General features: G+C 32.3%; 3 long non-coding RNA genes across 5 annotated transcripts; all 3 read left to right on the top strand.

Moving 5' to 3' along the window:
• Positions 1–18,784: 18,784 nt before the first annotated feature.
• LOC128173249 (uncharacterized) lies at positions 18,785–20,712 on the top strand. Its single transcript, XR_008242457.1, has 2 exons — positions 18,785–18,984; positions 20,406–20,712. It is a non-coding gene; the product is annotated as an uncharacterized LOC128173249 (long non-coding RNA).
• A 23,532-nt stretch (positions 20,713–44,244) lies between these two features.
• LOC128170690 (uncharacterized) lies at positions 44,245–47,726 on the top strand. Of its 3 annotated transcripts, none has more exons than XR_008241884.1 (3): positions 44,433–44,667; positions 44,810–46,841; positions 47,424–47,726. It is a non-coding gene; the product is annotated as an uncharacterized LOC128170690 (long non-coding RNA). The 3 variants fall into 3 exon arrangements; XR_008241883.1 differs by lacking the exon at positions 44,433–44,667 and having other exon boundaries at positions 46,228–46,242; positions 46,406–46,841; XR_008241882.1 differs by having other exon boundaries at positions 44,245–46,841.
• A 21,574-nt stretch (positions 47,727–69,300) lies between these two features.
• LOC128173395 (uncharacterized) lies at positions 69,301–70,724 on the top strand. The gene is made up of 2 exons (XR_008242496.1): positions 69,301–69,768; positions 70,353–70,724. It is a non-coding gene; the product is annotated as an uncharacterized LOC128173395 (long non-coding RNA).
• Positions 70,725–72,089: the final 1,365 nt, after the last annotated feature.

Raw genomic sequence — 72,089 nt, 5'->3', positions numbered from 1 at the left:
ACGGAATTTTCCGTTTTTTTTCCTCGATTACGACAAAGAGCACACGGTGGGTGTGACCGGTCAGCAGCGGATGCTCACTCCTCCATGGCACCTGATCCTACCTCTATGTTTTTAGCGGTCCGTGTTGCTCTGCTTTGAATTTGTATTTCGTTTTATAGATTTTCGAGATGGTTGACAATTTGTTATTGCCATTTTTTCATACATGCATTTGATATTGCATTCACTGATGTGGGTGTAAGTCACGCTTTGTATATTTTTATGCCTCTAACGATTTAATTGACAATAAACATATTTCCATTTGCAATTCGCAAATAAAGCATTTAGCAAATTAAAATTCATAAATACATGGACAGAATATTGAACCCTTTATCCTTCAATAATCATATTATCATGAATATTTCGTTACTGATAGAAGAATTACGGAGGCTGACTTTAGTTTTCATTGCTTATGTTTTTGTGCAGTTTAGTAAAATAAAGTGTATATATACTTTTAATGATTTTTTTTCCAATATCATTTATAAAATTGAACACAATAAATATAATACAGATAAAATATCAAGATTTTTACAGGAATATTTAATTCTTTAAATAATTTTCAACACGGTAGGTGAGCGTTGCCATTGTGCTTTGTTATACTTTCATGTTAAATACTGAAATCTGATTGGTTAAGACGCAGTTCATAATCCGTTCTGTTACCCTCAGCGTTAGCAACGCACTAAGCAACGGGTAACATTACAAATTGTTACATGCGCGAAAATTATGCGCGTATGGTTCGCTGTAGAATTCACGTTATTCCCATATAAAAGCAGTAAAATTTTCTTAAAAATTAAGACATTTAGTATAACAAAATAAATAGTGCCTGTTTGGGAGGATAACAGTTGAAATTGACACCCCTCGAAAACCAATGTCAATCTCCGCTTCGCGTCCGTTGACAATGGTTTTCTCGGGGTGTCAATTTCAACTGTTACCCTCCCAAACAGGCACTATTTATATATTTATGACGTTATGATAAAATTGACCTTTGCAGGAGTGCATTATAAGAAATAAAATAAAAAAAAAAGTAAGAATCGTATACTGTTAAAAATTTATACACAGAGTACTGCTCTCCCCGGGGATATTTCTCTTAATCTTTTAATGAATCCAATTATACCGAACTACATTCAAAATACTTTTTAAAACATAGCAAAATATGTTGCATTTTTAATATTTAAAATGACCATCACTAAAATCCAAATGGTAGAATTTATTTTTCTTTATAAATACATGGACAGAATATATATAAAAGGTAAAAATGATGTTTCTAATCACATATGACAATTTGAATCCAACACCAAAGGTTTGCTCAATCTGCTAGGTCGTTATTTTCCTTATCCAGTCTCTAAGAAGAACACGTTACTGGAATTATCAAAACGATAATAAATCATAATCATTTCCAATTCAAATCGCTCTGTCGGGGATGTTAATGTCTAGATTGAACTTTTCCGGTTTTAAATATTAGTTCTAATCAATAACGAGGCGAAGAGTACCATTCGTTACATAATAGAGTTGTCCTCCCTACGCATCGAATTCTAATTTTTCATTCTCTTTTCTATTACACCATTTACACTATTACATGTACATCAATAACAATTGCCTATGTTTAAAACGGTAATGGTGTGATATGATAACCTTAACAAGAATTATTTATCGATAAAAAGACATTTGATAAGGTTTACAAATGATATTACAATCATGATGCATTAACATGAACGAAAAATACATGTAAAAGCAAATTGGAAGCAAAAGTCTCATTAATATCATAAAAAGTACACTTACAATTTTAATTCTCATTATCTTATCCAATTACTTTTCGTATGTTTGTAACAACTTTAAGTAGGAATCAGACAAAGCAATGACAAAAGTATTTGCTATTGATTTGTTATTCAAAAGGGCGACTTTATCGATATATTTGTTTGGAAAAAGGACACGAAATTTGATACATATCATTAATTATTATTATTTTTTTTAGAAATATTTATACCATCTTTTGCTGGAAAAATCACTAATTAATACATTTATGCCGTCGACATTTCAAAGAAAAATGCTCATATATATCTGTTTTTCGCACACACCACATTTATAAATGAAATGTTTCTCGCGTTAAAAAAATTCAAAAGAAGCAAAACACAACCCCCCCCCCAAAAAAAAAAAAAACCAAACAAACAAACAACAAATACCACAGGCTTCTTTTTATATTACTTTGCACCATCAAAGCCGGTGTATGTTTACTTATTTTGTGTAAAAATAATTGGCATAGGTATAGAAATAGTTCATTAAAATTTTACCCATTTCTCTTATCTAACATTTGCAGATATAGTGTAAACAAACATGTTAATATAATAAAATGCCTATATTACACTATAAATTATTTTGTATTACGTATTTCTCAGTATATGAGATGTTTCCCAAAATCTTGTGTTTAAAATGCACATTAAAGTAATCAACTGTTATGAAATTTTCTAAATTGCTCTGACATTTTAACGATGATTAAATGAACCCTTCAACCACTTATATTCAATGACATCTCTTGTTTCTACTCCCAGTTAAAGGAAACCATGCAATTAACCGACTTGTAGTTTTACTCCACGTACTTGAATTAGACCATATCCTTGATGTATTGAAAACAATGTGCACGTGTTTCCAATCATGAAGATTGTTTTATACTAAAATGATGTGTTTCCCTCCATATGACATTATTTTTAATCATTATGAATGAACACTTTTTATATGCATAACTTACTAATAAATATGCGTTTGTTACATACATATGGACCTTCAATATTATGAGCATTTAATTCCGCACGTAATTTTTGGAACATAAATTATGTTATTAAAAAATGTTAAAATATTGTTTTTTTTTTTTTTTAGAAAAAAACAACTAAAGAAAGACGGAAAGAACAACGAAAAAGATAGGGACATTGAGAGGGGGCTATTGTTATCGATGTGCCCAAGTCATTCTACAATACGATATTTATTTGCAATCGTACCTTGAACAACATATTATTCCTTTTAAAACTATTTCAAATGCTCAATCTTTTTACCGGGCGGAAGAGACTTCGTAGGACTTAACCAATTAAAATAAGACGACCGAAATTTGCCGTAAGGCGTAGTATTATATTACAATTATTGAACTCTAAACTATTATGCGATGGTATACAAATATACCTATCATAATTGAATCATTATTTTTTTGAAAGTTATTGGCTGCAACGTTATGTGCACAAAATTGAGTGAAAATGTTTGTTTGCATATTACATACTATTTGCATAAATATAATATAGCAATTTCACTGTAATAAACTTATCGTTTGTATATTTTGATTGTAAAGTACCGTTTGATTAGCAAACCAAATTCATTTTTAACGTATAAAAATGCATTGGCTAAGTCTCAGTTTGACGCGCATACTAATCTTCTTAATTTTAATTTTGTAAACGAAATGTAACGGTTGTATTCATTAACATTATTTGTACTTTGTTATTAATTTTCTCGTTGAAGAGCAAGTTAAGTTTCGTTAGAGCGTTAAGCTATTTGTTTTGTTTTCTTCAATGACCGGCATTTGTACCCATGTTGCAGACCAGGACTCTCACGTCACCATTATTATTGAAGATAAAGTTGTAGGTAGTAGAACAATTTTAACAACAGCTTTGACTTTCGGTAGCATGTAACTATCTTTTTCTTGCGTCAAAACAATTGAAAAATGACGCTGGTTTGAAGCGAAATATACACCGATTGCGTAGTCTTAGCGCAAGAGCCAGACAAATCTTGTTGATTTCAATGAGCTATGACCGAGTGGTCAGCAATGAAATAGATTGGGTTACACCAATAACCAAAGTCCAAGCTACTGATAAAATGGTTCTAAACATTGTGGAAGTCAAGTTGTCTGAATCGTTCGTTTAATCTATAGTTATGAAAAGAAGACATCTCCATTCTGATTTGTGTCCCCTAAAACCCAATTTTTCAGTGTTTTATTTTTAGTAGGCTGACATATTCTGATCAGTTGTATTATGTAAATTATCCTAATTAAAAGTATCTAAGTTGAGGGAAATTTAACGTTTTTAATTCTTAAATGTAGATGTACAAAATTATAAGTGGTTGATAATAATAATCATAGATTTGTTCTTACTTACTATGATATCATTAATCCCTCATCAAGATATGCCATGTTAATCCATGGGTTTATAAGGTTCATCTCTGTATTATTTTAGATTCATATACGTTGTTTTGACATCATTAAATTATTTCCAAACAACAAAACGGACATATCAATGACATTTTAGGGGCATGCACATTCACACCAGTAAACCAATTTAAAATGATGTTCATAATTTTAAAACACAATGAACAAATGTCATTATATTCCCACCCTGGTAATAGAGATGATAATTTAGACTTCATCTGTAAAAAAGTTGATAATTCAATTTTATTTGTAATAAGCATTTTGATTGGCTAAACACACCGACAAAAATTAATTTGTTTTGTATAACCTTATTAACTTTGTAGCCATAACCCCTTGACAACCCCCAGCCGGAACTACTTTTTTGTGTGTGTATGTAAATAATACATATGCAAATACATGTTTGTTCAATATTTACAACTTGGATATCATGGATATCAAAGCAAATAAAATTCTGAAAAAGTAAAAAATTCTTCAACATCATTAATGATGTATTATTTTTTAGCATAATTACTTGTTCTATATCTGATATAATTAGGTTTAAAATTAAGGATTTATTTTGAGTAAGTGATCAGGCCACAGAACATCTGATTTGTTTACAAACACAATTCGGCAGCAAATTCTAATGTTGATAACGATTTTATTCAACACCTTGAACAAACAACTGACAACGGTCATGAGGATGAAAATGTAGACTTGGAAGCTATGGATTTATTCCTTGTTGTTGACTTTTCACCTGAAGAAATAGAGGTAGGCCCGGTTTATGTATCTACATCATCTTAGGATGCCATCCAAAAAACTGAGGGATGCATTTTCTGTTGAAAGAAAACACAAACTTTGCACCAGCGAAAATTCATAACTTATCAAGTGAAAGTAAAAGAAGACTCAAAACAGTAAGAAAGGAAGAACTCATTGATCTTCAAGAAAAAAGGCAGTCACTCTTTACCGAAAAAAACATCAAATGGGGTTTGAAATTATTTTAAAGTAGGAAAAAAAAATTAAAATATTTTTTTTTTATCATTGGATGGGTTATTTAAAGTTATTTTATCAATACACCAAAATCTTAACCCAGGTTGGGAATTGCACCCAAATCTCTTACGAAGTGATCGTAAGCGCTTTCTTTAAGCTAACCAGGTATTGCAGGTGTATTGACAATCTCCTCTAAACCCTTCCTCCCTTTATTTTTCTGGATTGAAGTACGTGATGCTTCGGATATCCTATAGATTTTGAAAACATTTCTGCCAATGAATTACAATCTCTTATAGGGAGGTTTTATGCTGAAGGAATCCCCAAACATTCAGAAATAAAACAAAAGCCTGGTCAAAATATCGAATACCACAAAAACTCATCTAAATCCATTAGATCAGCCATTTACAGATACCTACAAGACCTAGGACGTGATTGTTTTGATGAAGTTAGAAGAAGAGATTTTAGCAATAATAACAACATTTTAGATGAAAAACTAGAGGTACTGTGAGCAAGCTCACAATTGATACCCCCCGATAAGAAAAAATCATAACTCATGTATTTTTTCTATTATAGAAAATATTGGGTGAATCTATTTCACCGTCCACTTTCTATAAATAGCATTTGCTCTATTTTTCAAAAATGTAAATGTTAATATGAGTACACAAACCAATTTCTATTCTTTAAATTCCATTTTAGTTGAAGTTAACTGTTAATGCATGAGGACATTTGCATCCTTATGTTAACAACGACACGAATTTTGCACTTTTTCTGTCAGTGACCTTGACCTTGCCAAAATGGCCTTGGTTCAAGGTCATGACACATCCTTAGGTCATAAGAAAACTTTGTGTGAAGTAAGAAATTCCAATGTTCCTCCATAAGAAAGATATGGACCGGACACGAACTGAACAGACAGACGGACAGACGGACGGACGAACAAGGTGATTTCTATATACTTCGTTTGCGGTGTGTTTAGTGAAGCAAAAATCTGCAGGATGGCCTTTCAAAGCCCACACAACATTAAGAAAAAACCCCCCATCTGATTCACAAGGAAAAAAAAAATCTTACCTTTTTGATACCGAAACTCCAATCACACCTTGCTTCAAAACATGGTTCATAATTTCCATCCAATTTGTCACATGTGGATTAGAATTCAACCATCAGCTGAAACGGGAAAATGGCGATAAATATGTCACTTTATCCCACGAAACAAAACAAACAACCTGACAAGGTGGTATTGACTATACAGAAAATCCAAAAGAAAAGTGTATGTATGCTGTGCCTAGCGCCAAAGAAAAATGTCTATTAAAAACACGAAAACTTTTCATATCAAAACCGACCAAAAAGCCAAGCTCCTGTTGAACCTGTGCAATTAACTTGTGCTCTCTTCCCCGGAAACAGTAAAAATTTGATACAACGTTCCACTTATACCTTACCAATTTATCCATTTTATGGCTGACTTTTCAAAGCATTCTAATTGGTCTCGAAGATGTAGGACCCACTGTTTACGAGCTACTACATGTAACAGCTATTCAGGGCATGAATGATGTGGGTTATAAAATCAGAAATATAATGCTAATGAGCAGACATAATAGTGATACCTTTGTTAAAAGTTATAACAGAGAATGTTCCATCATCCATAAGAAAAATCAAAAAAACATGAGCGACACACTAACCCAACCTGCCGTTTCTACGTACACTTCTGGATCGAAGGCCCAGGTTCAAGGCCTGTATGTTGACCCCTTGCTATCTCTTGTTCCCATTTTTGCTTCATCATCCGATCCTGGTGTTTCCCTTCAATCCTCAAACATTTTTGCAGCAAAACTCCACATTCAATAGCTGTGTTTTTAACTTTAAAAAAAACCTCTCACAGTCACATGTTGTTGATAAACATCCAAGATGTCTGTCATCCCCTTCAGCTGTTCGTTGGCCGTTGCTAAGGATATTAATGCTCTTGGTACAGTTTTTCTGTAAATTCAAATTTTATGCACAAATAAATAATTTCTTTAATCATTAATCTTTAACAATCGATTTGTTTTTAATGTTTTAAATATATTATAAGGAATGTTTTTAATTTTTGCCCAGCTTATCCGGTATAACCTGGTTTCAGGCAGTGCACACTTTTTTTGTAATCCGCATGAAAGTCATTTGACTGGGCACTATTAGGCCATACATATTTCGTGTCACTAGATTGGCGTTCAAGATGAAAACTTCAGCAATTTACTTGAAAGTATTCTTCCTTGGAATGATACCAATTCTTCAACATGTAGAGGGAAATTTGGCTGATGAACCGGTCCAGACACAGCGTAAGAGACTTATTTTATTTTAAATTATAATCAAATTGTTGAAACCTAGACTAATATGTTTATTTGTTAAGGAAACTGGAAGGCAGTGAAAATTTTTAAGCTTTGTTGATGTCCTTGTGACAAATACCTTTGTTTATGTATAGGTTAAAATTTATAATTTGGCCCTAGACATATTTTTATTAGACAGTAAAGCTCGGCTCAAAATCATATTGAAAATGTAATCAAATCTAATGAATATCTATTCTTAATCACAAAAAAGGTTTAGTCCTGCATTCAGCCATATCTCAAGATAAAGCCAACCCCTTGTATGTCTTACAATTATACTTCAACAACTGCCTCCAAACTTTTTAATTACAAACAAACTCTACAAGACATTAACATCGAACATTTGAATGGTATTCCTCCAAAGTGTTCATGTTCTTCTTCCCCAAACAACTTTAGTCCTGCCGGACACGTTATTACTAGTGATATTAAATTAGCTAACAACGAAGGACTAAGATCACTTATTATGAAAGTACCAAAATCTATGGAGCCTTGACCCTTCATATGGCGTTGTAATTTTATACATATCATGAATTCTGTTGAAGATTTCGCCAAGCAATGGGCAAAATCTGAAAAAGAAGACCTTGATACCTTGATAGAATGGGTAAAAAGCATCAGATTTTTATTGAAATTTCGTTAATTAAACAACTGAGAGGTCAAATGAAGACCCGTCTGTCCTGTTTTCAATAGAGCAGAAGTTAGAAAGGAATTAGACAGACTGCACGATTAGTATGTATTGGTCCCTGCTGGTAAGGCAGGTAACAGCATTGTGTTTGTTTGTAAGGCATATTATATTAATTGCATTTTCAGAGAATTTGGTTTCAATTCTACACATTGTAATGCTACTTACACCCATAGCAGCCTTTTAAAGCAGGAAATACAACAAAATCATTCATCGGTTTTGGATATCTTCAATATCCCCTATAAACAAAATGAATTTGATTTACGTTATTTATACTGGATTCTAAAGCTTCACAAAATTCCTTAAAAATAGAGATAAAGCAGGGTCCAGTAAATGTTCTACAAAACCTTTCTCTTTACTCCTTACTAAAATTCTTACAGAGGTAAAGGATAAATTACAAGAATACTGTACAACAATAAAGAAGAGGTGTGAATCAGAAGAGGACAATACAAAATTCTAAAGAATCATCAGAAACTTTGAAGTCACAAAATCTTACCAAAATCAATTACATCAAAAGGTACAATTTTTCAACGCTTAATACAACCATTCCCCTTGACAAACTAAAATCTAGGCTTTTTGATATCATTGACAGTTGTTTCATCAATAAATATGGAGGTCGTAAAAATGCTTACCTTGTCATTTGACATCTTTAAAATTATTTTATTTAAAACCATTCTGATTGCACACACAAGTACTCTGAAATTTACATTAAAAAGATGCTTGAGTTTCTGATAGAAAACATCTTTGTAATTTTTGGATATCAAGTTTTCCAACATTCTGTTGGAATTCCCATGGGTAACAACTGTGCACCATTGTTAGCAGACCTATTTTTGTACTCTTATGAAGCAGATGTTTTCAAAAACTTGTACGTGAAAAAAATAAATCCCTCGCTATGACCTCAACATTCAGGTATATTGACGACGTATTATCAATTAACAATTTTTATTTCCATACTTACGTCGACTCGATATATACCACTGAACTTGAAATAAAAGATACCACAGAGTCTGCAACATCTGTTTCATACTTTGATATTTTACTGGGAATGGACATTGATGGTAACCTAACAACACAACTTTATGATAAACGCGATGACGCCATTATTTTTTTCTATAGTCAACTTTCCCTACTACTGTAGCAGTATACCTTCATCACCTGCATATGGTTTATTGTCTCTCAGTTAATTCGATACACAAGGACAGGCCCTTCGTATGGACAGTTTCTATGGTTGGGCAAACTACTGACAAAAAAGTTGATAAAACAGGACTATCAACAATCTCGTTTGAAGTCATCTGTTTGTAAGCTCTATGGTTGATACAACGAACTTGTCAGCAAATTCAAATCCACCGGGTTGCATGCATTCTAATCCAAAAAAAAAAAAAAAAATAACACTTCGTTATCTTTTATTTTTTCTAGGCATTTATTTAGTAAATTGTTTAAATGTCTATTGCGCTTTGGTTATAGATTTGGCTTTAAATGTTTTTATTTCATCTTGAACTTATTCAGATTCTCCTGTAAAAAGAAGACAGATATACGATTGTTCATGGGGGAGGAGTTGAAAGTGCGATGTATATTCCCGAGTTTACCTTTCGAAAACCATCACCACTATTAATACGGTACCTAAGACAATCACCACGATCGAGAGTGTGCCAAAGTCTCCGAAAAAATAGACAGATAAACATGTGACTTGGAGGGAATATGAATGAATACTCTGCAACAATAAGAAACTAATTCTGAGGTCGTGAAATATTAACTGTTCGGCTTCGTTCTAACATGCGCACGAACAACGCATATCTTAAAAGCTTTATTCATGTCAAGATAAACTTTGCGGAAATCGTGTTTATTTTTAATAGAATGAAATGCATATTGATGTGGTGACATTTTAATATGTTATGATACATGTCATTGAAGTTTTTAACTGTAAGTTTTTAACAGTAAAAATACTGCTGTATTCATCAAGTTTGGCTATTTTTAAATCATCATTTTGAAACAAAAAAAATCAATAAAATAAAAATAATATAATGATAATTGTCTTCCCTTGTCTAATTAGTCATATACATTCAGAATGCATTAAATCTCTCATAAATATGATTATTGATTACCTAAAATACTTCGAAATTTGTTTGGTATCATTGCATTATTTTATATAATCTTAAATCAAATATTGTTTAATCTGATCAGTTCTCTTAAGGCCATAATGCATCGATAGTTGAAGGGGAAAAATAACAACTCAATAATGACATCGCATTTTTGTACTGTTTTTGTTACTGTTTCTTTTTACGGTCATCCGTTTCCTAATACATACTTTGAGCTGATTCTGATGGCGTTCCTTACAAAGGTCTCCCGTTTCCAACAAAATATCTTAATGTTTTCGTTCAGTTTGTTTTTATGTATTCTTTTAATTTCTTACAAACATTGTTTACGCGATTTTTCAATAACAACTTGGCCGATTTACATAAAACTTTTGGATCTGAATAATAATGATCTGAAACTTTTTGCAATTTTTTTTAATGATGACGTTACATCCGGTTTTGAGACATAAACAATTTAACACTCTTAAGAATGTCGTCTTGTCCAGGGGTTTCCAACGAAGACCATATTGTTATCGCTTTGTTCCTTTTTTAAGGGTCTTCCGTTTCCGACGGAAGACCCTCTTGTTATTCTTTTGTTTCTTTTCTTTTTTCGAACGCTTTTTCACGTGAACTACTCGACCGATTGGCATGAAATTTACAAGACGTGTTGAGCATCAAAAGTACTGAATATTATAAAATTTCTGGCTGATGACGTCACTTCCGGTTCGAGATTTTGAGGATTAAGTGAATTTCTAAGGACCATTTTGTCCACGGAACTTCTCAAAGACTAGTTGCGATAGAAACGTGAAAATTTCAGGGATAGTAGATGAATGTCTGTAGATGATCCTATTTATTTGATAATTTGAAAAATGCACAAGGCGGCGAAGCTCGTCCGAGCTCAAAAATTGGCACCAATTTTTTTAGAAAATTTTCGCAGATTTTTGGCCCTAGCTTTTAATATGTAAATATTTTGTTAAGACATGTAATGCAAAAGTTGAAAAGATTAACTAGGACTTTCGTTTGATTTCAAGAAAAAGGGGCTGGCCCCTCAAATAAGGGGCCAAAAGGGCTCAAAAGTTTTTTTGCAATAACTCTTACCTGAAAAATAATTTGTTATCAATTATAGAACCAAAAGTGTTCATTGTACATCCGTTTATCTACACAGCACCATACCTAAGTCATATGTTACGTAATTAGGGGTTTCAAGGGGCCAGAAGTCCAAAATTTTGATCTTTGATATCTAAAAAAGGAGAAATATTTTGATAAGCATTGTAGAACAAAAAATGCTTAGAATAAAGTTTTTAACAATATGCTACCTAAATAATTTTTGTTGGTGGCCACAGTAAGGTTTTTAAGGTTCAGCCCCTAAAACACATTTGTTCAGATATCTTTAGAACGGTCAACAATTTCTGAACACTTGTTGAACAAAATGTATTTATATGTACAAGACCTTTTATTTGATATCAAGAAATAAGGGCTGGCCCCTCAAATTAGGGGCCAAGAGGGCTCTAAAGTCCTTTTAAAATAACTCTTTACTGAAAAATAACTTGTTATCAATTAAAGAAGCAAAAATGTTCATTGTACTGTTGTTTATCTAAACGGTACCATACCTAAGTCATATGATACGTAACTAGGGGTTTCAAGGGGCCAGATGTCCAAAACTTTTATCATAAATATCTAGAAGAGAAGATATATTTTGAAAGCATTGTAGAAGAAAAGTTGCTCAAAATAATTTTATTAAAGATATCAAATCTAAAAAAATTTTGTTGGTGGCCCCAGTAAAGAGTTAAAGGGTCGGCCCCTAAAACAGAGTTGTTCGGATATCTCTAGAACGGTTAGCAATTCGTGAATGCCTGTTGAAAAAAATGTTTGCTTTTTCGAGACCTTTCATTCAATATCAAGAAAAAGGGACTGGTCCCTCAAATTAGGAGCCAAAAGGGCTCCAAAGTCTTTTCATTATGACTTATTTTTTAGCAATAATTGGATATTAATCATATAACAAAAAAATGAGTTTTTTTTTTTATTTAAAACCGAAATCCGTTTTAAAATCGGACGATGCATTACAGAGATATAGGGGTTTAAAAATTGATTTTTCCGGAAATTTTGATTCCACATTCTTGGTTAAGCAAATACTTTTATGTTTAGAGTTGAATTAACTTAAACCCAAAATTAATCGATGATTGTGAAATAGTACTTTTACACATTGGGAATTGTATTTGCTAAGTCGTCCTTGAAATCGATAATGTTTGTTAATTCGTACTTAGAATCATTCGGATTTTGTGAACTCGTACCAAGAATGATTTGATTTGTTTTTCTTGTTGTCTTAGTTACTTATGTCTTATGGTTTAAGAATTCTTTTCTTACAGGAACGTCAAGCTTTACTTTCGACACTAACGGAAGACCCACTCGTTGCTTTGCAACGAGCTTTGCTCTAGTCCCTTTTATTATTATTTTTCTTAAGCTTTTTTGTACAAGCGATTCCTTGAAAACGACTCGACCGATTCTCGTGAACATTTGAGATCTTGTAGATATTGCAAAAAACCTGATACGTATATTTTAAGTTAAATGACGTCATTTCCGTTCGGGAGATATTGAAGTTTGAGCGATTTTTAGATTGTCTGTTTGTCCTGTTATCTCCTCCTAAACAAAAAAAAATATTGAATTGTAGACGATTGTAGACAAAAGATTGTAGATGTGTCTAAGGGCATTTATGATTGTCTGGCTTCAAAGGCATCGAAGCTCGCCTGGACCCGAAAATCGAGTTTGAAAAAATTACGTAATTTTGAATGGTTTTCTTTCTTTATCTCCTTTCTTAGAAATATTTTAACATAACATATAGAGCAAATAAAATGTATATTTACAAGAGCTTTCCTTTGATATCAAGACAAAGGGGCTGGTCTCTCAAATTAGGGACCAAAAGGGCTCTAAAATCTTACTTCATTAGCACTTTATTGAGCAATATTTTGTAATATGTTTAAGCAGCAAAAATGTTCATCTTTCACTTATAAAACTATACATTATAAAAATTGTTATCATGCATTACGTAATTAGGGGTTTTAAGGGACCAGAAGTCCAAGACTTTGATCAATTATATCTCAAAAAGGACAAATATAATTTGAAAGCAATATAGAATAAAAGATGCTTAGAATTTTTTTTTTAAACAATATTCAATCATGAAAGTTTCGTTATCTGGTCCCAATAAAGAGATAAGGGGTCGGCCCCTAAAACGTCCTATTCCAGAAAGCTCAAAAACGTTAAGGAATTTCTAAACACTTATTGAACAAAATATGTTTAATATCAAAAGACCGTTAATATGATATCAAGAAAAGGGGCTGGTCCTTCAATTTAGCGGCCAAAAGGGTTCTAAAGTCTTTCTTCAATAGCACATTACCGACAAATATTTTGTAATATGTTTAAGAAGCAAAAATGTTCATCTCACACATATTGAACTATACATTATAAAAACTTTATCATGCGTTACGTAGTTAGGGGTGAAGGGAACAGAAGTCCAAAACCTCGATCAATTATATCTCAAAAAGGACAAATATTTTGAAAAGCAATATAGAATAATGCGAAGAATGATGCTCTAGTCAATATTCAACCATCGAGATTTTGTCATATGGCCCCAATAAGGAGATAACGGGTCAGCCCCTTAAACAGTCTTTACCAAATAGCTCAAAATCGGTAACGAATTTCTAAACACTTGTTGAACAAAATATGTTTAATATGTAAAGACCTTTCATATGATGTGAAGAAAATGGGGCTGGTCCCTCAAATTAGGGCTCTAAAGGATTTATTCCATAAAACTTTTACCAGTAATATTTTGTTTAAACAGTCTTCACCAAATAGTTCAAGAATGGTAACAAATTTTTATACTCTTGTTGAACAAAATATGCTTAATATCAAAATACTTTTCTTTTGATATAAAGAAAATTTAGGGGCCATAAAGGCTCTGAAGTCTTTCTTTTATAGCACTTTACTGAAAAATATTTTCTTATATGTTTAGGAGCAAAAATGTTCATCTCACGATTATTTAAGAATAAATTATAATAATTTTATCATGCGTTACGTAATTAGGGTTTTTAAGGATCCAGAAGTCCAAAACTTTTAAAACTGATATCTCAAACAGAACAAATATTTTAAAAAGATTTATTTTCAAAATCAATATAGAATAAAAAAATGCTGAGAATGATGTTCCTAACAATATTCAACCATCAAAATTTTGTTTTGTTGCCCCGATAAGGAGATAAAGGGTCAGCTATCAAAGTCAATGTCATATTACCTTAAAAAAAAATCGCACGGAAGACCTCCTCGTTGCTCACAACGAGATCGTGTCTAGTTCTCACTATGTTTGTAGAACCATAAGCAAGAAACAATAGCGGCAATATCAAATTGTTTTGGGTTTTTCTTCAAATTGGCGTTATTATAGATATGCACCTGGTTTCTAAAACAGAGAGTAAGCTATGGACACAGATTATCTAATATTTTTTCTTATAAGAATTGTAATATCAAATGCTATAAAATGGCGAAATTTATACATTTCTGTCGTTTGTATTATGAAGAGGAATATTCATGTAAATATTTGCAAATACACCCTGTTTTATTCATGGAATAATTCTGATTTCTGAAAAACACCAAACAGAAACAACAAGACTCACTTTTCACCTCATCTCATTTTTCACAGCCAGAGATGGCCTTATATGGTTGCTATTTTATGTTAATGTGATTGGCTTAAGTATAATTAATTGTTAACGGAGAGTACTTCATCTTATAAAGCAATGCTGATCTTTGCTAATTTCTTTGATCTTATTATTTATATTCTTTATTTCATAATTTTTTCATAATTATTCGTTAATTAATCTATCTTATTATTTTATCTCGTTTGAAGTCACTTTTTCATAAGTTCTATGGTTGATACAACGACCTTGTCAGCAAAAGCAATCTTTGACTGGGTTGCATATTGACTGACGTTTTGCATACTAATTGTTAGACCATAACTAATCACCTAATTGTCAACGGACCTTTCTGTTTTTCCACAATTACGACTTAGAGCACACGGCTAGTGTGACCGGTCAGCAGAGGATGCTCACTCCTCCTCGGCACCTGATCCTACCTCTATCTACTTGGAGGTCTGTGTTGCTCTGCTTTGAATTTGTATTTTGTTTTATGGATTTTTGAGATGGTTCACGGTTTGTTATTGTCATTTTTTCATCTTTCTTTTAAATATGTAGAGATTAAATACACAGGTTTCTATTTAACAATACCAATTAAACACTTAAAATTTTTAATTAGTGATTTTGCGGTGTCGAAAATTAGGAATACAATTTTGTTGCAATTTACAAAATTCTGAAAACTTCTATAAGTACCGAGTGTTTTAAAAATAAGTGATACTTTAGTTTGTTGGTTTATTTCATCAAATCTTTAACCTACTTAAAAACAAAATAAACACATGTTTTGAACGGCTTTTCTTTAACGGTCCTTTTCTGATCAAAACATGTATATATAATTATGTGTGAAATTGTTTTATCAAAACAAAAATATCGTTTCTAATAAACATGCAGTTGTGCGATACATTTTATGTTGAAATTCGATTACATAGTTTTGTAAAAAGAAAATTGATATTTACCACTGTACTTTAAGTCTTGTTTCTTTTTCTTATTTGTTTTTTTTTCTTAATTGCAATAGGTTGCTTTGTTTTTGTTCAATTAATTATAAAAAGGAAGTTGCTCTAACACTACAATAATAACAAAATATAACGTTACAAATACTTAAACCCATAAACCTCACTATAAACTACTCGTTTTGCTTCTGTTTTATTAGTTAACAAACTTTTTATAAGTTGGTTTTAGATTTCAATGATAGGGAAATAATCCATACAACTTCTTTAACTCATCGACGCCACTTCTTGCATTTCTGAACAAAGGCAATTAACCGATTTGGAGTTCTATTACACTCAATTAGTTCTGACCGAACATTTTGACACATTACAAAAGTGTGTCAACGATGTACATGCACTTTCAAACTATGCAATGATATATACAAACGATTGTTTCCGCCCTCCATACTTAATTAAATGCATTTGAAATGTACAACAACTTTTAAACGTACAGAATATTTTTTAAATAATAATTGCAAAATGGTTATATAGCTAAAATATTATAATCATTATCATTCCCATTATTTTTGAACCAGTAATTTTGTTTCTAAATGCGTTTTCGTTTTGTAAGATTGGGTTCTGATAACATACTCTAACTGAGTTGCAATTTAACTCCGCGTCCTTGAATTAAACATAATCGTTGACGAGTTTAAAGCAACTTGCATGCAGTTCCAATTTAACTCATGTTCTTATGTGGACATTGTCTTTCCACCCATATGATATTAATTACATTATGATAAATGAACACAAATAACACTTTCCACATGCAATACTTAATAATAAATATGCATTGTACAAATATGTACAACTTTCTATCTTGAAAATTGTAGGAGGAATTTTCTGTACAATGAGGGTACTCTATTTTCAATATTTTGCCAAAATGACGAAGTTCAAAAGCTGGTGGATTTTTTTTTCATAAATTATCATAAATATGCATACTGCTAATATGTACAATTGATCTGCAAAAGAACAACCTCCTATCTTGAAAACTGTAGGAGAAGTTATCCGTATAATGAGGGTACCCTATTTGCAATATTTTGCCAAAAAAATGACCAAGATCAAAAGCTGGTATTTTTTTCATGAATAATCATAAATATGCATACCTCTAATATGTAAAATTGATCTGCAAAAGAACAACTACCTATCTTGAAAACTGTAGGGGGTGTTATCCGTACAATAAGGGTACCATTTTGGCAGCCGCCCACCATTTTCACCATTTTGATAACCGGATTTTTTCGTTGGAAAACCCGGTCGGTTAAAAATGATGACACGAATTCTATGTCCAATTAGACCGTAAACATTCATAACATTCAGACATTAATATCATTAAAACATAGCAAAAGTATTGATTACATAAGTACAAAGGTCAACAAATAAATCCCGATTTTTTCGTGACCTAGGTAAAATTGTTGTTGACATTTCGAGTAGTCTCCGCTTTTATTCAATACAAAACCTGTACATCGTTAAACCAAGAAAATGCTTAAATTATCTCATTTCCAATGATATATTACAAAGTAGCACATATGTCTACTAAGTAATTCTTACTTTGTTGTCCAAAATATTCAGGTGAGGACGAGACCTAAGTAAACGTATGCCATTTCGCAAACTCATTTGGGGCCAACTACTGTAGTTATCATGACAGTCATGATCATTATTTCGCTATAAGCTACATACTGCCCCTATGACATCGATGAAAACAACAAAATACAATAAAGAGAAAGTTAACGGTTTGGTCTTTTATAATGATTGATATAATCATAAATTATGTCCTCAATATATTTTGTTTTCAAATTAAAAAATAAATCCAAACAAACATAAAAAACAATATTTAGAAAAAAATGTGCAAGAGTTCGGATTTCCCCAGACGACAAGGAATTATAAATTTATATCCAAGTTTCGATAAGAGTTATACAAGAAACATTCATAATATAAAAAAATGCTTATGCAAATTAAAATTAAACCTTTTTTTGAAAGTCGATAAAAGACTTGCTTATACCCTATTCTTGTAAACAAGTATCAAAAACTTAACGAGGCCGAGTACAGAACGAGTACGCACGCTTTCACGCAGCGTTTCATTTGTATTGTTGTATTTTTGCTTTGTTGACGCCATGGCGTGATAGTTTCAACTGCAGATATTCAGCGAAAATTGTTGAAAATATCTCGTTTGATGCGTAAAAATAATGTTATATTGTGGAATAAACATAAATGTCTCAAAGTATAAGCTATATTTGGGCTCAGGTCGAAAACGTAAAGAGGGTTCAGCAAGCCTAGCCTTCTGTCACGTTTTCTTAACCCGCCTAAATATAGCTAAATTCATATATTTCAGACAGTAACCATGTATTTTATATCAATGACCCTTAATATGTGATGTTATATATTTTTTTATTACTTAAATATGTCTGAATGTTTTAATAATACTATTTAGATCACCTTTTCCGCTTTTGTCAAATAAAAAATAGCCATTATCTGACGAATCTGGGAAATTGGGCATACAAAAATCAACTTTGATAAGACCCCTGGAACAAACCAGGAGGTAAAAGGTTTTTTTTGTTTGACCATTAGATGCCTTTTAGCAATAACTTTAATATGTAGAACAGAAAAAGAAATCCCTAGGGCAGAAGTTTTGAAAAAATGTAAAAAAAATATGCAAAATTGATACATTTCAAGCAAAATCCCATAGGGTCCTATGTTAAAGATTAACACACTTTGAGATGACCCCCTAAACAAACGGTGTGGTAAATGTCTTATTTTTTAATCTTAAAATAATAATTATATCAGTAGAAATTCATGTAAAAAGTTTTATCCAAAAATCTAGGGCAGAACAAATTAGACCCGGCCTCGTTAACTTAACCAATCATGGCTTTGAAGCGAGCTCTACTGTTACGTTGGCATACATTAAACTATTTTGCACCGTTTTTCTCCGCATTCAAATGCTAGCAGTCCATGAACAATGGCATCTCGGAATTCGTTTTTCCTTCTGTTCGTTATAGGGATGATGTTTTTTCTACATCAAGTGGAAGGAAATTTGGAAGAAGACGAATTTGAAGGTAGGAACACACAAAGGAAATATTCGTTTTAAAATATTTAATTAACAACTTTTAAAGGTTTTTTCATGTGGATGTTTAGTCGGGCGGAATCCAAAAAATGAGTAAATGGAAGTGATTTCTAACAATGTTAAAACTCTATAAAAAAGGAGTGTGGCGCATGTGAGGCTATACAAAACACAACATTGTTACGTGAAAACGGGACTCTTAGCAAAATCGATCGTGCAAAGTGGAGTATTCAAAATAAGGTCTTTAAATACTTTAAAATGCTTTATACAGTGTGTATTTTGCAAACATACATGTATAGGTCCTTTGAATGAATTATAATAAATTTTATTTCCTGTCAAAGTTAGCCAATAATAGTTACGATGACGATTTCAAGAAAGGTGAATAATTTAATGTTTGTTCATAATTTAATAACGATTACATATTTATTTGTGTGCTAGGATGTGAAAAAAAATTATAACCGTTATATTTGTATCCCGTTTTTATTCACTACACCTTTCTGTTGATCATACGATGTTCGTTCGTTCGGCACTGTAACAAAACATGTATGCATAGTAATAAGTCGGATTCTATTTTTAAAGCATCATTCTTATTAAAAAGATAAGGACAGCATTTCAATTTTCATCTCCATAATCAAAATTTATTATATGTAATTTTGTCTTGTTGTTTTCCGAATTATTTCAACTTTTCTTTTAAAATATAAATTTTAAAATAAACCATATCTGTATCGTTTCTTTATTTTTCCACGCTTGTTTTTCTTTATTTTTAATCGTATTTTAACCGTAAAGGGAGGCATGTATTACATATTTACATTAGCTACAAAACAGAAGTTAAGAAAATCGCAACATGGCGGTTCCAAAGACTCTGTATTCGAAGTTACCCCATTTTCGGATCCGTCTAGATTGATTATTGGTGCTTTTTGTGGAAATAAAGATACTGAAATTACTTATCAGAACATATTTTTATGATATTGCTGGTCATATTCTTGTTAAAAATGTCAAATATCTTTAGTTTTTTGGTAACTATTTTTTTTTAATTTAACAAGACTCTTTATTCAAAGAATATTAATAGACACGACAAGGGTTTAAAAAAGTGCAATGACCATTCGGCCCTACCAAATTGGAAATATAAAGAGCCATTTTTTCTCTCGAGATCAAACGTTATAATACATATTATTTATCTGAGTTAAAACTGCGTTTAGATACTTATCTATGCCTCTGTGCATTGTCCAGACTCACTCACGCGAAATATCACTTTGAATATAATTTGATTGTAATTTAAAAATTTCAGAATGTTCTTAATGTTTTCTAGTTACCTGTATCTGAGTTAATCCTTTGTACACATGCATATTTCAAACCAACAACGAATCATATAGTTTCAATTTGTTTTCCTTTGAGTAAAGTTTATTTCTCTTACAGGTTTAGCTTTAGTTCGAGCACATGGTATCATGTTTATTCATTCCACTGTAAGTCCATGGTTTATGTCAAGGCCAAGGCAGCGACCAAGGCCAAGACCATGGTTTAGAGCAAGGCCAAGGTCAAGATCAAGGCCAAGACCAAGACCAAGACCCAGGGACCGCCATCGTTCATATTAAACAAACAAACGTCATCGCGTGAATATAAAATGTACTGGACTTAGTGACAAATACAACTTTCCTTTATTTTATGTTGGATAAATCATAAGTATTTGGGGTATACTTACAGAAATAAAATGTAAACAAACACATTATGATTTGAACTATGTACTGTGGTAAGTTGAATTAAACATATAAAATTGTTGGTTCAGGTGTGTATATCAATGAGATTGATTTCTGGAACTGTACATGTACATCAACTTTATTTTGAATGTACATCAACAAATAAATGAATAATTAATTATATCAAAATAATATAAATAGAAGACATTTAAACAAAGGCATACAATTAATTTGAATAATATGTCATTGTTTATGTTTTACTCTACGTAAAGGGCAATGTCTCTTACATAATTTTGTATTATTTTGAGTATACCTTTCATCCGTACATATCAATAAGTACATTAAACATATTTTATGTTTACAATCATGCGACCGTCAAACAATAAACACGAGTGGAAATCATTGGGACGTCATTCGAAGTTCACACGTTAAAATCTCAGTAAAAGTTCACATAATAGAACGTTTTTGCTATTCTATAGGTTCATACAAGGAAACATATTTGCAAATGTAAATATTCGTAATGAAACGTTTTTGCATTTCCATAGGTTCATATAGGGAACCATTCATATTTGCAAATGGTAATATATGAACATATACAGTATTCTAACTTAAAGATCAATGAATATCATTTTGTTATCTACAAAGAACTTCTAAAGAAAAATATATAGGTTAACTAGAGCAAAGTTCGTTGCAAAGCAACGAGTGGGTCTTTCATAAGTGTCAAAAGTTAAGCTAGTACCTGTAAGAAGCAGAGTTACTAAAAAATAACAGGAGTAACTTAAACAAAAAAAAGTCAAATATTTCTTGGTACTAGTTAACATAATCCGAATAGTTTTGAAAAAAGATGACGTCACAATACAAATTAAACGCTGCGCGAAAACGTGTGTACTCGATCTGTACTCGGCCTCGTCAATCAACACCTTAAACAAACAACTGGTAATGGTCATGAAGATGGCAATGTAGACTTGGTGGCAACAGAGTTCCTCCTTGTTGTTGAGTTTTCACTTTAAGAATTAGAGTTTATGTATCTACATCATATGAGGATGCCATCCAAACACTGGATGATGCATTTTCGATTGAAAGAAAAAAAAACATGTCACACATATATTTGAATTCCACCATCAGCTGAATATGTCACTTTATCTCACAAAACAAAACAACCAAACTGAAAAGGTGTTATTGACTATACAGAAAATCCAAAAGAAAAGTGTATTGGTGCTGTGCCTAGCGCCGGAAAAATGCCCATTTAAGACTTCTTAACTCTTTCCATCAAAACCGACCTAAATACAGAGTTCCTCTTTAACCAGTGCAAAAAACGTGCGCTCTCATTCCCGGAAACAGTAAAAATTTGATACAATAACGGTCCACTTATAACTTACCAATTTACTCGATTTATGGCTGACTTTTCAAAAGAATCTAATTGCTCCCGACCAGGCTTGAGGTAATGCTAAATGTAATGGTAATGCATTGCAATGCATTACATGTTTTCAAAGTAATGCTAGTAATGTGTAATGCCAAAAAATTAGCATTACAAGTAATGGTAATGTAATTCATTACTTTCCAAAATTTAGTGTAATGCTGGCATTAAATGGCATTACTTTGCATTACTATGCTTATTTATGCATGTTCACTTTAAAAAATGTGATGAATAAATGAATAGCTGAAATTGAATTTGATTAACCTTATTATAAAGAAGAAAGAAATAATTCTTAAAATAGAAATGTTTTAGTTGTATTAAACAAGATTTATAAAATTTCATTTTTAAATTGTTCATACTTCTAGACATAACAACACAGTTTCATAATATTTTTATGAGTGTGGTTTTTAATAGTTTTAAATCATTTAAAAAATTTACTCCAATTAGTTTGCACTTCAATAAAGATGTGTCAACAACACACTATGCCCCCAGGATAAACTAATCAAAACAATCTATTGTTATAAGGAGTGCTAAACACCCCAATCAACTTCCCTATGCGATGTCCCAATAGAATAGGGGACAGACATGCACCTTTAAGGGCAAAATGAATGCACTGTCCATCCATGATGAAAATCAAAATCACTTCCAATATTATAACCCATTGAAAATAATTTTACTCTCTCTCTCTCTCTCTCTCTCTCTCTCTCTCTCTCTCTCTCTCTCTCTCTCTCTCTCTCTCTCTGTTGTACATGTATATTAAGTACAATAGTTTGGACAGATAGACAATACAAGATTCATGTATTTTTTCTATTTTTTCACTTAATATCCTAAGATAAAGATTGTCAAACAATCTTTCAGTCCCAGCTTCCACTGCACCTGTAGAACATTTATTTAGTATAGCTGGGAAGATTTTCAAACAATAGGATGCAGTTAAAAGATGAAACCTTTGAAACTTTGCTCATAACTTGCAACAGCAATCCTTTGTCTTAAAGTGTGCTCAGCATAAAGAAATCCGATTAAAATATATTAAGAAATGTAACTGGGAAAAACCCTCTGTCTATAAATTAATACAATTGAGTGTCCAAAATTATAAAGATTTGTAGCATCTTGGCAAATATTTCTCTTTAGCTTTTTAATAACCGCAACATTATTCCATAAATTGATTTCTGTGATGCACAAATTCTGTGTCTCTATATCATATCTGACATTGTATCATGCCAAATGTCTATAAACATCTTTTTACTTCTGGAATATGTTGTTCATAATGTCACAAGATTATAATATATTGAGCAAATAAGGAATTACTCTTGTATATATAGTCATTGAATTTGAACCTGATACTGAACATGAACCTGTAGATATGTTAAATAGTGTTTTATATTTGAAACATTTGCAAAAACTCTTTATTAAGGTCTTCCGTTTCCAACGGAAGACCTTATAGTTTTCGTACGATTTCTTATTATTAAGGTCTTCCGTTTCCAACGGAAGACCTTATAGTTTTCGTACGATTTCTTCTTCTTATTATTTTTTTCCACAAATTTTGTGCACGCGATTTCTCAAACACTATTCGACCGATTTCAATCATTTTTTCACAGAAAATGGGACTTGATGTAAACTTCATACATTTTTGAGATTTTTTCTGTCGTCACTTCCGGTACCGATTTATCGGCCATTTTGCACATTTTCACGACCTATTGTGTGCAGAGCTGATCTCAGAAACTATCAGAGATATGACTATGAAATTTTCAGGATAGGTAGTCTATAGTTTGAAGTTGTGCACTATTATGTTGTTTTACGCCAGTGGTGCCATTTCTTGGAGCTCGCCTGGGCTCGAAAATTGAGTACGAATTTTCATTCAAAATTTTTATACGTTTTCATCTGTATCTTTTTATCAGTTGGTATTTTGTTAAGACATATAGAACAAAAGTAGTAGATAATTAAACGTTCTTTCCAACAAAATCAAGAAAAAGGGGCTGGCCCCTTTAATTAAGGACCAAGACACTCGTAAACTCTATTACAAATAACTTAAAAACGATCAAAATTTTGTAATGCAATATAGAAGCAAAGTTGTTGATTGTAGCAAAATTTATCAGGTAAAATCATTTTAACACCCATTTATGACGTTATTAGGGATTTTAAGGGGCCAAAGTACTTAAACTTTGATGCAATATATCTAGAGAAGGAGACATATTTTGTTAGGCAATGTAGAAAAGAAAATGTTTGCACTTATGATTCTAATCGATTCCACTTATCAAAACTCTAAAGTCTGTCCCAATTAAGGATCTAGAGGGCTGGCCCCTTAAATATTCAATCATTTGTATCTCAAAAATGAACAACAATTTTAGATGGGTGTAAGAACAAAAAATGTAAGTATTCGTGAGACCTTTTGATTGGACTCAAGAAAACGGGGCTGGCCCCTTAAATGAGGGGCCAAGACAATCGTAAACTATATTACAGATAACTTGAAAAAAATCAAGATTTCAAATATCTTTGGTACCTACCCTTTTTACAAAATTGATACCACCGAGATTTTAGTCACTGTAAGTGATTGAGACACAAACTTTTATAAATGATAGACAATCGATTGAAGATATATTTAACGGGTTTTCTTTTGTCAACCGTCACTTCCGGTACTCACCAGAAGAGTTCAAACAATTCATTTGTTTCACTTTTATTTTCATAAATTAAACCTCTGTTGTTCTTTTGTTCGTCCGTTTTCGGTCTCGAGACAAAAAACCTAGATTCACCAAGATCGCAGATTTGGCAGAGAATATCGATATTTCATCGTATCGTATGAAAACAAAATCGGACGGAAGACCTACTTGTTACTGGTAACGCGATCTAGTTATTAAGGTCTTCCGTTTCCAACGGAAGACCTTATTGTTTTCGTACTGTTTCTTATTAAGGTCTTCCGTTTCCAACGGAAGACCTTATTGTTATTGCTTTGATTCTTTTCCTCTATTATTATTATTATTCTTTTTTTTTTCTCCCACGTTTTCTCAAAAGTGCTTCAGCCGATTTTGATGAAACTTTCAGATCTTATTCATGACAAAATTTGTAAGAAAATAACACGAGATTTTTTTGGTCGTCACTTCCGGTACCGAGTTATTTAAGATTTTATGTTTTTGCTTGTTCACAATTTTTCTAATAAAGTATTCAAGATAGGACTGTCAAATTTTCAGAGAAGGTAGAGAGTGAACGGCCGCAGTGCCCTTCGCATATCCGAACGTCCGTTGTCACTTCCGGTCGTCACCGGAAGGAAATGAAAAACCTTAATTTTTCAATTTTTTAAATTTGAATTTTATTTATGTTTTTATTCGATAGAGACGCCTAAAACACTTCAGAACATGAAATTTGTTTTAAAATCGATCAAAGCATTCCTGAGGTTTTGAGCTCAAAAGTTCTGAAGCGAGAGTCCGCGTAGCTCAGTCGTTAGAGTGTTGGACTTGTGCCCAGGCGACCCGGGTTCCGTCCCCGAGTGCCGATTATTTTTCTTTCCTAATTTTTTTTTCTTTAACGATTTTATCTTTAAAATTGTGGTTTTTATTGTTTTCCGTTTTATTTTTATCATAAATAAAAATAATAACAGCTTTTTAGTACAAATATAGTTCTCGTTTCTGTAAGCAGTTTGCTTAATTCAGACGCTCGTCGCATCTCCGGCATCAAAGACATGCCGCCAAAGCGCCCCTTCAGTACGACCGCATTAGAGTTCACTGAGTCGCTTTACCGGCATCAAAGAAATGCCGTCATCTCCATGATTGTATGCACACAACATTTAGCAATGCACCAACGATATTCTACATGGCTTTAAAAGGAAGACATATAAGTATTTATTCACATAATTATATAGATACACGCATGCATGTATACATGCGTTTATTGACATATGTTGCTTATATCAATTTGATTTCCTGAACACTATAAAACACTATGAAATCTCTCTCTCTCTCTCTCTCTCACCCTGACAACCGGGTGACTGCGATACGGTGTGAAAACTGACCACTCTTGTATCTGTGTTTGGGCCTATGTATTAACAGATGTAAACACCGATCGTTGAAATACACTGTTAAAACAAAGAGTCTGATTATTCACTTTTGATTTATAAAAATCATTACGGCAGGGTGGATTGGGATTATAATCATTTACAATCAGTCTTATAAAGTTTATATTTATTTACAAAAGTCTACAAACATGTACATGTTCGCCCAAAAGCGGGATTAGTGATTAAGCAGCGGGGTCAATAATTCATAAATTTACTGTTATTAACTGATTGCTTATTACACTGATCGTTTAGACATAACACTGGGGTATCGAGTGGATTCGAGAAAAGAGGAGATAATTAACCATGCTACATTTGTAAGATGTATGTTATTTTTATTCCGATTTGCAGAATTTTTTTTATCATCACACAGTGTTAGTCGGCAAAGATAAACTTGAGACAAAAAGAAAAATAATCGATGTATCAAAGAAGCAGATAAAAAAATTTTACAATTTCTTTACCATATCGATTTTTGATAAACTCATCTCTCTCTCTCTCTCTCTCTCTCTCTCTCTCTCTCTCATTATAGCTAGAAAAACAATGAATGTGCATATCCGTATAAATTAGCCTAGCGAAAATTTTTATCTGGGTATAATATATGTATTAATTTTTTAAATCGGAATTTGAATTCATTATTATCTCCTGGAAATAAACCCGGTTTCAAAATCGCCCCCACTTGGTTTCAGACTTTTGACGAGTCATCGGACAATATGCTTTGCCCTGCGTATAATCTCTCTCGGATGGGGATCCGATTACTATTGATGAAATAGAATGACTATTATTGATGAAATAAAATGTTTTTCTATTAACTAATATATAGCGATTTAAAAATGCGGAGGTGGATTGAAAATACGCTTCTTATAACAATAGTTTCAATCCAGTGTTTTCTCAGATGTCCGCGTCAATTTGTTCCCGCCCATTTCAAATGTTTTGACTGTAACAGGTGACGCGCGTTAGCTGTATATTTCCAATCTTGTCATTTAATGTTCTGTGGTCTTTGTTTTGTATCCTTGCTGGTGAGGAAGATGTATTCTTATATGCTTATGACTGCCAGTTTACAAAATTACTTATTAATTATATGAGATTCATGCACTTTTTAAAAAATCAAGTTCAGCATGTAAAATTTAGATTTTTTTTATCTTCTAGATATAGGAAAAATGTCTTAAAGAACATATCATTAATTTGTGATCCTAACATTAAAAAAACGATGAAAATTAGTTAATTAGAAAACATTAAATAAATTTAACGACCTGATGCATTCTTTTCCATGTTCCTAATGTTAATGCTATACATATAGTAGAAAAGTGAATATTAATGCAAAAATTCATACTAAAGATTTTAATTTTCAAATCAATAGTACAGTGGCGTACAGTGCTGGTCAGTTCTCTGTACAGTGCCATACAATGAGGGTACAGTGCTTCAGTAGAACTGTATAGTGGAGTACAGTGGTAGTCAGTGAAAGGTACAGTTAATGAACAGTAAACGTCAGGCAATGTAAGATAATTTTTGGGAATATAATTGGATTTTAAATTCAGTAATCTTAATTACTGCCTACTTCTCTCGCTCTCTGTATCAACATTTCAGTGATGATTGTTATTCTTCAGCTGCAGTGCACTTCGCAAATCCGAACGTCTCCGGTCTGCACCGGAAGTAAGGAGAAACATTTATTTTTCATTATTTCTTGTTTTTAAATATTTTGTTCTGCCATAATACAATGCAGACGCTTTAATAAATGCAGAATATGTATTTTTGTTCCAAAAATGGGTCCACATTACAATAGTAAACTTTTGTCCAAGTGGCATGGGTTCAATCCCGGAGTGCCGACTCTTATGTCTTCCTTAATTGTGCTTCGATTCAAAATGTTGTCTCTGAAATAATGGACTTTAATTATTTTTGTTTGAATTTTATCAAAAATCACAGTAACATCGCCTTTTCCTAATATGAAGATATGTCTGTTGAAATCCTTGGAGAGGCTTACTGGAAATATAGAAAGTGTTTAGAAATAAATAAAAAATGTCCCGATAGCCTTTTTAAGGTGTTTTCAAACGGAAGATCCTTTCAAACAACGCATATACATTTTTCTAACATATGTATTTTATTTAGAAATTGTGTAATATGTGATATTTAGAATTTAATATTCTACGATTAATATAGAAGTCACCGACCGCCCCCCCCCTTCCCAATTTATAAAATCATTTAGGTTTTCTGGCCCGATTTTACTTGATCTTTGATCTTGGGCCTTTAATTTCAACTAATTGCTATTCTAGATAACTGTACTAATTACCAGACCAATTCGTTCATTAATAACAGAGTTATGAAGTTTTTGGCATTTGAGTTTCAATTGTCGTGTTTGACATGCATTATAAAAAAAAATTCCCAAGCCCTTCACTCAATGCTACTGAAAATTCGTGAAAATGAACCTCGGACCCCATTCTTATTGTCTGTGAAATATGCAGCGGATTGCACAATTAAGACGAAATTCCTGAGATTAAACGGCGCTTATTGCCTATACGTTGAAATTAAATTTACACAGTACACCCACCGACCCCCCCCCCTTCCTATTCACAAAATCATTTAGTTTCTCTGGCCTGATTTTACTGGATCTTTCATCTTGAACCTTTATTTTCAACCTAATTCAAGTCTAGATTTATATACTAATGACCATGCAGACCTATTCGTTCATTTTTAAGAGAGATATGAATTCTTTAGCATTCGAGTTTCGATTGGCGTGCTTGACATGTACTGTAGAAAAAAATTCTAACTCCCGAGCCCCTTACTCAATCCTAATGAAATTTTGTGTAAATGTACCTCGGACCCCATTCTTATTGTTTGCCAAATATGCAGCGATTGAACAATTAAGGAGAAATTCCTGAGATCAAACGGCAAGTATAGCCTGTACGGGGACTTAAAATTTACACAGTACAAGGGATGTAAGCAGCCGCGTAATATTTATGTTGCATGTATATTTCTTGTTTTCCGTTTAATCTGTATCTACGAAAGCGTGTGAACTACTAATGAATGTTAGAACGGGAAATTACTATCATCAAATTTTTACCGAATAAATTTTACGTGTTACTGATTTCGTTATTTCTACATTTAAAAAGATTTTATCAATCCTGCTGAAATAAAACAGTCAAACATAATAGTAAATGACACGAAAAAATATTCTCATCACTGAAATACATGGGTAAAATGCATCAGTCATTGTTTTAGGACTTCCCCTAATTGTTGTTAACCGAAATCGAAATCCACACCTCAAAATTCTATTTTCGATTTATTTAAGACGAAAATCAAGTTCGGGTCTTTTCACCCCCCTCCAGACACAAACACGCATCAATATTTCAAATGACCTCGCACTGTTACCAAACATGAGTAGTCAGACATTTTACACGTTATTTTTTATCTCATACAAAAACTCAGCTCCTCTCCCGGGCGGAAACGCCCCAAATTCAAAGACAAATTCGGGAATTATTTCGCGTCAACCATGTTTTGAGACACCTGCAAAGGATGTGTGTTCTAATCTCGCCGGTGCCAAGATTTCTTCTTTCTCTCTATTTCTTCTCTCCTTTTTATTTAATTTTCTAGCTAAAATATTCAACATAAAAGGGTTGCTGGATTGTAGTACAAGTTGAAAAACACTCTTCAATTAAGATTTAGACGAAAACAGTCATTTATTATTAGGGTCTTCCGTCTTCAGCGGAAGACCCTTCTATTCTTATTGTTATTAGGGTCTTCCGTTTACAAAGGAAGACCCTCTTTTTTCTACGGTTTCTTTTTATTACAGGTTATTAGACCTGTTCTAAGGTCAAAAGACCTCTTATTTAATATGAAATAAAATGTGGCTGGTCCTTAAAACTAGGGATCCAATGGGGTGTATAATTCTTCATCCATCGCTCTTTAAGATCACATCTGCATTTCCTGATATGTTTCGTTGATGAAGATAAAAGGCAAGGTCATTTCCTCTTCTAAAAATCGGACGGAAGACCTCCTCGTTGCTCGCAACGAGATCGTGTCTAGTTATTATTATTATTATTTTCCAAATTTTGTGCACGCAATTTCTCGAAATCTATTCGACCGATCTCAACCATTTTTTCACAGATGTTAGGGCGTGATCTAAACTTCATACATTTTTCTTAATTTTTTCGTAGTCACTTCCGGTACCGAATTGTCGGCCATTTTGTAATTTTTGACGACCCATTTTGTGCAGCTATAAACTCGAAAACCATAGGAGATATGAATATCAAATTTTCAGGATAGGTAGACGATAGTTTAGAGTTGTGCAGTATGTAGTTGTTTAATGCCTGTTGCGCCATTTCTTGGAGCTCGCCTGGGCACGAAAATTGGGTACGAATTTTCATTCAAAATTTGCACACGTTTTGATTTATATTCTTTTATCAGTTGATATTTTGTTATGACATATATAACAAAAGTGGTAGAGAATCGGAAGTTCTTTCCAACAAAATCAAGAAAAAGGGGCTGGCCCCTTTATTTAGGGGCCAAAACACTCGTAAAATCTATTACAGATAACTTAAAAACGATAAAGATTTTGTAATGCATTAAAGAAGCAAAGTTGTTGATCATACCAATATCTATTTGAAAAAATTATTGCCACGCCCATTTATTACGTAATTAGGGATTTTTAGGGGCCAAAGTACTTAAATTTGACGCAATATAACTAGAGAAGTAGAACTATTTTGTTAGACATCATAGAAGAGAAAATGTTTAAATAAAGGATTTAAATTGATTTCACTTATCAAAACACGAATTTCTGTCCCCATTAAGGATCTAGAGGGCTGGCCCCTAAAATATTCAAACATTTGTATCTCAAAAATGATGAACAATTTTAAATACGTGTGAGAACAAAAACTGTTAGTATTGTTAAGACCTTTTCAAAGAAATCAAGAAAAAGGGGCTGGCCCCTTAAATCAGGGACCAGGGTACTCTTAAACTCTATTACAAATAACTTAAAAACGATAAAGATTTTGTAATGCTTTATAGAAGCAAAGTTGTTGATCATACCAATATCTATTAGAAAAAATTATTGCCACGCCCATTTATTACGTAATTAGGGATTTTTAGGGGCCAAAGTACTTAAACTTTGACGCAATATAACTAGAGAAGTAGAAATATTTTGTTAGACATCATAGAAGAGAAAATGTATAAATAAAGGATTTAAATTGATTCCTCTTATCAAAACACGAATTTCTGTCCCCATTAAGGATCTAGAGGGCTGACCCCTAAAATATTCAAACATTTGTATCTCAAAAATGATGAACAATTTTAAATACGTGTGAGAACAAAAACTGTTAGTATTGTTAAGACCTTTTCAAAGAAATCAAGAAAAAGGGGCTGGCCCCTTAAATCAGGGGCCAGGGTACTCTTAAACTCTATTACAAATAACTTAAAAACGATTAAGATTTTGTAATGCTTTATAGAAGCAAAGTTGTTGATCGGAACAATATCTATTAGAAAAAATATTGCCACGCCCATTTATTACGTAATTAGGGATTTTTAGGGGCCAAAGAACTTAAACTTTGACGCAATATAACTAGAGAAGTAGAAATATTTTGTTAGACACCATAGAAGAGAAAATGTTTGAATTAAAGATTTAAATTGATTCCCCTTATCAAAACACGAATTTCTGTCCCCATTAAGGATCTAGAGGGCTGGCCCCTAAAATATTCAAACATTTGTATCTCAAAAATGATCAACAATTTGAAATAGGTGTAAGAACAAAAACTGTTAGTATTCTTAAGACCTTTTCAAAGAAATCAAGAAAAAGGGACTGGCCCCTTCAATCAGGGGCCAGGGCACTCTTAAACTCTATCACAAATAACTTAAAAACAATAAAGATTTTGTAATGCTTTATATAAGCAAAGTTGTTGATCGTACCAATATCTATTAGAAAAAAATATTGCCACGCCCATTTATTACGTAATTAGGGATTTTTAAGGGCCAAAGCACTTAAACGTTGAAGCAATATAACTAGAGAAGTAGAAATATTTTGTTAGACACCATAGAAGAGAAAATGTTTGAATCAAAGATTTAAATCGATTCCTCTTATCAAAACACGAATTTCTGTCCCTATTAAGGATTTAGAGGGCTGGCCCCTAAAATATTCAAAGATTTGTATCTCAAAAATGATCAACAATTTTAAATACGTGTAAGAACAAAAATTGTTAGTATTCTTAAGACCTTTTCAAAGAAATCAAGAAAAATGGACTGGCCCCTTTAATTAGGGGCCAGGGCACTCTTAAACTCTATTACAAATACCTAAAAAACGATAAAGATTTTGTAATGCATTATAGAAGCAAAGTTGTTGATCGTACCAATATCAGTTTGTAAAACTCATAGCCACACCCATTGATGACGTAATTAGGAATTTTTAGGGGATTTGAAAATTAAATCTTTAATGTGCTGTATGTGAAATGTGAGTGGAAATTCTGAAATTTCATTGATATTTTAATGTTATTGTTTGAAAAATTGAACGGAAGACCTCCTCGTTACTCGTAACGAGATCGTATCTAGTTAAGGTCTTCCGTTTCCAGCGGAAGACCTTATTGTTTTCGTACTGTTTCTTATTATTATTATTTTTTTTTCCAAATTTTGTGCACGAGATTTCTCGAAATCTATTCGACCGATCTCAACCATTTTTTCACAGATGTTTTGGCGTGATCTAAACTTCATACATTTTTCTTAATTTTTTCGTAGTCACTTCCGGTACCGAATTATCGGCCATTTTGTAATTTTCGACGACCCATTTTGTGCAGCTATAAACTCGGAAACCATAAGAGATATGAATATGAAATTTTCAGGATAGGTAGACAATAGTTTGAAGTTGTGCAACATGTAGTTGTTTAATGCCTGTTGCGCCATTTCTTGGAGCTCGCCTGGGCACGAAAATTGGGTACGAATTTTATTCAAAATTTTCACACGTTTTTATTTATATCTTTTTATTAGTTGATATTTGTTAAGACATGTATAACAAAAGTGGTAGATAATCAAAAGTTCTTTCCAACGAAATCAAGAAAAAGGGGCCAATACAGTCATAAACTCTATTACAAATAACTCAAAAACGATAATGATTTTGTAATGCATTATAGAAGAAAAGTTGTTGATCGTACCAATATCTATTAGAAAAAATCATTGCCACGCCCATTTATTATGTAATTAGGGATTTTTAGGGGCCAGAGTACTTAAACTTTGACGCAATATAACTAGAGAAGCAGAAATATTTTGTTAGACATCATAGAAGAGAAAATGTTTGAATTTATGATTTAAATCGATTCCACTTATCAAAACACGAATTTCCGTCCCCATTAAGGATTTAGAGGTCTGGCCCCTAAAATATTCAAACATTTGTATTTCAAAAATGAAGAACAATTTTAAATAGATATCAGAACAAAAAATGTTAGAATTTATGAGACCTTTCGATTCAATTTAAGAAAAAGGGGCTGGCCCCTTAAATTAGGGGCCAAGACACTCGTAAACTCTATAACAAATAGCTTAAAAATGATAAAGATTTTGTAATGCATTATAGAAGCAAAGTTGTTGATCGTACCAATATCTATTAGAAAAAATCATTGCAACGCCCATTTATTACGTAATTAGGGATTTTTAGGGGCCAAAGTACTTAAACTTTGACGCAATATATCAAGAGAAGTAGACATATTTTGTTAGACATCATAGAGAAGAAAATGTTTGCATCAATGATTTAAATCGATTCCACTTATCAAAACACTAATGTCTGTCCGCATTAGGGAACTACAGGGCTGGCCCCTAAAATATTCAAACATTTGTATCTCAAACATGAACAACAATTTAAGATAGGTGCAAGTATTCTTAAGACCTTTTCAAAGAAATCAAGAAAAAGGGGCTGACCCCTTTCATCAGGGACCAAGAGACTCGTAAATTCTATTACAAATAACTTAAAAACGATAAAGATATTGGTATCAATTATAGAAGCAAAGTTGTTGATAATACCAATATCTATCAGAAAAAATCATTGCCACGCCCCTTTATTACGCAATAAGGGATTTTTAGGGGCCAAAGTACATAAACGTTGACGCAATATATCTAGAAAAGGAGACATATTTTGTAAGACATCATAGAAGAGAAAATGTTTGCATTTATGATTTAAATCGATTCCACTTATCACAACACCAATGTCTGTCCCCATTAGGGATCTACAGGTCTGGCCCTTAAAATATTCAAACATTTGTATCTCAAAAATGAACAACAATTTAAGATGGGTGTAAGAGCACAAAATGTCTGTATTCTTAAGACCTTTTCACAGAAATCAAGAAAAAGGGGCTAGTCCCTTTAATTAGGGGCCAAGAGACTCGTAATTTCTATTACAAATAACTTAAAAACAACTCTTACAAATACCTTAAAAACGATTAGGATTTTGTAAACCATTATAGAAGTAAAGTTGTTGATTGTAACAATATTAGTTTGTAAAACCCATTGCCACACCCACTGATGACGTCATTAGGGATATTAGGGTACTAAAATCTTAAATCTTTAATGTGCTGTATGTGATAAAGCAAAACTCTTTGTTAAGCATTTGAAAGGATATTGACAATCGTATACATTATCTGAAAAGGAGGGGTTGAGTGGAAATTCTGAAATTTCTTTGATATTTTAATGGAATCGTTTAAAAAATTGAACGGAAGACCTACTCGTTACTCGTAACGAGATCGTATGTAGTTATTATTAAGGTCTTCCGTTTCCAACGGAAGACCTTATTGTTTTCGTACTGTTTCTTATTATCATTAAGGTCTTCCGTTTCCAACGGAAGACCTTATAGTTTTCGTACTGTTTCTTCTTCTTATTATTTTTTTCCACAAATTTTGTGCACGCGATATCTCAAAAACTATTCGGCCGATTTCGACCATTTTTTCACAGATGATTGCCAGTGGTCATAATTCTAGAAGTTTTTTGAAATTTGGAAATCGTCACTTCCGGTTCCGATTTACGGCCGATTTTGTAAATTTTTACGACCAATTTTGTGCAGACATAAACTCAGAGACTATCAGAGATGTGAATAAACAATTTTCAGGATAGGTAGACCATAGTTTGAAGTTGTGCACAATGCAGTTTTTTTACGCCAGTGGTGCAAAGTTTAGGAGCTCGCTTAGGCTCGAAAATTGGATACGAATTTTGAATCAAAATTTTCATACGTTTTGATCTGTATCTTTTTATGAGTTGATATTTTCTTAAAACATATATAATAAAAGGGGTAGAGAATTAAAAGTTCTTTCCAGCAAAACCAAGAAATAGGGGCTGGCCCCTTAAATTAGGGGCCAAGACACTCGTAGACTCTTTTACAAATAACTTAAATACGATAAAGATTTTGTAATGCATTATAGAAGCATAGTTGTTAATCGTAACAATATCTATCAGAAAAAGCCATTGCCACGCCAATTTATTACGTAATTAGGGATTTTGAGGGGCCAAAGTACTTAAACTTTGACGCAATGTATCTTGAAAAGGAGACATATTTTGTAAAGCATTGTAGAAGAGAAAATGTTTGCATTAATGATTCTAATCGATTCCATTAATAAAACATTTAAGAAATAAACAACGTTATTTAGTGAACATGGCGTTATGAATAGCAATTGCTCTGTTGGCATATTCCATGATGCGCGCTAGCGCATCATGGAAAATATGCCAGCAGAGCAGTTGCTATTCATAACGCCATGTTCACTAAATAATCGTTGTTTATTACTTATATTTGCCTTTTACCACTCGCAAATACCCTGTATTAGCCTAGACTTGACATTTAGCTATTACATCAAAAGTAAACATTCAGACTGTAATGTATCTTTTTAATTCACATAGATTTGTTAACAGAATCAATGATATGTTATAACAGTAATTCCTTTAAAATGTTATCAAAAACATGTTTTAATATTACATGTAAATACGTCAATTTTAATGGGGTTGGAGAAAAACACATGATGTATCGTATAGTGGTTTAAATCTATAACGTCATGGAAAAGTATATTATAACGTTACACCTTTATGACGTCATAGTATACTGACAGAGCAATTGCGATTATAGAGAAATAATTGCAGCTCCTCCGTATGGGCTTACAGTGGGAAAGAACAATGGAAATGCAAATATTAATGTCTGTCCCCATTAAAGATCTAGATCTAGAGGGCTGGCCCCTAAAATATTCAATCAATTGTATCGAAAAAATATACAACAATTTTAGATGGTTGTAAGAACAAATAATGTTAGTAATCGTGGGACCTTTTGAATGAACTGAAGAAAAAGGGGCTGGCCCCTGTAATTAGGGGCCAAGAGACTCGTAAAGTCTCGTACACATACCTTAAAAACGATCACGATTTTGTAATGCATTATAGAAGTAAAGTTGTTGATCGTAACAATATCAGTTTTTAATACTCATTGCCACATCCATTGATGACGTAATTACAGAGTTTAGGGGACTAAAATCTTAAATCTTTTATGTTTTGTATGTGAAAAAGCAAAAGGTTTTGTTTAACCATTTAAAAAGATATTGACAATCGTATACATTATCTAAAAGGGAGGGGTTGAGTGGAAATTCTGAAATTTCATTGATATTTTAATGGTATCGTTTAAAAAATTGAACGGAAGACCTACTCGTTACTCGTAACGAGACCGTATCTAGTTATTATTATTTTTTTCCACAAATTTTGTGCACGCGATATCTCGAAAACTATTCCGCCGATTTCGACCATTTTTTCACAGATGATTGCCAGTGGTCATAATTCTAGAAGTTTTTTTAAATTTTGAAATCGGCACTTCCGGTTCCGATTTACGGCCGATTTTGTAAGTTTTTACGACTAATTTTGTGCAGACATAAACTCAGAGACTATCAGAGATAGGAATATGAAATTTTCAGGATAGGTAGACTATAGGTTGAAGTTGTGCACAATGTAGTTTTTTTGCGCCAGTGGCGCCATTTCTATGAGCTCGCCTAGGCTCGAAAATTGGGTACGAATTTCGAATCAAATTTTTCATACGTTTTGATCTGTATCTTTTTATGAGTTGATATTTTGTTAAAACATATATAACAAAAGTGGTAGATAATCAAAAGTTCTTTTCAACAAAATCAAGAAATAGGGGCTGGCCCCTTAAATTAGGGGCCAAGACAGTCATAAACTCTATTACGAATAACTTAAAAACGATAAAGATTTTGTAATGCTTTATAGAAGCAAAGTTGTTGATCGTACCAATATCTATTTGAAAAAATCATTGCCACGCCCATTTATTACGTAATTAGGGATTTTTAGGGGCCAAAGTACTTAAATTTTGACGAAAAATAACTAGAGAAGTATACATATTTTGTTAGACATCATAGAAGAGAAAATGTTTGAATAAATGATTTAAATTGATTCCACTTATCAAAACACGATTTTCTGTCCCCAATAAGGATCTAGAGGGCTGGCCCCTAAAATATTCAATCATTTGTATCTCAAAAATGTTCAACAATTTCACATGGGTGTAAGAACAAAAAATATTTGTATTCTTAAGACCTTTTCACACAAATCAAGAAAAAGGGGCTGGCCCCTTTTTTTAGGGGCCAAGGCCTTCGTAAACTCTATTACAAGTAACTTAAAAACGATTAAGATTTTGTAATGCATTATAGAAGCAAAGTTGTTGATCGTACCAATATCTATTTGAAAAAATCATTGCCACGCCCATTTATTACGTAATAAGGGATTTTAAGGGGCCAAAGTACTTAAACTTTGACGAAAAATAACTAGAGAAGTATACATATTTTGTTAGACATCATAGAAGAGAAAATGTTTGAAAAAATGATTTAGATTGATTCCACTTATCAAAAGACGAATTTCTGTCCCCATTAAGGATCTAGAGGGCTGGCCCCTAAAATATTCAATCATTTGTATCTCAAAAGTGATCAACAATTTTAGATGGATGTAAGAACAAAAAATGTTAGTATTCATGAGACCTTTCCTATAAAATCAAGAAAAAGGGGCTGGTCCCTTAAATTAGGGGCCAATAGACTCCTAAACTCTATTACTCATACCTTAAAAATGATCAAAATTTTGTAATGCATAATAGAAGCAAAGTTGTTGATAGCAGCAATATCTGTTTGTAAAACTCATTTCCAAACCCACTGATGACGTAATTAGAGATTTTAGGGGACTAAAATATTAAATCTTTAATGTGCTGTATGTTAAAAAGCAAAACTCTTTGTTAAGCATTTCAAAGGATATTGACAATCGTATACATTATCTAAAAGGAGGTGGTTGAGGGAGAATTCTGAAATTTCATTGATATTTTAATCGAATCGTTTAAAAGATTAAACGGAAGACCTACTCGTTACTCGTAACGAGATCGTATCTAGTTATTATTATTTTTTTCCACAAATTTTGTGCACGCGATTTCTCGAATACCATTCGACCGATTTCAATCATTTTTTCACAGAAGATGGGACTTGACGTAAACTTCATACGTTTTTGAGATTTTTCCTGTCGTCACTTCCGGTACCGATTTATCGGCCATTTTGCACATTTTCACGACCTATTTTGTGCAGAGCTGATCTCAGAAACTATCAGAGATATGACTATGAAATTTTCAGGATAGGTAGTCTATAGTTTGAAGTTGTGCACTATTATGTTGTTTTACGCCAGTGGCGCCATTTCTTGGAGCTCGCCTGGGCTCGAAAATTGAGTACGAATTTTCATTCAAAATTTTCATACGTTTTGATCTGTATCTTTTTATCAGTTGATATTTTGTTAAGACATATAGAACAAAAGTAGTAGATAATTAAACGTTCTTTCTAACAAAATCAAGAAAAAGGGGCTGGCCCCTTAAATTATGGGCCAATACACTCGTAAACTCTATTACAAATAACTTAAAAACGATCAAAATTTTGAAATGCAATATAGAAGCAAAGTTGTTGATTGTAGCAATATTTATCAGGTAAAATCATTTTCACACCCATTTATGACGTAATTAGGGATTTTAAGGGGCCAAAGTACTTAAACTTTGATGCAATATATCTAGAGAAGGAGACATATTTTGTTAGGCAATGTAGAAAAGAAAATGTTTGCATTGATGATTCTAATAGATTCCACTAATCAAAACTCTAAAGTCTGTCCCCATTTAGGATCTAGAGGGCTGGCCCCTAAAATATTCAATCATTTGTATCTCAAAAATGAACAACAATTTTAGATGGGTGTAAGAACAAAAAATGTAAGTATTCGTGTGACCTTTCGATTGAACTCAAGAAAAAGGGGCTGGCCCCTTAAATGAGGGGCCAAGACACTCGTAAACTATATTACAGATAACTTGAAAACAATCAAGATTTCAAATATCTTTGGTACCTAGCCTTTTTACAAAATTGATAGCAGCGAGATTTTAGACACTGTAAGTGATTGAGACACAAACTTTTATAAATGATAGACAATCGATTGAAGATATATTCAACGGGTTTTATTTTGTCAACCGTCACTTCCGGTACTCACCAGAAGACTTCAAACAATTCATTTTTTTCACAAGTTTAACTGATTATCTTTGGTGTTTCATCTCCCATGATTAACAGTAGTGTACACTAAACAAATGTATAAAAAAAAACCCTAGCTTTTATTTTCATAAACCTCTTTTGTTCGTCCGTTTTCGGTCTCGAGACAAAAAACCTAGATTCAACAAGATCGCAGATTTGGCAGAGAATATCGATATTTCATCGTATCATATGAAAACAAAATCGGACGGAAGACTCACTCGTTACTCGTAACGAGATCTAGTTAGCTTTACTTTTTTAAAACAAAGTAATGGTAATGCATTACTTTACTCATGTAATGGTAATGTAATGCATTACTTCAAGAAAATCAAGTAATGGTAATGGTAATTTAATGCCCAAATTCATGAAGTAATGGTAATGTAATGCATTACTTTACAATGTAATTCGCCACAAGTCTGCTCCCAACGATATACAGCCCACTGTATAAGAGCTACTAACAGCTATTCAGGGCACGAATGATGCGGGTTATAAAATCAGACATATAATGTGTATGAGCGGACATAAGAATGAGGCCTCTGTTAAAAGTTATAAAGAGATTGTTCCAACATCCATAAGAAAAACAAACATGAGCGACACACTAACCCAACCTGCCGTATCTACGTACACTTCTGGATCGAAGGCCCAGGTCCAAGGCCCGTATGTTGACCCCTTGCTATTTTGTGTTCTTCCCATGTTTGCTTCATCATCCAATCCTGGTGTTTTCCTTCAATCCTCAAACATTTTTCAACAGGATTCCACATTCAATAGCTGTGTTTTTAATTTTGAAAAATACCTCTAACAGTCACATGTTGTCCAAGAACATCCAAGATGTCTGCCATTCCCTTCAACTGCTCGTCGGCCATTGTTAAGTATATTCATGCGCGTGTTACAGTTTTTATGTAAAGTCAAATTTTATGCAAAAATAAATAATTTTTATCTTTAATAACTGATTTATTTTTATATTTTGATGAAATTATAAGGATTTTTTTTAAATATTGCCCAGATTATTCTGTATAACCTGGTTTTAGGCAGTGCACGCTTTTTTATAATCCGCTTGAATGTCATTTGACTGGGCACTATAAGGCCATACAAGCTGTATTTCTTTTCATATAGATTGTCGTTCAAGATTTATTAAGGTATTTCGTTTCCAAAGGAATACATTGCACTGATGCTGATGGCTTTTCTTATTGTATTATAATTCTTTTACTTCTAGGCGCTGTTTTAACATTTTAATATTTCGATTGTTTTTTCTTCCAATTACATTTAAATATGAAGTATTTTGTAATTCTCAAATATGTGGCAATTTAGAGTTGACATTTCTAAACGGAGTATTAGTGTGACATCAAATTTTAATTTGTACAATCTCTTTTCTATTACACTACTACATCATTAACGATTTCTATATTAAAAATGTAGTTTGATTTTTATTCATCACAAAATACTTTTATCTTTAATCATATCATAGCATGTAGTTTTTCTTCAAATTTGCGTTTTTATTAATTTGCGCCTGATTTATAAAAAAGAAGAATAACTGGATACTGACCATTTGAAATTTTTTCTAATGAACATTTCAATATCGAATGCTATAAAATGGCGTAATTTAAACATTACTGTCGTCTGTATTATAGAGAAGAATATTCATGCATTGTTTATTAAGGGCTCTTCAAACTTCAAACAGAAACAACAAGACTTACTTTCCCCCCATTTTACACAATCAAAGATAGTCCTCTATGGCTTCTTTTCTGTGTTAGATGATTAGCTTAAGTATAGGTAAATGTCAACAAAGAGTACTTCATCTGAAAAATCATTTTCTGATCCTGGCTAATTTATTTGATCTTACGCTTACCGGCGCTTACCGGTGCAGATGTGAAATACGTGTTTCTATTTGAAAATATTCATATAACACTATACATTTCAAATAAGTGATTGTGTTGTGGTATCATGACGAAAATAAGGAATACAATTTTGTTGCAATTTACAAAATTCCGAAAAAAATCTTTGAAAATAGAGAGATTTATAATGAGTGAGACTTTGATCTATCTGAATATGTCATCAAATCTATAACCTTTCTAAAAAAAAGTCGGCGCATGTTTTAAACGGCCTTCCAATAACGGTCCTTTTCTGATCAAATACATGTACGTGCACGTGCATCTTTAATTATGTGCGAAATTGTCATATCAAAAAATCGTTTTTAATGAACAGGTATGCCATACACTTTATTTTGAATTTAAATTACATAGTTTTATAGATTAAAACAGATATTGATGGCACTGTACTTAAGTCTTGTTTCTTTTCTTGTTTTTTTTTAATTGCAATAGGATGCTTGGTTTTTGTTCAATTAATTATAAAAGTAAAGTTTCTTTTATATGATAATGATAAAAAATAAACGGTACGAGTACTTTTACCCATACACCTCACCAAAACTTCTCATTTTGTTTCTGTTTTTTTAGTTAACAGATTTTTTATATGTTGGTTTTAGATTTCAGTGATAGGGGAATAAACCATGCAACTACTTAAACTAATCGACGCCTTTTACACTTCTCATACTTCTGTACAAAGCCAATCAATCGACTTGGAGTTCTATTACACTCAATTAGTTCTGACCGAACATATTGACACAATAGAAAAGTGTGTCATCGATGTACATGCACTTTCTAATTATGTAGTGATATATACAAATGATTTATTTCCGTCCATAATACTTAATTAAATGCTTAACGTATAAAATATGTTTTGCCTATAATTGTGAAATGCTTAAAAAGCTCAAACTATTATTATCACTATCATTCCCATTTTTAACCAGACATTTTGTTTCTAGTAAAAGATCCAATATTATTTGAGAGAGAGAGAGAGAGAGAGAGAGAGAGAGAGAGAGAGAGAGAGAGAGAGAGAGAGAGAGAGAGAGAGAGAGAGGGTAAAAGCGAGATAAAAATATATTTTTAGTACAATGAACTCACCATAGTCACACCTTAACAGTGAACTTAACACAAACCTACGTTTCCTAATCCTCTGGTTCTCCTTAACGAGGCCGAGTACAGAACGAGTACGCACGCTTTCGCGCAGCGTTTCATTTGGATTGTGACGTCATCTTTTTGCTTGGTTGACGCCATGGCGTGATAGTTTCAACTGCAGATATTCAGCAAAGTTTGTTGAAAATACCTCGTTTGATGCGTAAAATTAATGTTATATTGTGGAATAAACATAAATGTCTCGAAGTATAAGTATATTTGGGCTCGGGTCGAAAACGTGAAGAGGATTCAGCAAGCCTAGCCCTCTGTCACGTTTTCTTAACCCGCGTAAATATAGCTAAATTCATATATTTCAAGACAGTAACCATGTATTTTATATTAATGACCCTTAATATGTGATGTTATATATCTTTTTATTACTTAAATATGTTTCAATGTTTTAATAATACTATATGGATCACCTTTTCCGCCTTTGTCAAATAAAAAATAGCCATTATCTGACGAATCTAGGAAATTGGGCATACAAAAATTAACTTTGATAAGACCCCTGGAACAAACCAGGAGGTAAAAGGTTTTTTTTATTTGACCATTTGATGCCCTTTAGCAATAACTTTAATATGTAGGACAGAAAAAGAAATCCTTAGGGCAGAAGTTTTAAAAAAATGTAAAAAATGTGCAAAATTGATACATTTCATGCAAAATCCCACAGGGGCCTATGTTAAAGATTAACAAACTTTGAGATGACCCCCTAAACAAACGGTGTGGTAAATGTCTTATTTTTTAATCTTAAAATAATAATTATATCAGTAGAAATTCATGTAAAAAATTTCATCCAAAAATCTAGGGCAGAACAAATTAGACCCGGCCTCGTTAAGCAACAGTACATGTCAGGCTTTCTACTTGTATGTTGTTTTGTCGACGTTTAATCATTTTTAAGAAGCCTGTTAGCATAGGTGTGACTGAATGATAACGGACTCCAACTGACGCCTATGAATGCAGACTGGTCAAATAACACTAAGGATCCCAGTGAGGTCCGTTAAAAATCTTACAAACGCATTGCTGCTGGACGTAAAGTGAGTCTTTTGGTCCCCATTCCAGGCATCAAACATGCCCGTACATTGTTTCAGTGGTTCACTGGCTTTGATTGGCCATTGATATTGTATAATATATACAGTTTTCATAGTAGGATTTAGTGAAGTCTTTGTCTCCGATTGATTAAAAAATGTTTTAGAGGGCTGGGTGGTTTTGACTTGTGTTAGGCTATATTAAACTCATAAAGACAAAGAGGTCTGCACAAAGATATAGGAAAATGCTCAAATATAATATATTAAAGATTAACGTTTGTGTTATTTTGTACCAACCATTAGTTTATGGCTAAAAGAACCAAAAGTAAAAGCTTAAGCAAAATCGGAGGGTTGATTATTTGACCCACCAAGCTGACTTACCCGCTTTTTGAGTAAAATTTGTTCCCAAATCATGTCCAGGTCTTTTGAAAACAGCTTACATTTTTTGCTGAATTTGATAGAATTGTTTGACGTACATCGTAAATAATAATAATGATATCATCAATTTGCGATGTTAAATAAGGATTGTTATGTGACATGGTTGGTCGAGAATTGGATGTGAGAATGAAAACAAAGGATTTCAAACATATTCAGTATAAATTTCGGGGATGGTAGTTGCAATCACCATCTTGACCAACTAACCTCAATGGATATCGTATGACATTTATAGATTTAAGTACCACATTAAGCTCTCAAATTAATTCTAAGGTCATATTGCATGGGTTTTCCTTTAATCGAGTCATTTTGTCTGGCTTTTAAGAAATTCTATGACACAACGGCCCCGTTATAAGGAGTTGTAAGAAAAGACGTATCGTTTGTATGTATCTATTTTCTACAGCTCTGTCATAATTACTGTGAGAACTTTTTTCATTGTGTTCTGAACATTGTTAGAATGTTGATGATTTTTCACCAAGTGAAAAGAACAATAAAGGATGCCTTATCTCAACCAAGAGGTGATATTGACAGACTAAGTTGGTACAATTTTTGTTCAAGCGTGTTTTATATGTTTTTATGTAACAAAACTTGTTGTACCTTAACTCTTTAATGTTAAACTGGTCGTTTATGCATGCTTGTACCAATACATAGCAAATGTTTATATTTCCTCTTCTTTTTTAAGGCACATTCATTATTAAAAGTGAAATAACAGGATTTCACAGGTGTATTAGTCGATTAGGGAGACATTGCTGTCGGCGACATCCTTGGGTTAGGATAATATTATGCTAATTGTAGAGACATAATAAGGAAATTCCGACCTAACAGTTTTATAGGAGTTTTGGTATTGGATTCCAGGACTTAATACCGGGATAGTACCAAAATAGTTCCGTAAAGTTTGAATCATCTCTTAATTATTTGAAATTTCATCTGAAAAATATTGTGTAACTTAACATCAATAAAAACAGTTTTTAAACCGCATCCGCTTAGTTATACTTGTTTTAATTGTACAAATGTTTGAGGGTTATTAAGATTAAGCATTGAATTCCGTTTTTAGATTTCACCGGCCTTCACGGAGTATTCGCATGCCATCAAACTTATATATATTCATTCTATTTTCTATTAACCATTACAATAACAACAGTTGATTACGTTTCGAACACTTAAGGTCTGGCTTGATAACCGGGGTATGCATTTATGCATTGCTGTGTTTTGTCTATCGTATTATTCAGTCCCTTAATTTTAAGTCCCCAAACAAAAGTTCCTGAATTACATAGGTGAAATTATAAGCACGATGCATTGACAATAATGAAAAAAGAAAAAAAAAACTCCAAGAAATCCAAAGAATGCACAATGTAAATTGAAAGCACAAGACTAATTAATTTCATAATAGGAACACTTACGCGAATCATTCTTTATCCTTACTAATTACCTTTTCTATGTTTGTTACAACCACACACTAAAAAAGCAGCGCCTTATCAAAAGTACTCGCCATTTTGAATTCAAAATGATAACTTTATTAGTGAAAAAAAAATTCTCAACTTATAATACATAATGAATAATTATGATATTTTGGTTAAATGTCTATCAACTTTTGCTGAAAACATCCGTAATTAATACATTCATATCGTCTGCACTACGAAAAAAATATTCCCTGTCTGATTCAGTATTTTGTAATTTTTATTGTTTTGACTACATAATTTAGTCTTATGTTTGCATTAACACAGATATGAATGCAATTTAACTGCGTCGTTACTCTGTTTTCTAACATTCACTCATATTACATAAACTGCGCAGTAGAGTAATCTTCTGCTTGTTACTACGTTTGGATTTTCTCAATTGCTCTTACATTTTAATTATATATAAAATGACCTAAAACCCACATAAATTTTTAAGATGACTCCTACTTTAACTTTAAAGATCCCCAATTGACCGACTTGCAATCTTCTGCACTTAACTGAATTAGACCACATCTTTTAAGAACAGTAAACAATGTGCATGCCTTTTTCAGTTTAACCCATTGTTTTACGTAAACAATTTGCTTTCATGCATAGTACATTAATTACAATCATTCCAGATGAATATATTCCACATGCAGATCCTAAATATAGTGATACGGTATATCATGATTATTCCTAGAGAAATTATTATAGGCCATGAAAATGACTACCTTCCGTTCAGAAGACAGCAAAGAAACAAACGGAAATGCAACTATTTAGCATCTTTTCGTGAGCGACATTGTCATGCATTTTGTCTTCTATAATATATATTTTGTTTTCAGATGAAACAGAATGAAAGAAAGAGATACAATTTGAATTTTACTTGAGGAGGAAGTTGGATTTCTTAAATCGACTACATCTGAACCAGTTTTTATAGATCAAAATATTAATAAGTGTATTAATCTAAAAGATAAATATTTCATAATATTGAGAATGTATGTGCAAAACATTTTTTTCTATTATGTCGATATCGGATAGACTAATATTGTCTTTCTGTTGATAACCATCGTACAACGGAGTCAACCAATCGCGCTTGGAACTTAAGTGTCACGTGGTGCAGGTCTAATGCTATTACTTTTCAGTGTTGTTCTACATTTAAATACTAGCAGTCCACCATGTTCTCTCGGAGGATTTGTTATCTTTTGCTCATTTTAAGCACAATGCTTTCTTTTCACCTTGTGGAGGGGATTTTGGAAAATGTGCTAGCCCGTTCTACAAGTAAGAATTGATATTGATGCATTCTAAATGTAAATACATGATTTACAACTGTCATCGTTGTATTCTATGTTATTACCAATTCAGCATATTAGCATTATATCTACATATATTTAATTCAGTATCGATTTATTTTCTTTCGTTGTGTAAAACACCCTGTTCTATGCATTGCCTTGACGCATTTGAATTCAGTAATCTTTATTTAAATGTTTTTAACTGTTTCGTTGGTTTTGGAACTTCATAAATAAGAATTGTTTTCACGTGTCCTAGAAGCCATCTTTTTTTCTATTTATGGTAAATTTAAAAAATAATCGAGATTATTTTGTTTGTATTTTCAATACAATCATGCATTATATATTTACATTCATTGTTTATTTCTACGCTAACGAGCGGTATTAAATATAATTCATTAATTATCTATTAACTATTTATTAATTTATTATTAAATAATATATTATTCATTAATTATCTATTTATTATTTATTAATTTATTTATTATTAAATAATATTTATTATTAAATATTTCTGCACACCCATGATGTGTTACAGGACCAAAAATAAGCATTCATTGTTTGATTATTTCAGATGAGGATAGAGAAGGCAGTATCTACGACATTGGACCTATCCGAAGGCCAAAACCTAGACCAAGACCTGAGGGTTAACATTGCAGACGTACAAGACATTAACTTTGAATTGACACGTGGATATGTCATGGATTATTTCGATTGGATTTAATGATGTCTATATATTTCTCTTTTAAATATCTTTTAATGTTCACAAGTATAATATTTTTGACTTCGTTTTGATGAAAAGAAAAGCATTCCTTCTTACATGAATTTGTTTATGCATATTATTACTATTTCGAATAAAGAAGGTGGTTCTAAAGTATGATAAAGGCGTTATGCATTAGGTTTAAGCTTTTCAGGTTTTTAATGATAACGTGATCAGAGGCAAAATATCGGAACATTTATACATGGATGTTTAATTAAGTTCAGTAGTATGGCTGTCTGCACTGTGTCATAAATAGATCACTGATCTCGGTACGTTATGTATCATTAGTATGGACTTGATTGCATTGACTTACTAGGTTAAGATTGTTTAAGAGCGACGTCAATGTGTATTAATTACTAGAGGGTGCAGGAAACACAGCTCTAGATTTTTATTTGTCAACAGACTGACTCCCCTTTTTGTTACAACTTAGATAATATTAAAATACTTGTGTGAATTTTCTAAGTAAAAGTCATTTGATTTAGGTGCTCAGCTAATTTTATTTTCGAAGATTTTTGTAAAAGATAATAATATTAAAGAATTAATTGTTTTACCATGCCTCTGCCTCCTATAGATCTTTTTGTACAGATTTAGGTATCCCAGGATAAGAGAACGGACCTCTCCAATAAAACGCATATGCATGAACAATGCTATAGTCTGTCCCAAAATATTTATGCAGCACATTTGGACGAATTTTATTAGAAATAAACATTCCTGTGAAAGAATTGCAATTGAAATAGCTGAAGGGAATATTTTCCAAGATAATTTCATTGACATATTATCATCTCTCACTCAGAAAAATTCACAGGAACGAAAACAGAATCCTTACGGAGATTTATAATGGGCCCACAGGGCGAAAAACCATCTTTAAGCAAGTCCTTAAAGGTGGCTTAAAGGTGACTTAAAGGAGCTTAAATGCTATACAACCTTTAAGCCGCCTTTAAGTCACCTTTAAGCAAGTGCTTATAGGTCCTTAATGTCCAAACTTCTTTAAGCTACCTTTAAGCCACCTTTAAGCCACCTTTAAGCATCTTTAAGTGGCATTTACGCTCTCTTTACACTGCCTTTACACTGTCTTTAAGTGGCCTTTAAGTCAATATTGATCAAGCTGAACAATAAAAACATATATTAAATGCAAAAGCTCTTTTATAGAGATGGGAGGGGGTCATCCGAGTGATAATATAATTTCCAAGGAAGGGGGGGGGGGGGGGGGGGTTCCAGGCGGTTTTAATCGTCGCTCCATTAAAAACAGATCGCTATCATCAGCACCGCTCCGATGGACACAGATTGCCGTTATAAAATTCTTTATAATTTTTGGGGGGTTTCAAAATTATTGTAGGGATTAGCGCAGTCTCTGTATCTTAATATGTGCATAAAACTAATTAAAGTATGTTTGTTTCTTATTATAAATTAATCGGTGAAAAATCTCTCTCTCTCTCTCTCTCTCTCTCTCTCTCTCTCTCTCTCTCTCTCTCTCTCTCTCTCTCTCTCTCTCTCTCAGTTCATCTGGTTATTAAACAAAATAAAGATATTGAACCAAAAATGCATGATTTAATTTGTTAATCGGTTTAAGGTTTGTATTTTTTTTTCAATTTTCATTATTTCTAACTCTAGATCTGCTAGATACATGTTAAAGATGAAAAGACTCTCAACTGCCTTTGTTATATCGGGCAGGATATTACTGCTTTGTTTGTCTAGACATAGTTTTGTTCGTTTGTGTATATCTAATTAGAGTCTATTGTTTGTCCAACTTAAGAAAACCCCTGGAACTAACACAGAATGTACAAGATATACACAACAGCTGTGTCGTGTGCCCAGGTGCATGTTTGTGTATATCTAATTAAAGTCTATTGTTTGTCCAACTTAAGAAAACCCCTGGAACTAACACAGAATATACAAGATATACACAACAGGAGTGTCGTGTGCCCAGGTGCACGTCAGGGTTTCTAAAGGCGTTGAATCTTAGTATGTACAAGTATACGATAAGTCTAGTGAATAAAAGTTAATTTACATTTGTAATTCATTTTCAAAGTATTATTTCCTAGCTCTGGGTTTCAATTATGTTACGTCTACAAATTAACGATACATGTATGTAAGAGTAAAATCTTGAGGCTAATTAATTAATGTACCGGTGATCATAAATAGGGGTTGATTATTTAAATATATGTATAAGGGTAAATATGTCAAATATACCCGGCCTGGCACATCATATAATTGTATGTACAAGTCATTTGCAATTGCCACATGCAGTAAATACGTCACCGGTAATTGGTAATTTTGTTTGTTATAGAATTGATAGTTTAAAAATCATGTACATACAATTACATGTAAATATTTAAACATATTCACACCTCACAGCCTTATTAGCATAATCGGAACCTTTCTGGTTTTTATATTCACGAAAGAATGAAAAAACCCGAGAAAGTCAAAACTTCGTATATCTCGGGATTTTAACGAGACCAGTCTCATAGTCGTGAAAATCGAGAGAGGAGTTTAAATGGAAAAAGTAAGTAAAAGTTTTGGTTTCTTATATTGGCAAGCTTTTAAATTATTTAAAGTTGCAGAAGAATTGTTCATTAATGTGAAGTCGAAGTTTGGGGTGATTAGCCTTATCTCGTTAAATTTTGTTCAGCATGAAACAGTCTGAACAGCAATCCTCGATTTTGTCAACAATCTAAAACGTGCTAAGGAGTAGTCATTCGTCGGTAAGAACATACTTACTTACATTGTTAAACTACTCAAAAACTCTTTTAAAAGCCTACAATGCATTAAGTCTAGTACACATGTTACAAAAATGTCGATAATTAATGGTCGTTGATGAAATGTGACTTGAAAGACATGTTTTAGTATGAAATGTGAATGCAGGTGTATTATAGTCAGTTTTTACGATTTACAGTCAAGTCGTACACAGACCAACTCGTATACAGGTCAACTCGTATACAAAATTTTTCGCATAAAAAAACGAAAGTCAACTCGTATACAAAAATTTCAGCATGAAAAACTAAAAGTCTACTCGTATACAAAAAATTCCGCATATAAAATCGGTATGCTAAACCGAAAGTCAACTCGTATACAAAAAATTCCCGTACATTCATATACAATGAAAAATTGATATGAAAAATTCCAATTCAGCTTTTTAAAGTAGGCAATAGATTGCTAGCCGTATATCTGTCTATTTAATTTTAAATATGTTTTTATTGAATATTACAAAAGTCACATATATATATATATATATATATATATATATATATATATATATATATATATATATATATATATATATATATATATATATATATATATATATATATATATATATATATATATATATATATAATTATTTAAAGAAATTTCATATGTGACTTTAATATTCACTTTTCACTCATTATATGAACAAACAATTTTTTAACTTATAAATCAATGGTATATTACTTACAGTTCGTCGACAGGAAACACACAGGTTCGTACCATGTTGAAAGAAGTTTGGGAAATGACATATAAAAACGGAAAGTTGGATATATTTTTTTCAAACAAAATAATGAGGAGTATCTTAATTAGCCTTTGAGAAGACATCCGTTTGGAGAAGCAAGAAACACCGCACCGCACTTGTTGTTTTAACAATTATTGTTTTGATGTGTAGAAATAATTACCAAATAATAATGATTGGATTTACACAATTAATAATCGTTAATTTTTGTTGTAATTTCACATCGTTACCGAGTTTAATGATAATGCACATGTATGAATTTACTAAGTTTTTTTCCTAACTTTTTGTATACGAGTTGACTTTCAAATTTTGGTGATTTTTTTGTATAAGAGTTGACTTTCGGTTAAATATACGGGGATTTTTGTATACGAGTTGACTTTCAGTTAGGTATACGGGAATTTTTTTGTATACGAGTTGACTTTCGTTTTTTATGCGGAAATTTTGTATACGACTTGACCTGTGTACGAGTTGGTCTGTGTACGACTTGACCGGACACCTCTCACCGTTTTTACACATATTGTTAAGTAGCATACGTTAAAAAATATTGTATGTTTTTCCTAGAATATTGAGTTTGTATCAATCATGCTTTCAGTCATTTCCATACAGAATTTCCTCGACACGTACAATGTATACACTGTACATGTGGTTTTGATATCCGTATCTCATTCAAACTGTTAACTTTATGTCTTATTTATCTATTAACGATGAGAGTGTTTATGAATCAAGGGTCTGCATTTGTTATGTAAATATAACATTATACGATTGAGAGTATGAGAGAGAGATAGACTCAGAGAGAGAGAGAGAGAGAGAGAGAGAGAGAGAGAGAGAGACTCTGAGAGAGAGAGAGAGAGAGTATTAACAGTGTACATGTACATGTAATTGTTATTGATTGTCTTGCTTCCATGATTGAACCATATATATATTTCAATAATGCCACATTGCACTAGAAATATTGCTGACAAAGATGTTGAGAGAGATCATGGAGAGAGAGAGAGAGAGAGAGAGAGAGAGAGGAGAGAGAGAGAGTATGAAAAGCCATAACAAATTTTATAGTTATATGTCATTTCCCACTTAATGAGTTGTTATAGCTGTTATCATGGTAATGTTTTGACCATATCTCAGATACTGCATGTGCCCATAAAAAGTGTAATCTAGGACACACCCTTTTGTTTTGATTATGACAGCATTTAGCTTTGTAATGATAGCTAGTGTATCTTTTTTCTTCTAATCTACAGATTTACCTGCGGCTTCCAGATGATCTGAAGATCGGGAATATAGAAAATATTGTCAATTTGATATTGCTAATGACCCAGTCATGTCTGCTGAAGCCCAGAAGGCACTTCTTTGTCATGTAATAAACTTACAACTTGTCTTCCATATGTAGATATATTTGGTTTAAGATGATTGAAAGCTAAGCAAGGTCATCTAAATAGCTACAATGTCTTGTGTAAAAGGGAAAGGTTTATATGGGCATCTTGTTGCAAATATGCTTGATTATCTGTATTTTAAGGGGTGGGAACCTCTGAAAGGAATACCAGGAGTTTGAAAATATAAACTTTAAGAGATGTGTTTTACACTCTCTGAGAAAATGGGATTTGCAGAAATCCCATGAATTTCTTATGCTGGAAATATGTTTTTCAGATTAGTTTTTGTAATTGACGCAATCATATTTTGGTGTACATAGAATGTTGATAGTTGAAACTCATACAGACAATCATATGTTACATAAGTGTTACATAAGTGTTTGTGACTTAGATCTTTGTTTAATATATTTAATATCTTTCTGTCCACTGGATATCTAAATATCTTTGAAGTTACACCATTGAAGTTACACATTCATTACATTTATCATGTGTGTGCAGAATTGATTGAGCCAGGTTTCCTGATGTTGTCTTATAAGTGATACATTGTACTGCTTTAAAAAGTATATATCACTTATGACTTACTGGTGTATTAGTACATATTACATTTGTAAAATCATTTGACAAATTTAAAGTGTTTTGTAGTACTGAAATGTTTTTACGGCTTTTAAAATTACTGAAAGTACATGCACATGATGCAACTATCTTTTGACGCTCTATATATAACAAAAAGAAACTGTCAGCTGGGTTTAAAATTAGTGGCAAAATGATGTAATACATGTATGTACAATATTAGAAAAGATTACATTGTTAGTAATTGCACATTCCATAAATAACGTCTTTGAATATATACATGTAAGTATTTGATGAGTGCATGCACAATGTTTGCAAAATTACATGTAATTCTCTTAACACTTTATGTTTATTCTATTTTAGTTTCCAGACCATGACATTAACGAATATTTCTTGAATGGTATGCATGAGGATTAGAACGGAACCTTATTCTGCCTTTCTACCAACTCACACCATCTTTTCAAGATTTATGGAGCCAACCACAGAAGAATTTGTTCTATACACATCATTCATAACATTCTTATTTATGTTGCATAACTTTACATGTTACTGGATGAATTGTGTTCACATAATGAATACCAGCAAACTTTTTATCGAGTGCACTTAATTTGTATTTTTCCTACCCATCCATCTAATATATGTTTTTATATAACATATTCATATACATGTAACATTTTTGGAAACAGCTATTTCTTTTAAATTGGAATTTAGCCTTATTATTTTATTCAAGTTCTTTTTATAGGGACTTGGACACGATTTTAGATCAAAATTTTGATTTCAATTTCTTTATGCATAAAATTATATACTTGCGCATTTTGAATAATTGACCATAATTTGAATGTTAGAAGTCAAGTTATAAAAGAGATACAGGGGTAAGAATTTATTGTTATGTAAACAAAGCTTGAGTCTTATGTTTGTTTAAAAATAATATAAAGTATGAAAATAACACTTCTTTGAGAAAATGTTTCATAGAAAAGAAGGTAAACTGATTCGATGTGATCATAAATGATATTATTAATAAAAAAAAGCAACATTTGAATGAAACTTACACCAATAAAACACATTCTTTTCATTGTTTAAATGGTATGGAGTTTTAATTACCTTTCATATGAAAAATGACATCTAAATCTTAAATTGCTGTACATTATATCCTATTCATCTAATGTATCACTTTATTTATGTTGAACTTCGTGTCTATTAGTATAATGATTTTTTTAGAATGATATATGCAATTTCATTAATTTATTTTTCATTTTAAGAAAATTCATTTTAAAAAAGATCTCTAGACTTACAACCTGTGTATTTTTTTTCAGTTTACATAACACAGTGTATTAATTGAATGTAGTTGTGTAGATTTATGTACATGTACCTACAAGCAATATACATTTAATATTCACCAGGTACATGTACCGCCTACTATATTTGATGAATAAATGTACTTCTTTCATGCCTTTTTCATGCCTTTTACTCATTGTTATATGTATTAATTTATTTATAATTAAAATACTTTGAAAACTTTTATCAATTTATTTATTTTAATAAGATTAAATGGGCATGGTCACGATTTTGGTCAAATTTTATTTTTCTGTTTTTATTATTTGCAATGCTTTAGGAATGCATAAATAAACAGTTCCTAACGATTAATACCTTTATTTTGGGTCTAAAACTGGAATTTTTACTTCAACATTCAAAATGTAAAAAAAACGCTTTGTTTACATGGCGAAGAATTGTAAGCTTTGTAACTCGCTTATAACTCATCAAATGACACTCACATTTTGGTTGCCTATTAAAAATGCCTTACTGAAGCATTGTAAACATTAAAATCGAAAAAATAATTTTTGACCAAAATCGTGACCATGCCCCTTTAAGAAACGGACTATAGTTAATGCATGTTTTCAAGAGTTGTCTCTCTTGGGGACAATAATGAATGCTCCCCAGGGTTCATGACCCTGAATATTGAGTAGGCTGTGAGGTGTGATATTGGAACGGCGCCGCGATCATGAAAACCGGGAAATTGCGGGAAATTGAACAAATACCCTAAAAGTATCAATGCATTTATTAAAAGAAATGATTTCATTTTCTTTCTTACATTTTTATAGCTATAAATTAGATGAATTACGTATATCTACTCGGTTTAAATTTATTAACTAAGAAAGCCTACTATAGTGAACCTAACGGTTTCCACTTAGGTATAATATATTTTTGTTCACTGAAGACCAAGTTCCGTATTTCATTCTAAATACATGCATGCATGTAATTTAAAAATTAGATATAATTGATTGTTACAAACTGAATGGTTTGTCAAAATCTTTTCAAGTAAACACATTCAATACAGTGATTCAATATCCACTGATTTATAGGATATAAAAACGCTCATAAATATATAAGTTGCCGTGGCGCAGAGGATGTGTGGTGATGCTAGTAAACTAAGGGTCCCGGGTTCAATTCTCACCGCGGCCGTTTTTTTTGGTGGTTTTTTTTTTTTCATTTTTCTTTCTAGAACAAAAAACGTTTTGATACTTTTTCTTTCATAAAGTTAATACATTTTGTTGGAAATTAAGCAGAATATTGAATTAAATTTTTTTAATGACTTAAAGGTGGCTTAAAGGTGGCTTAAAGGTAGCTTAAAGGTGGCTTAAAGAAGTTTGGACATTAAGGACCTATAAGATGTCCTTAAAGGTGGCTTAAAGGTGGCTTAAAGATAGTCTTTAAGCTGCCTTTAAGCCATCTTTACGCTTTCTTTAAGCCACCTTTAAGCAATACATATAGCTTAAAGGTAGCTTAAAGGTGGCTTAAAGATCGTCTTTAAGCTACCTTTAAACACCTTTAAGCTATCTTTAAGGAGGACTTAAAGATGGTCATTCATCCTGTGGGGGAATGTTTACATCTTTTTTCTCCATTCGGAATACACTCGAAATACATCACACAATTTTTCAACGTTATCATCCGGGCTTGCTGTAATACAAAACCACGTAGACATCACATTTTTTAGCATTGTAATGAAACCTGATAGGCTAACAGGGGCGTTTCGACTGAGAAATCTTGGGAATTTTTCATACTTTTGAATGAACATCGTCTGAACCCTGATATATTTAAGCATTAAATCATTATTTTTGGAAAGATATAGTCTCATAACTGCAGGGGTGTGTGCATACAAATTGTACTAGCGCCTTATGAAAATTTGTATGCACACATCGCTGCAGTTATGAGACTATATCTTTCCAAAAATAATGATTTAATGCTTATATTTACATTATTTTAACTTCTTGCCTTGTCTGCAAATGTGATTTATAGGTCAAAATTTCTGTTTTATCCTAAGGGTAAGTTCAAATTAATGGAAGAGCCACTGTAACAGCTGCAAGCCTGAACTTTGATACTTGCTTGTGACGTTGCATTTTACGGCGTTCGACGTTTGTGACGTCATAATGAAACTCGTCATTTAACCTTTGAGTACGTTGTGTGTGTTACGGTCTTATAACTGCAGTACCTTTTCACTCACTTTACATGCAAAAAATATTTGGAATGTAAATATTTATAAATATCAAGCAATTAAGCGAAACGTGAATCCAGAATATTGAGAAACTTAACACTTATATCCTGGTGATAACAAATCCATACGAAATTAACTGAATGTCAGAGAAGCAATATGTATCATAATAATATGTAGCGGTAATGTATTAGAATAACAGCGACATTGTCAACCAGAAGTGTAACCATTCTAATGACTTTATCTTCAGAGTTCATTCGTATAGAAATTATCTTGCATGCTGTATGTAAATATATTCTTGTTGAACAGCTTTTCTTTTTTTAAGTTTTAATTCATTCCACAATGTAATCTTGCACTATATAATACAACATAAAATCTTGGGGTAGTGGTGTGAAGGATACGCTAGAACTAATTTAACAAGACCTTGGACTTTCGGTAGGATCTTTTTCTTGCGACAAAACAAGTTAAAAATGACGCTGTGTTCAAATAAAATCTACACAGATTGCGTAATCTTAGCTCAAAAGCCAAACAAATATTGTGGATTTCAAAGAGCCATGGCTGAGTGGCCAGAAATGAAATAGACAGACCTACGTCATAATGCTGTTTTACACAACTACCCAAAGTCCAAGCTCCTGTTAAAATGGTTCTCTACAAAAACAAAAACTGTAAACCAATTTTTATTTGCGTCGACTTTATTTCGCGATTAACTGCAGATAAATTGGTTCGCAACGACTTATTTTAGCGAACAAGCCTTATCCAGACTTGTATTTTAATAAAAACTATAGACGAAGGATTGGTTCGCGGCAAGAGATATTCGCGGGGATAATGCTCTCGCTAACCTCGCAAAAATTTCTCGCACGCGAATAAAAGTTGGTTTACAGTAACCGGGATTATCATTTTGCCGACATTATGATTTATTCATGTTCATCAGACCGAACTGCATTTGTAAAGTTATCTGAAGACTGTATTATCTAGTTGTTTCAACAGGTATGTTATGCTTAATACTTCTTTTTTATAATCAGATTGTAGTAATAGTTCAGTTAATAGATATAAAGTGAGAAAAAGCTGTTTTAATCTTTTTAATGCCGATAAATATTATAAGAAGTAGTAGAAAAGAAGACGAGTATAAGGCACGCAAAGTTTAATTATATTAATTTTAAAGTACATGGCTACATGTATACTGCCATGTAGATAAATAAATATTCGATCATTTTCTTGACCTAAGTTGTTGTTTATTAAGAGGACAACTCTTAAGGGTAGGGGAAATACCAAACATATGAGATGTGTTTTCCGATGAAACAGTACATACTTTTTCTACTCATTCAATGAATACAGGAAATAATAGTTTACACGACCCCCATGCATACACCTTCCGGGATATCTCCATCTAAGTTCATTCATAAAAAAAATACAAAGCCCTCTATTGTTTTAACAACTCATTAGATTTCTGTATATTCCTTTTCAGAAAGTTTCCAAAAATTCCCGATACTGAAGACTATAAAACAAAACATTCTGTACTATCTTTCCACTTTACATTTGATTTAACCATGAAACTTCAGACAGTTTTATTTCTGGTGACTATGCTTGTGATGTCATTGACTCTTATTGAAGTGGAAGGAAATTTGGGCGATAAAGCTATTCCAGCTAAAGGTAATGCAGAACTGGTTATCTAATCTTAATATTTTTTTTACGTTCGACTCTAATTGTTCAGTTTGTTTTTATTGTCCTTTATCTTTTAATTAAGATGATATTTTTTATTAGTTTATAAAGACCGATAAGTTATGATAATTCCCTTATGAATATATTTTCTACCTAATTTAGAGTAGTATTTATGCTATCGTGTTGTTTCTGTTCCGGAAATGTGTTCAGATAATTTATGTAATTATATCGCTTTGAAAATTTGTTATTTTTTTGTCTGAATTCGTTTAGTCAAGTGATTTTGCTATAATACGTACTAAAGAATTTTTGTAATATTTCTATATTCTATTTCAGGCGTTTTTGTAAATGATAAACCAAAATTTTCGATGGGGAGACAGAGTAGTATGATCGCCGTTGATGGATTAATTCGCCGAATACCACGACCTTTATCTTGGCGTAGAGTGAGGACGTAAAGTGGCTTATATACGAACGTTCGAATTGCACATTTAGAATTACCCGAAATTACACATTTCCGAAACATAATTTATCACCACATCTATAACTACCACAAAGAACCTCAAGAGATCGATGTCCATTTAACAACTATGTAAACAGAATCAGTTTCCTGTGAAACCCTGATGCAAACAGAAATCATACACGTGTGATATGATGAAGTGGGTCATAGCGGTTACAAACATAACAATATACGTACATGTATTTTCATTTTTCTTACATTTAATATTCTTATATATTTTTAATGCAAAATCATGTCAAAGTTTTATAACATTATATTCAAATCAAAATTGTCATTGCAATAAATTGTATCGAATACCTTGGAAGACAATTGTTTTATGTCACTTGTTATTTGACGCTATTTACATGCTTTTATTTAATTCCAATGTCTATCTAAAACATGTTCAACTTTTGTATTCATATACAGATAATTTCATCCCTTTAGATATGCATTATTTTCTTCCAGTTTTATTTAATAGTAATGTTCTTTACTTTTCTACTTTTATATGAAATGAAACCATTGTTTTGAAAGGTATCCGAATTATATTAGTTTTACTATAAAAACAAATTGATAAAGCTTAATGGAAAATCATAATTAATATAAATAACAAGATTCCATGTGAGAATAACACTGAAAAGGGTAATAAATTCAGTTCCGGTAAGACAAATATTGATTGTACCAATTTTTGAAGATAACATGTATCCTTTAAAAATTGAGGGGGGAAAATTGGACGCGTTACTTATATGTCATCTATGGAGAATTCAATTGATTAAAATTGAAAACACACTCACAGAGACATAATTTCCAATAAACAACATCAACTATCTTAATGTTACCTGGAATCTTCTCATACTGTTTAGTCGAAGGATGCGTCTGACAAAAAAGGGTGTGTTACAGGAAAAATTACAATTTGTTGTAGAGTAACAGAGTGGATCATAAACTATTTGCCAACGAAGATGTATTCAACATTTTTGTAGTGACATTTCCCCTATCCTTTTCTAGAAGGTATCACAATTCGTGTATTTCAGTTATCTGTATTTCAAGAGAATATTCATGAATATCATTTGCACTGTCATTGCATTCTTATATGAAGTGTTTCTACGCTTGAAAAAGAAAGAGAGCAAAATTGCCTACTTGCTTTTTCTTTTTTGCACTACCAAAGACGTTGTATATTTACTATTTTGTGTTATTATGATTGACTTAATTATAGGTTTAAGTCAGAGAATACTACATTTTTAAAACCATTTTTTAAAATAAGTTTTTTTTTACTTTATGCTTGCTGATGGAGTTGAAAACCCCATATACTTTGTATTATAAAATGCCCATAAAACTACAATATCAATAGCGAGCGCAGCTCGCCGGCGCTGCGCCAGTGCGCAGCGCCGGCGCGAAGCGAGCTCTATCGGCACGGCGTGTGTGAATAGAAAATTCGGACTAGTTGCTCATTCATTCAACGGATTTGTTTGGCGTCAGTAAATCGGACCAGTAATGCATTGTTTTAATCGTCCCAGTAGTTCCCTGTAATTATGGTTTCCCATTTTCACACTATCACGAGAACAAGTACATGTATTGTTACTGCTGACACAACGCAAATTCCATTACATAAGACTAACGAAGTTATCGTTGTTTTGAGTGACGTCACAATGGATTTCTTACATTGATCCGACAGAATTTTTTTCGGCGTCAGTAAATTTCGACCCACAAAAAATCTTCACAAGCAAAAAGAAAAAATAAATTCTCAAAATCAGGAACATTCTATTCGGGATGAGGAATGGGGAGTGTGTAGTATGCCTTTAGCTCTTTAGCTGCTCAAAAGTGTCTTTATTTTCACTACTATTTATTACATGCTCCTGTGGGATCCATTTTCCTTATATGATCAACAATTTTTTTTATACGTAAATTTGATTTTTTTTTTTTACATGAGGGAGGGGGGACTGTGTGATAAGTCAATTTTTATATGTAAGTTTAAGAAAAATGTCTGCTGCAAGAAAAGAGGAATAAACTGCAATGTACATTATGTTAAAATCTTTATTATTCAACAACATTTTATCTGAGATAAATTCTATACTGGCGTGCGACCAGTATATAAATAAATAAATAAATCTTATGAATTATGAATAATGAAAATTTACTGGAAAAAATAGGTATGTTTATTTTATTTTGTATTCAAATTCATTTACTTTACATCACTACTTTTTTTTATGGATAAATCATAATTCATTTTTGATCACCTGCTGCGCTCGCCCCAACAGTTACACCGTAATACATATTATATATAATTTTTCTGTTGTATTTCTCAATGTATGCTATACTTGATGAGATCAAATGGTTCCCTATAAAAAAAAGATTTGCTTTTGACTCAGTTAGTTTACATTCTATTATTTTAGATTTTGACTACATTCTTTAGTTATATGTTTGCAGTAACACACATACTAATAAAATCTTTAATTTACTTTTTAAGTGTTTTGTTTTCTTAAGTTTACTTGATTGTTTTTGAGTTTTAAACTGTACATTAGAGTAATCATCAGTATTGAGGGTTTCTAAATTGCTCCAATAGTTCAGTAATAAATGAATAAATCGCGCTGCCACTTAATTTCAATCACATATCTTATTTCCACCTCTAGTTCAAACAGAAAAAACCAACCAATTAACCGTCCTGCATTTTACTCTCACGTGCTTAATTTAGACTAAATCCTTGACGAATTAAAAACAATGTACATGTAATTCCATTTTAACTCGTGCTTTCTTCTTTAGGACAATAATATCAATTATTATTAAGAAACTCTTTTCACATGCAGAAACTTTTTTCAAATATGTATATGTGACATACAATTGAGCATTGAATGATATACTATCAAACCTGCAGCGATATGTGCATACAAATTGAGTAACGCGCGTTAGGTATTAGTTTACAATTGTTACACATTCAGTGAAGTAATATTTTCTTATCAGCCTTTAATTGGGGTTGTGAAGCGAACTTTGACTGGCAAATCAAATTCATAAATGTTATATAGGACATTCTATTGGTCATGTGTCATTTAAAACTTGTGTTATTAAGACTGTATTTTGTCAACAAATCAACACTACAATTATTACGACTGAACATACATTTATTTCTCGTTATCCAATCATTGTATTTTGAAAAATTTTCCTCAGTCATTGTTCAAAAGTATAAACCCTATGATTATTTAGCTTAATTTTTTTTACAAATTGCAACACAAATGTTTCAAGTTATAAAAGATAAGCAGTAAATTAAAACAGAGAAACACTGCAAGGCATTAAACCACAATGTTGTATTTTGGCAAATATTATCACAATGGTTTTAATTTCATTATGTTCGCGATTAACATTTTTTCCCATGAAATAAAATCAAAACTGAGTTCGCAAAAAACATTATTTTTTAAAACGCAAAAAAAAAATTGAATTTAAGAGAAACAAAAATCTAAAATTAAGTTATGATTATATGCAGTGTGAAGTTATAACCATAGTAATTATTACACTTTGAGAAATCGTGAAATATTTACACCATGGAACTTAAATGACTTACTATGAATAGAGTAGACACTGCTACGGATATATCATTTTTAAACATTTCTAAGTGCTGAGCGTATAGGTTAAACGCCATATGGCATGTATTCAGAACTTTACGCAACCTGTTAGAGCGCTATCTATGATTAATCAAAGTATTGAGAATACTGAACGTCGATCTTAATGTAATGTGATAGTTCATATTTTTTTTCTTTAAATTCACATTCACATTTATGATTCTAATATCATTGTTGATCTTTTAAATAAGGTAGTGATTTACTGATTTGTTTCGGGTAAAAAAAAACCCGGAAATTTATAATGACAACCAAGAAATTGATCAATATTTTGAAAGAAATATTATTTCCAAAAAGTAGTGTTATGATATTTCGTCATACTGTCCTACAAGAACATCTCCTCTGGCAATGTATGCATAACTTTTAGATTCGCAAGGAAAATATCGTTTGGAAAGATTGCTTATGTCTAATTAACATATTGTCATCACAAGTTCCACTATTAGCCCTCTCCAAAAGTTTTATAACATATAATTGCATATGTAACTGTGTAGTGTGCAAGTTAAAATGGAGGGCAATTCCCATGATTTAAAATATATTTTACACTCGACCTTATTTTTAATTAAACATTGAGTTACCACTTACTTTTTTTAAAATAAGTTATTCTTTATTAGATGATTATACCCACGTTTGTTTTTGTAAATCGATTTGCAAGATTCTGTGGTTTCATTGATTTTTGAGGGTATTAATTTTCGTTGGTTGAGGGTATCAATTTTCGTTGGTACAGGGAAATCACAGTTTCAAGGACATGACAATTCGTGGTTAATGATCCTGTCACTACAAAATGTTAGTAAAAATTGTGCTGCAATACAAATGAAAATTCGCGGATTAACTTAAAAACGAAATCCACGAAAATTGGTACTCAACGAGTAGATTATTTACACTAAGTACTATGTGGATGAAACCTTGAATCATACTTCTTAAAAATGTATCGTCATATTAAGAATTGTTTTTAAACAGACAAGATACACTAAAATTACAGGAAGGGAAATATAATGATCAGTCATATCGTAACATGATGATTTGTTTAGCATATGAGATATCTTTGCAGTATATGCAAATAACATTTATTCGCAACAATCTTACAAGCCGTTTTCTAGTACTACATGTAACAGTACTGTGATTTTTTTGTTGCTTCCTTATTTTAAAGAAGGAAATCATAATTTTATGTTCCACACCTCTGTGTCAAAGGCTTGGTCTTGATACATTGTAAAAAATCATATGTCAGAAGATAATTTTGTTCAAATATCCTGACTAACTGTAAACAAGGAAATATTTGCCCCCAGGTTTTTTTCGCCCTCGTTGTCAGCGGCCAAATCTAAGACTGAGCGAATTCCAATGTATCAAATAATCTCTCTTTGAACACAACTACATACCCTAAAACGTACTACTAAACCTCTGAAACGAACCGTCCCGTTCACAAAACGAACCTGTCGTTTACAAAATGATCTGTACCGTTCACAAAGCGAACCGTACCGTTCATAAAGCGTAGCAAACCGTTCACAAAACAAACCGTGCAAAAAGAGTGCAAGGATAACCTATAAGACCCGGTTGCGGATAATCAAGGGTATACTGCCCCAACCAGGGTTATACTCGTAAAACTCGGGTAGACACAGCGTTCATTTCTTGAATAATACATAACTAATGAAGAAAAATAACTTTTCATAATTATCACCTTGCTGAAATCAATCGGGCAGAGATGAAACAAAAATATATCGAAGAAAATCAAGCATTCATGTCACGCCTACCTCATTAGTACAGTGCGCAGACTTTTCACATAGCGTGCATTTATTTTTAGCAAAGCGTACCGTGCAAAAGCGAACTGAACTGTTCAAAAAGCGCACCAAACCGAACCATGCAACTGGTGTAGTATAACGTTTCAGGGTGTGTACATGTATATTTTGACGAATTCAAGACGGAGCGAAACCGATTGCAAGGGAGGAAGGACGAAAACATCAAGGGGGAAAATTACCCTGAAAAGAGTATATTCGGTATTCCTGAATGCGTATTATTTTGAAGGATCAGAAGCCATGTGCAATGGTGTTTGTGTATATTTTGATTAAATGGATGTGGACAATTATCTAGAACATCGATATAAAGAGCGTGACCAGAAATCTCACTTGATGCTTGCACTTGAGTATCCAAAAAAGTGGATTAATGAAACAGACTGACTAAAAGTTTAAACAACATCAAGTATTTCTTGGGCGCATGTAAAGTGCGAAACGAAATCGAAACTAAACGAAATCGTACGAAACGAAACGAAAACAATCGAAACGAAACGAAATCAAACGAAACGAAACCAAAAATCGAAACGAAACGAAACGGAATTTAAACAAAACTAATATCAATTTTGACTACATAAAAGTGAAAATAAATTCATTGAAATAAATTTTTGAACCATAAAATATAACTACCTGTATGTTTCAAATTGCCGCTGTAAATTTTTAAGCCGATTATCCGAAATTTGCAAAAATTATATAATCATATAAATAACTGATGTACATTCCTCTACCTTTTAGTGTCTCTAATTTGTTTCATTAAATGATAAAAATGATATTCAGACGTTTTGGGACAGAGAGAGAGAGAGAGAGAGAGAGAGAGAGAGAGAGAGAGAGAGAGAGAGAGAGATGCCTTAAAACTTATCAGCGACACCTCATAGCAAAGTATATATGCAAGTTTGGGAGAGAGAGAGAGAGAGAAAGAAAGAGAGAGAGAGATAGAGATATGATGATGATACTGAAGGGGACATTCTGACATAAATTTTCTTTCTATCGATTTCAAATATTGTTAAAATGAAACGATCGAATACAATGTGATTAAGAGCATACTGGTTGGTTACCAGTGTCGAACATATAATAAGAATTGTTGTAATATGTATGGCAAGAATTTGGACGTCGTAATTTGACAAAATTAACGTGCAATATAAAGATGATTATACTGTAAACGTATTTTAAAACAAGAGGCCCATGGGCCACATCACTCACATGAGGAACAATAGGTATGATAAAATCAGCTTAATGGAGTCATAATACAAACAATCTGGACAATGTACAATAATACATGCAGATCCTGTATAAATAAAATTCATTTTTCCCCCTGGATATTCTTATGTTTATAACCATTAGTCCCTTTTCTAACAGGATGATTTTATAGTCTTATCACATGTCGAGTATTGCAGTTCTCAAAAAGATCCTTAACAATTGTTTATATATGGGATATAAAGCTACATCGAACTCTGAACCTTCTCGTGAGGCCGAAGAATTGTCCTTGAGCCAAAGTCTTAACAATTATAAAGAATCATCTGGCTGATTAGTTTCTGAGAAGAAGATTTTTAAAGATTTACTCTATATATTCCTATGTAAATCTTCAACCAACCCCCCCATTGTGGCCCCACCCTACCCCCGGGGGTCATGAATTTCACAACTTTGAATCTACACTACCTGAGGATGCTTCCACACAATTTTCAGCTTTCCTGGCTTTCTGGTTCTTGAGTAGAAGATTTTTGAAAATTTCTTGAAATTTTTCATTTATTTCTAATTATCTCCCCTTGAAAACGGGTGTGACCCTTAATTTTCACAACTTTGAATCCCCTTTGCCTAAAGATGATATGCGCCAAGTTTGGTTGAAATTGGCCCAGTAGTTCTTGAGAAGATGTTGAAAATGTGAAAAGTTTACGGACAGACGGACGACAGACAAAATGTGATCAGAATAGCTCACTTGAGCTTTCAGCTCAGGTGAGCTAAAAACGGTCATAACCCCTTTGGCTGTGTATTCTTTTTAGCGTTTTTGGCGGAAAACGGCGTTTGCAAAATCAAGTACATTGCCACATGTAAAACATATAAGTAGATAAAAAGGTAAATTCAGATATGCGCTAAATCAAATCCATGCTAACTTGTTTAAAAATTATATTCCGCCAAATATTGTACACCCTAAATATAGTGCGTTTACAGTATTTACGGAGACATTCCAACTAAACGAATTCTTTTATATCGATATGAAATAGTGTAAAAATGATTCAAATACATTGTGCGTGCGTGTGAAAGGAAGAGAAAGAGGGGATTATGTTTGATTTATGGTAAAACACAGGTAAAAAAAAACCTCTTTATCTTGCACGTTAATTTTGTCAAATTACGACGTCCAAATTCATGCTATACATATTACAACAATTCTTATTATATGTTAGAAACTGGTAACCAACCAGTATGCTCTAAATCACATTGTATTCAATCGTTTCATTTTTACAATATTTCAAATCGATAGAAAGAAAATTGTTGTTAGAGTGTCCCCTTCAGAATCATCATCATATATCTCTCTCTTTCTTTCTCTCTCTCCCAAACTTGCGTATAAACTTTGCTATGAGATGTCGCTGATAAGTTTAAGGGCATTGCTCTCTCTCTCTCTCTCTCTCTCTCTCAACGTCTGAATATCATTTAATGAAACAAATTAGAAACATTAAAAGGTAGAGGAATGTACATCACTTATTTACATAATTATATAATTGTAAACAGATAGCTATGCTATGACCTTGAATTGCTAGTATTACATAATGGTCACTATGATACTTATGTGTACCTGGATACTGCGCACTGAATGGTGTTAATGATAATTAACAGAATGAACTCTGTGAATCTTGTAGCACTGCGTAGTATTCCTAAATGATGTTATTAAACCAGGTGAATAATACGGGCATAATAATATCGAAATTGAGAGTTTAAAAACAAGTGTCATATTTGGCGATTCTGTGTCTGCAACGATAACTCTGGTACTCTATATTGAGTCATGGATTGTGTATTCTAAATATTAACAGTTGTAACCTTTTATGCTATGTATGAATGAACGTATTATGAGTAAGTGATGCCTCATACTAGGTGGAGGACTCCGAGACCCAGGACTCGGAGACTCAAATCCTGCATCCGTACTCTTTGATTGGCAGTTTTGACAGTTTTGTTACTTTATTTAGAAATAAAATATTAATCTTAATTTAACACTTAATGTTCACTCGTGATCGTCGTAGATGGGCCGAACTAGTCTGAACTGTCCATCATAAATAAATTTGTTATATATACCCATGTAAAATGATGTTGAACAGATTTAGATAGATTCCGCTTATAGAGATTCTGAGACTCTTGAGTTGGGCTGCTTTTAATTGTTGTAACTATATGATCACGCCTAATAAAACCGCTTGAGAAAGAATACTGGACTTGTGATCACTAAGTTTGAGCTGACCCTCAATTGGATCCGTAAGACAGAAGGCTTACATAATTTTTGCAAATTTCGGATAATCGGCTGAACAACTTACAGCGACAATCTGAAACATACATGTAGTTATATTTTATGGTTCAAAAACTTATTTCAATGAATTTATTTTCACTTTTATGTAGTCAAAATTGATATTAGTTTTGTTTAAATTCCGTTTCGTTTCGTTTCGATTTTTGGTTTCGTTTCGTTTGATTTCATTTCGTTTCGATTGGTTTCGTTTCGTTTCGTTTCGTACGATTTTGTTTCGTTTCTTTTCGTTTCGATTTCGTTTCGCACTTTACAGGCGCCCGTATTTCTTTTTGTCAAACAAATGATGTTTTCATATTTGATAATTCCACAATTAATGAATATACAGAGAAAGAAAGGTTACGGTACGGTTCGTTTTGTGAACATAACGGTTCGCTTTGTAAACGATATGGTTCGTTTTCTGAACGGTTCGGTTCGCTTCTTGTACGGTACGCTTTTTTAAAAAAAACAGTTGCATGCTATTTAAATTGTTTGCACGCTTTATTAAGAATTTATATAGTAACAAAAATACGACAGTTAGGAAAGAGACTATGATCGCCAGGACATGAGCCACAATTTTTACGTCGAAAAGAAAATATTGTTGAATAATTTCAAATAGGCATACTTTTTTAAATAAGGATTTAAGTAGTAAACATTTATAAAATAATTAAAAAAAATAAAACGTGTTCATTCAATAAGAAGAAGGTACAGTTTATTTCAATTTTTGACCTAAAATTCAAAAGTCGTTTAAATCTCATTAAAAGACACATATACCATTTTGAATGTGCATATATACAAAGTATCAAATTATACACTTTTATCTATTTTTTTAAAAACATTAAGACTTCAACATTTTGGCATATTTCTAAGACTTAGTAAAAAACAATGAAAAATGGCATGTTTTTTCAGGTTTTTTGAACAGGAAAATGTGTCCACTACCGTAGCCTACAGCGAAAATAATATATTTATGTGATATCACATGAGGAAGCTATAATGTGAGTTTCATGGCGACCGACAGCTGCCGACATAGTTTTTTTTTATTAAAAAAAAACCACTGAATAATTCGCATATTCTGCTCAGTTCTATGAAAATTACGGGAAAATGCACTGTTGATGACGTCACAATTGTCCTTGTGAAATGTATAATTATGTAACTATTTGTAGATTCTTAGTTTATGGGTATTTTTGGGTGAAAAATTATTGCATTTCAATTTTTAGGATATTTTTCAAAATCGCTTTAAAACAGGGCAAAATATCACTGAAACCATACATATGTCTTTTCTTATAGCAGGCAGGAGTAGCCAAGTAGCAAGCCGCGCATGGCGTGATCTGTACTGTTACACTTAAACTGATTGACAGGCAAAGCACGTAGTTTCCTCAAATAAAACCCCGCTCAAATAACCGACTGTACAAACATAAACCAAAAAAAAAGTTGAGTCATAAAACTTTAAATTAAGTATCAAAATTAACACACAATCCATCTCTCTCTTTCTCCCTCTCTCTCCTCTGAGAATCATTAACTGTTATGTTAAGGCCAGTATATACACAATGCTTAAAATATTTCATGAAAATAATTAAAATATTGAACCTATCTGGTCAGCGATAATTTTCGTATGTATTCTGTATTCCGTCTGTATTCATCGAAAGACATGAGTAAAAAACCGTATGTAAAAGTTGCAAGGATATTGCACGATTTGGTACGCCTTTGTGGCCGTTTGGGGGCGGGTCTTTCATAAATAAACTCGCATGCTATTTGCTCGGTACGCTTTGTGAACGGTACAATTGTTTTGTTAATGGTACGGTTCGTTTTGTGAACGGTACGGTACGCTTTGTGAACGGTACGATTCGTTTTGTTAACGGTATGGTTCATTTCTTGTACGGAACGGTACGGTTCGTTTTAGAGGTTTAGTAACATATTTTTGGGTCTGTACATACGTGTCACAGACTGTCTAAGGTATATTTTTAGACTGAACTTTAGAATTTGTATGATGATGACATTCTCTTGATGGAACAAATCAGGAGAAAGAGCGCAAAAACCACGTGACCAATGATACATGACTGTATATAAACTATTACATTGGTTGGGCGTTTTGTATTTCCTAACACTTGTTGTACGCCATGAATCGTCAGACGTTTTTTATTCTCTTGCTTGTTGCGGGGATTTTGCTGACTATCTCCGAAGTTGAAGGAAAACTGGGACATTTCAGTAGAGTGCGAAGACCGTTAAGAAGAAAGAGAGGTAGGTTTTTTTGAAAGAACAAAAATGTACTATTTTTTTTATCCAAGGTTTTTTCACATTTCTGTTTTTAAAAAAAACCTATTGAAATGAACAGTAATTATTTTTTTCTACGATCCTTAACATATATGATGCATTAAAAATAAACCCAACATATTTGATAAAGCAATGTGCTATTATTCATATCTCATTTTTAAACCTGTCAACATCTTTTAGCGCTTGCCAAAAAAACAAACTTATGATTCTGGAACCACTTTTTATACTAAATGTTTTAAAAAATGCTTTCAGGTATGAAAAGTCAATCACAAGAATATTGTCATAAGTTAGATTTATCATAAAGATGTTACTAAATAAAAGTGCAGTATTCTCACGTTTCTGCAAAGATCTGTGGTTTACATTGAATAGAAAAGGTTGCTTAAGTACCATATAATTCAAACATATTCTTTTATACATATGTATACATGTATTTATAACCACGATAATAAAAACCCTGATACATGACTTACGGTGCTCCCGATATTTTAAAGCGTTTGACTAATATACCTTTTTTATTTCTATGACACCAAAACAAGTATTTTCCGTTACAGATACAAATGGTATCCCTGGAAATGGAATGAATGGCCTCCCTGGAGACGGAACAGACCTGGGTCCGCGTAGACCAGATTACTATGGCTGAGATTCGAAATAATTCGGAAATAACATTTTTTTAGTGGAAAAGAAAACAGATTGCTTCATGTAATTTCTGCTTCATTTAAATATAGCCATTCTCAATTCTGGATTTATTTTAGTTTTTGTTCCACACTTATAACTTTTTTCATCCTCATCAAATGAATAGGACAACATGCAGCTTTATTGCATAATAAAAAGGTCAAGAATGTGTAACATTATGCAATAACTCACCATCTTACTATTTGTATTTATCAAAGTATTTGGAACGTAATAAAATATATAAAATACTTTTTTTCGTCGACATTAATCAAATTAAAAAAATTAATACTTCCAGAACTGCTTATTATTCTTGAATTTTACGCAATATATGAATTTATTACATATCTTTCATGATTTCCTTAAAACTGAAATTATGAAAAGAACAAAAATTTGTATATTAAAGAAATGAACTCAGTGTCTCCCCAAGTTATACATGTGCGAGTAAAACCTGGTTTGGGACAGTTTACGCTTTATAATCCGCAAAGTGGATTTTAGAAAACTAAAATTGTTAAAACCCAGTTTATACGAGTATTACTTAAAAGGTAGATTTATAGGTCATTCCTTATAAATTAATTTCTGTAATTCACTGTACATATTAAGTGCGCTTTACTTTCAAAAATGATATTAGTCTGATAAAAATTCAAACGAAACGTTAAGCGGTTTAGTACGTTTTTGACGATGATGAATTGTGACGTCTTTTTTGATGTGCAAACCAGGTTATACAAATTTATCATTTTTTTTTCTATCCAATTAAATGCCGCGTTACAACGAGAATTTAATCATTATACAATGGCTGTGTCTGCAAGTACAATGTTTCATTAACATGCTGACATGCGTTTTTCATAGTTGTTAGACCTTTTTTTATTCACTGAACTGACAACAGTTTCTTCCATTTATTATGATTTTGACAATGAGCACACGGCGGGTACATCGGTCGGCAAATAACGTCTCTTCCTTCTAGGCACCTGATCCCACCGTTATCTTTTAGAGGTCCGTATTGCTCTGGTTTAAATTTGTTATAAGCTTTGTGATTTTAGAGATGGTTGACTTAAGGAATAAGGAATCATTCTTTGAGTTTTATGAGGTGATAATTTTGGTCGGGGCGTGATCAAATCCAATAAAGCCCGAACGGCTTTATGATACATTTGATCACACCCCGAAATTATCACCTCATAATATTCAAATAATGATTCTTTATAACGTACCTTAATATTAGCTTGAACCATCATACGATTAAATATTTAAATATAAAAATATGCAAATCCCGCTGGTGCCTCAATTTGGTGTCGTTTGAAGTTATTGTTTAAATAGTACAATTCGATATGTAGAGTTATTACAAGCAAAGTCACTGGAAAATGTAAATATAGTTTGTTATTTTAATTTTTATTTTTCAAAATCAAATCTGTAAAAGGAATCCCTTAAATTGCAATTAACAAAAATGTCCCCCCCCCCAAAAAAAAAAATCCAACAATTTTTCAGCAGTTAGACAATGATTATAACTACGGTTTCTTCCGTTTTTCTTGATCTTGACAATGAGTACACGGCGGGTTCGACTGGTCGGCAAGGAATATCTCTTCCCCCTATGCATCTAATCCCATCTAGATCTTTTTAGAAGT

The sequence above is a fragment of the Crassostrea angulata genome, chromosome 2, assembly GCF_025612915.1.
Source record: "Crassostrea angulata isolate pt1a10 chromosome 2, ASM2561291v2, whole genome shotgun sequence".
NCBI lineage: Eukaryota > Metazoa > Mollusca > Bivalvia > Ostreida > Ostreidae > Magallana > Magallana angulata.
The sequence above is the reverse complement of the archived record's forward strand: the minus strand, read 5'-3'. Positions and strand labels throughout refer to the sequence as shown.